At 44.7% G+C, this 71,465-nt stretch overlaps 1 protein-coding gene across 3 annotated transcripts; it reads left to right on the top strand.

Moving 5' to 3' along the window:
- The first annotated feature begins 31,285 nt into the window (after positions 1-31,285).
- MXD4 (MAX dimerization protein 4) lies at positions 31,286-71,156 on the top strand. 3 transcript variants are annotated; one of them, XM_064710201.1, is made up of 6 exons: positions 31,286-31,413; positions 32,014-32,113; positions 41,354-41,383; positions 63,601-63,715; positions 66,784-66,943; positions 68,346-71,156. In XM_064710201.1, the coding sequence occupies exons 1-6, from the start codon at positions 31,350-31,352 to the stop codon at positions 68,492-68,494; spliced, it is 618 nt and encodes a 205-aa protein (XP_064566271.1). In that variant the 5' UTR covers positions 31,286-31,349; the 3' UTR covers positions 68,495-71,156. The 3 variants fall into 3 exon arrangements, with proteins under 3 accessions (XP_064566271.1, XP_064566272.1, XP_064566270.1); XM_064710202.1 differs by having other exon boundaries at positions 31,291-31,413; positions 32,017-32,113; XM_064710200.1 differs by having other exon boundaries at positions 31,293-31,413; positions 31,945-32,113.
- The last annotated feature ends 309 nt before the right edge of the window (positions 71,157-71,465 follow it).

The following is a 71,465-nucleotide window of genomic DNA, read 5'->3' as shown; positions in this document are numbered from 1 at the left end:
ACCAGCAGTGCCCCAGATCTCACTGGTGGAGGGTAAGATGGTCTTAGATAGATGTGTCTATTATCTGTGTATACCTGCAGCCCATCAGAAGCAGAGGACCGCTTAGGTTGTTGCAGTTATACTTAAATCTTGCAGACCCAACTACCTGTGTATGCAAGCCCTACAGACATGGCACAGGAGCACAGCAAGGCTATGGCCTCCCAGGAGCCTCCCAGGAACATTCCTATGCAGGAAACATCCAAGAGATCATCAGTAGCTCCCTATCAGGTACCCAGTGTGTCTTTTTTTTTTTGCCTCTTTTCACTCCTACCCTGAGATCATGGCCTCCTGCCCACCCTCCACCTCCAACACACATCTCTGTTTTCACCCCACCAGTTTCTGCCTCCTCCTTGTTTGTACCCCTTGACCAAGTGCCTTGACCCCACGTGTGTGAAGTAAATGGACCAAGCTGGCTCTGCCCAGAATTCACCAATTCTTATTCTGGGTTTAAAGCCTCTTAAAACTTCTATCACCCTTTAGGTGTTCAGTACCCCACCCACAACAACTGTGGTTCACCTGACCACCTTGACCTCGTCCTCTAAGGGAATCATCACAGCCCCATGAAGCTCGAATGCAGTCCAATGCCATCTTGCAGCTCCACACACAGGAGAACAGTCAGTATTTACTGGCAATTCTGAGTTCAGGTCTGTTATGCCTGGCACTGCCCCAAAGGGAAAAAATCAGATTTTGCACCTGCAGAATTAAGAAAAGGGCTCATAGATTAGGTCCTTATTCTCCTAGAGCACAATCTGTGCAAGGAGGCTGCCCACACTGGCAGCACTGTAGGATCAAAGCTGATCCTGGAAAACTATTCAGAGAGTTGATGGGTCTGTAACATAACCAATGGCAAAATGAAGGAGAGGAGCCTGGCAGGATTAAAATATTTTTACATGGCTCAGTCTCCAGAATCCCAGCCCTGGCAGTGGTGCCACTGCTGTTCTCCAGTGATCCCCTCTCTCCTGCAGCCCAACCAGACTGATTCATTTTGCACTGAGCAAAAAAATCAAAAGCTGAGGCCCTTTGTTTTGCACATTTGCCACACAAACAGTTTGCAAAGACCAGTGTGCACTGGCACACCCACCATGGGCTCTGTTAGCACCTGAGACCATCTCCTGACAGGATGCTCCAGGGAAGGAGGAGTAAGGAGGCATAATCCCAAAATGAAGTCATGCAAGGAAATGGTTATGTTTTTTTCCTTTTACATAAGGAACTGCCAGAGTGCTGCTGAGAAATAGATATCCAACAGCCAGCCGCAGGCAGTGTGAGATGACAGATACATGTTTAAATAATGTCTTTATTCTAGTTCAGCTGAAAAAATAATTATTGAATTTGGGTCTTAAGCCAAGAAGTACCTTTGTATCTGAGGGCTCATTGATTAAAACAACTTGTGCTTTCAGCTGGGTTCTAAGAGAGACACTACATTTCTCCTCACACAGAGTATTAAAATAATATCTGTATTTCGGAGGACAGAGGAATTTAGAGAGTGACCTCAGTGTTTCTTTAGATTTGAAGAATTTCACCCAGCCTAGAGAAGCTTCTACTTTTAAACTCAGGGATTTCTGCTAGAACAGGAAGTCTCTCTTGCATTGTTACCCAGTAAAACGAGCTCTGGATTATATTTAGCTCCATTCATTCAGCACAATGAAAAGTAAGACTCCAGCCAATTTCCTTAAGCAAGTTTATTAATAAGCACTAGTTGTTTGGTGGCTGGTCATTTCTAGGTGGCTGGGGGACATGACATGCAGCAAAACCTCCCTCCCTCCCTCCTCTGAACAAGGTTCCTAGTGGAGTAGACAACTTGAAGCACTTTATAACCTGTGCCGGGTACCTGTGCAAGCCTGGCAGCCTGAACTTTGTCCTAGGTACGCCTTCCAGGCCTGCCCTGGTCACTCTTGCTTGGCTCATGCTTCTCTGGAGCTTCATCAAGAGCAGTTGAGCAGCTTTGAAGCTTGAGCTAAATAACCTCTCAGGGGCTCCTGACTACCGGCTTGCGGCAGCTGTGTGTGAGAGCACCAACCACCATGGCTGCAGCTGCTGAGCTGAGGGAAGCCATGCTCACTGCAGGTACAGCAGTCACAGCAAAGACTCCCAGCACAGGGGAGCACGTGCTGCAGCCCCACACAGGTCAGGAGCTTGGGTCAGCCCATAAATCCGGGCTTCGTCCATTGCTTTCTGTGTATCTAAACACATATTGCTAGGGGTATGTCCCTGCTGAGGGCTAGGAAACAACTTGAGGTGTTTTTAAACTTGACAAACTTCGTGACCTTAAACTTTTCATCTGTATTATTTGCTCTCACTTGGTCTCAAAGTATTTGTCGTGTGTTTAGGGTGGGCTGAGCTCAAATTATCTCCTGCCTGTGCTCAATTTAGCTGATGTGACTTGAAGTTCAGGCTTGCCCTAAAGGAGTGAGGTCCTTACCACCCACTTCCATTTGCAGTCATCAAGGGAGAGGTTTGGAGCTGAGTGTCCCTGTAACACTTCCAGTTGTGGGATACACTTCCCTTGAGGTTTGAGTGAAATTCAGGCTGTATGGTGCCTTGGCTTTGCTTGGTCAGGAAAAACTGCTTTCCTCCTGCTGTGGGTGCTGGCGGAGGAATGGGTGGAGGTGATTTCTGCAAAAGCAAAATACAACAATCTGTGGCCATCTTCTCTCAGTCTAGAGCCATGGTAGGATGCCTTCCCAGGCCATGGGTGCAAGGGACGAGAAGACCCAGGAAGCAGCATGTGTTAACCACAAACCATCACTGTTGGGGGTCAAATATAGAGGAAGGAGCATTGCTGGTCTAACTTTTCCCTACAGACTGCAGATATCCATGTGCAAGAAAACAATTTTTTGCTACTCTGGAACTCAAATACCAGTCCTGGGAGTGTGGTGGTCAGCATGGTCATGGGTCCTTTACTGGAACAGCTGAGCCAGTTGTTCCCCCCGTGCTCACCTTGCCTCTCTCAGTGCCCATCATGTCAGCAGTCATGGCACTGAGAATTCCCAAAGCTCAGCAGTTTGCACCTTTCTGCCTGCAAACTCTGGCATCACTGCAAAGCACATCTAGCCCAATCTGGAAGATTTCAGCCAAAAGGACTTAATTTTTCCTAAAGAGAGTTGAGACTTTGTGCCATCAGAGCATGACATCTTCAAAACAGATACAAAGGAGGTAGGTAAGGCCACCTGAGCCAGCTAAACCTATATTAGCAAGTTATAAAAGTAATAAATGTTAAACCACACAATTTCCTCAAATTCTAGCCATTTTTATGTGTATGGTTGGCAGTGCTCTGTTATTCCTGCCAAGCACTCAATTAGCACTTGAGTTAATAAGATGTTTTAATGGCTGTTAAATTAATCTCTGACATTAAACAGAAATCTCTGAAATTAAACTCTGACACTGCTTTCCAGTGTTTTCCAAAGGAAATATATTCTTTCAAACCAGTTCCTATGTTATCGTTGCCACTAATTATTTGTGTTTATTCTCTTTACTATGCTTATTTGATTTCATTTGAAATTAGATGCAGTGATAGGGGATGTGATTTGGTATTTTTCTCCAATGGGCTGAATAGATGAGGATTAGAGCTCCAGAGCTCTGGGAAAATGAGTCTTCATAAGCATTTGTTCAAATAGAAATCACAGAGCCTTTTTTAGGACCATCACAGCCCCTTTGATTTGCTCTTCATCAGAGCTCTTGCGAGTTTGTTCACAGAAAGCTTTGCCAAAAAATTCAATTATTGCTAAGAGAGATGAAAACTTGTACTAGCCCAGGAATACCTATAAAAATGTTTGGGCTGACCTGTGCCATGACTGGTTTTGTTTTTCTTTTTTGGTGGTCTGACAGTCATTCAGGCACGAAAACACCCAATATTTTGGGGGTTAGCTTATCTGCCACTTAAAACTAATGTACTATAAATAGGAGGACAACATCAAGTAAAAGCAATAGGCACTATATCCCAAAAACCCAGAGGCTTAAAATTGTTTCATCCTGAAAAATTAAAAGAACAAAAGAAAACACAATCTGTAGGCAGCTGACAGCTCTGCCCTGGCTGGAGCACTGAGAATGATGTTCTTCCAACCCAGTTGGGAGTGGGATTGGTGCATGGTTGGGTTTTGTGGGTCTCAGTTTGTGATATCTCCCTGGCTTCATTCAAACTGATGCTTCTGCTGTGAGTGGAATAGCCTAGGGCTGGAGCTGTGCTGAGAGAAATGAAAAGCTTTCATAAAATTATGTCATGTGCTGAATGTGCCAGCCTGTCGTGTAATAATAGCTAAAACTTTCTGTAATTAAAACAAGTAGCTAGTTATGGTGTCTGACTATGATCAAAGCTCTTTTGTCTGCTTTGGCAGTTGGCACATGTGAAAGATTTTGGCTTACATGGAAAATACTGTTGTGGTTTTTCTCTTAGTTTTAAAAGGCAAGATGCAAACATCTTGGATTATCCCTAAACTGAAAGAAAACAGTAACGGGAAACACCAGAATGTGCATGACGTAAAATGTCTACAATTTCTGGCAGAAGCAGCTCCTGCACCCAGCCATGGTGACTTCAGAATGCTTGTCCTTGCTGTGATGCAAAGGGTCAAAAAATGTAATTTTATGTTTCTGCAGAGATGGGAACAGAGCTCTTGAAAATATTCCCAAATATCCTGCACCACCTTTTAAAATAGGAGTTGCTTTTGCATAAAAAATGTTTGTCTGAATTGTGACAAGCCAGTTGTGTCCCATTCAAGGATTTTTTTTTCATTACTTGGTTGTAGTTGTTTTGAGACATTTTATGGATAAAAGGTATCCTTCGGTTCATGAGAGAATCTATGATTATTTTTCCATATTCATGTCTGCCAACTGTATTATAAAAAATTACCTTGATGAGTAAATCAAGTAAACTGGTTTTGCTCTCAAATTCCTCTTCATCTTGAAAAACAAAAAACAAAAACCAACCAAACTAATCCAGAATTCCTTTTGCATCTCTGAAAAATGTCTACTACTGCTTACAAAGTCTCTGGGAGGATAAATATGAAATAGTTTTACAAAAAAACCAGATGTGAACTGATTGGTTGAAGAACGTCAGCCAATAATAGACTGTTTTAAACATTATATTAAGCAACAAAAAAATCATCTGAGGGATGTGTCCAGCAGAGTATTTCTGAGCATCTGGATTTTTTCATCTCTTCTCCTGAAGTGCTGAGGTAGGTTTTGAAGATTTGCTTCTCCCACATCATGTGTGTGATAGTGTCTTTTTTGTGTTTCCTGTAGTTTCAAATTATGTCCTGTGAACGCAGTGGGCAAAAGATGAATATTTCCCTAAATTCAGATGAGTTTGATGTGGATTGTCTTCTTATCTTGGTCATGGCTGAAAGAATTTGTTCTACCTTCAAGTGTCACTCTGCAAGCAAGTGTGCCTATACCCTGCTGCTTCTGACCTGAGACTTTTTCACCTTTGGAGAAATTAATGCTTTTCAGAGGTGACAGGAAATCTTCATTACTTCTTATTTGGGTATTTGGCCAATAAACTGATTTTCAGTCATCTTGTGCCACCTCTGCTTCAGAGGGCAGGACTTACTGTGAAGGCTCAGAGTCCACCTCTTCGGGCTGTGTGGTCCTTGGAGCAGCTCACACTCCATGGCTGGTGCTTTTGGACCAGACCGCAGAGCATGCAGGGCCCACTAGTCCCTAGTGCCAAATCCTGCTGGCCCCTGTGAGGATCTCCAGCACTTTGTATTTGGTGATGTCCCACGTCAGACTGCACCTCCTCTGCTTGTACTCTTGGTTCCATTTAGTACTGTCTACAGAGTGACCCATTTGCATCTCGAGTGTGTGACAATTGCTCTTCTGGTATATGAGGAGGAGATGATTCACAAGCACAGAGAGCCACCCAGGATGCTCATGTGGGCAATTCAGCAGCACAAGAGCTGTGGTCAGCACAGAAACAAACCTTCAGCTCAAACATGCTGAACCACAGCACCATGCAGGCTGCAGGCAAAGGTGTCATTAGCATATCCAGGGATGTTGCCTCCAGGTGACTGCAGACAGTATTACCATCATGTGCAATCACAGGCAATGTGCTGTGACATTCCCTCATCCCTGACTGGAAGCTGTTGACCTATGGAGCTTTCCTATTAGATTAATTTATCCACAGCTCACCTTCAGTGAATGCTTTTAATTGACAACCTGACTGATATACCTCTCACAGAAGATGAACACTGACATCTTGTAGACTGGTTTTGTTTTTCAACTGCAGACATTTAGGATGAAACAATTTACTGCAGATGTCAATGCAGGAGATTGGAGCCTGCTGTCCTCAAAAAGGACATGTCAAAGGCCATGGCCAGACCTGGTTTTGCTCCTGTGTTTGGTCTGATTGCCTGAATGTGGCCACCTTGGTCCTATTACCAGGATTTCTGTGCCTGTTTCTAAGAGCCCTGTGCAATGCCACCTCCCTTTGCTGCTTTTCCTGAGCAGAGCTCTGGATCCAGGCTTGTCCTCAGCTCTCATGCCAGCCAGCTCTCACTGTTAGGACATGCTTATTCCTTTCTGCAAAGGAACTTTTCACCAGGAGCAGGGACCAGCAAGAAACATCTACCTGGCCCTGTGCACTTGACTTCCAGTTGGTGATCTCACATTCTAAGGATGAAAGACTTTGGTCTCTGCTGTAGCTCAGTCAGGGTCCATGTGCAGCCTCAAATAGATGGAGCATTGGTAGTTTTACATTCCTCCACCTGAGATCTCATAAAGGAGGATGGATATTGTCCCTTTGTCTCTATTACAGGCAAGAAGGAAGGCTCTCTCACAAAAATTCCCATCATGCTGGGCGTTTGTCTACTCATTGTCTGAATGTGCATGTTGAATATTCACATATCTCTAACCTTGTTTACCATAACCAGCCTCTTTTTGCATACATCAGGCTTCTGTGGAGTTTTCTTGAGTCCTCAGGGATTCATTCCACTTAATGATAAAACAAAAGATCTGCATTGCTGCTATTGTAGCTTCAAGTGTTTCTCAATACTGTATTGTCTCACACCAGGACATGGTTAAGTAGGATGGGAACTGTATTTCAAAATGCATGAGAAAACTAGATGTAATTTGCATGGCTGCACAAGGTACAGGAATCCACTGTGTAGTCTGTCACTTTCTCAAGCTGAGAAACTCTAGAAGAGAAAAGTTCCCAGAAAACCAAAAGCTAAAACAATGTTGCTATTTCATACAATTTAAATTCTTATATAGAGTCGGAGTTATTCAGTTCTAGAGGGCAGGACTAGGGAGATGGTCTCCTTTGTGATGGTAACTGGATTTTTTCAGATACTACTTTCTATATTGATTCTTACTTTTCTTGTATAAATGTAGACATATGTGAGTACATACATATGTGTTTGTAAGTACATACACACACAAGGCCTGGGGGACCTGCCTATATCTGTACAAATTCTATTTGAATTCTAAAGACTTCTTCTATTAACTTAAACTTTCAGAGCTGATTAATGACTGTTTCACAGCAGAGGAATTTTCTCAGTTTTAACTCAAGGCATCAAGGACCATCAACACTGTCCTTAGAGCTCTTGGGGTTTCGTACAATATTCCTACTTCAAAAGAAAAGAACAGAAAACTCCAAAACTGAAAGACATAAAGAGACAAGATCCTACTGCAAGAAGGCACAGACAGCACTCCAAAACTGGAAAAAAACTCTTTCCAGAACCAGAAGATTGTCTGGAGGTGGGTGGGCCAGAGCTTTGTGCTGTTTCTTGAAGGATACTGACCCAAACATCAAAGGACTCAAGAAGCACCAAGGGCTCCCAGAAAGGGTAACACATTCAGATATTCATTGTCTTTCAGAGGTGTTTTTAATATTTTCTGGACTTTCAGAGTACAAAACAAAGGTGGCTTTAGGACATTGCTCTGCAAAACCTTTGTGTATATTGATCCACCCCATGAGTTCCCAGGAGGGTGAAACTGGAGGAATCCTGATCTTGGAAAGGACATTGGCTCAGTTAGAGCTGCTGGTAACATCCACAGCCTTAGTTTAGATGGACCAGCAGTAAAGGTCCCAGAAAACAAAGGATTTCTGAAATGAGTTTAAACAAAACCAGATGTACAACATTAGAGGAATATATATTTAAATAAAAACTTAATCTTTAAACCTCGAGAGCATACTCCTCTGGCAGTCAGTGAATGGAATGCAATATAAAACCCCCAGGTAATACAAGAAACATGAACAATTCCTGCAGGGAGGGATCCTGAGGTGTTTTGCAAGTAAATGGGTACAGAGAAGACTAATAATTATCAGTTTGCTGTGAACTGGGGTCTCATCCTCTGGAAATCCCTGCAGAGAAAAATGGAGTAGGTTTCCCAGATGAACATGAAGTACTGCTGGTTTGATATTCCCTTCCTCCTGGGCATTAATAGTTTGGGAATCTTCTACCAGCTTTTTCAGTAAATCCTTCCTCTACTCCTCATGCAATTCAATCTCTTCTGCTCCTTAGCTGAGCATGGTCTTACTTGCCTGCAAAATCACGGAGTCCTCAGGATGGCTCAGCAGGCATTAGTTATACTTCAGGGATTTTAAAATTTTTGATCAAAATACACATTCTTTGCCCAGAGAATGGACAATTGATGGGTCAGTGGCACAAGTGCCTGTAATGAACACGGTAGCAGATGCTAAGCAGGTGCTGTGGCCTGTGTCAGCTCCTTGCAGAAAAAGCAGAGCAAGGAGGACTGGCTGTGTCCTTCCACCTCTGCCTTGCACAGCAGCTGCACTGTGGCATCTCTCCAGCTTCTGGCAAAACAACTCCCACCCGGACCATTGGGAATGTTTCATGTGGTTGGAGAGCACTGGAGAGACAGGCCAGAAATTCAGCCTGTTAAGCTAAACCCAACAAATAGGAAATTATCTGAATATAAATATAGTTTATGCTTTTCCACTTGAAAGGAAATCCCCTTATCAGCTCAGTCTCAGTTGAAAACAACTATGGATAGTGTGGGCTGAGCCAAGAGCCCTTGCTGAGAGGAATGGGTGGCCTGCTCTGGCAACTGAATCCATGGCTTTACAGCCCTTTGGGGAAGGAGTTTTCCTGTATTTTTTAAAATAAGTTGCCAAAGAGAGCTGTTGAAGGGCAAAGTGGAGCATGGAAATAGCACATGGCTGTTCTGCTCAGCCTGATACTGGGAACTGATGCAAAAGCAGGGAAGGAGATGTGGAGTTGGAACAGAGTTTTTGGTTAAATTCCATTTTTTTCCCTTTTAAGTAGACTGCCATCCTGCTGCCACTGAAATCAAGGAAAATGTTGCTATTAAATTGCAAGAAAGTAAGAATCATTACAAACTTCCTTGTTGTCTGAATCTTCAAATCTTAATCCTTCCTCTGTTCTTCCTTTCAATGTATTTTTGTCTTAAAATGCTCTTCAAACTTATGAAGTCCTATACATCTGAAAACTATGTAAGGTGGGATAAAGCATTTTATTTGTTTAAAAACTCAAACTGAACAAAACCAAACTGAAGTTTCCTGCTGCAATAGTACAAAACTATCTTAAAAATGAAAACAAACTAGAAACAAAACCTCTGAATACACCCCAAGGAGTAGAGGATGGCATGAATCAGAAATTCAGCACAGCCACATACAGAAGTACTTCTCCATGTACTCATCAGGAGCACAGCAACCCCTGAAAATTATCCTGTTACTGCCAGAGAATAAACACTTCTCCAAGTTATCTAGTGGCCAGAAAAGTGGGGGTTTCAGCCCAGAAGTGCAAAGATGTAGCTGATAACAGATAATTTGGCAACACACACTAGTGGTCTCTATGTGTGTCTCATACATGGTGTGAAATGTAAATTTTCTCTGCAGCCAAGGCGTGGGAACAGCAAGTGGCACCTTTCACTCGTGGAGCTGTTCTGCACTGCTGAGCCACCTCCTCCCCGCAGGCTGCCCAGGCAAAGGGCAGGACCTGTGCTCGCAGAGTGCCCAGCAGCCCTGTCAGGATGGTTTTCATGAGCAGCTGTGGTGAGTCCCTCTCTTTGTCTGGGATGACTCTTACTCTTCATAGTGATCCCAAAGACCCCACACTGGAGCTGTGCAGGAGGGAAGGAGCAGTGACCAAATGCGACCGGAAGGAAAAACGAGCTAACAGCACATTCAAAATTCCTTTCAGGAGATGGTGGAGTTATGAGCAGCACCAATGGAGCCTTTCTCAAGAACAGGAGCTGGTTCCCAGCTTCCCAGGGGACTCCTTTGGGAGCCACAGCCCAACAGCACCACCCACCTCAGGCAAGGATCTGCCTCCTGGTAAGAACAAGATTTGCATGGCATTCTCAGCATCCCTGGTCCCTTTCAAATCCTCTGGTCTGGGGAAAATGTTGCTCTCCCATCCCTATCCTGCCCCAACAACCAGAATTTGTTTTTCCCAGTTGAAGCGGGGAGCACCCCACCGCAGGAGCCCAAAGACACAATTTTTATGTATCTGTTTTCCACTGCAACAGCATCATCTTCCTGGTGGCGTGGGGTCAGTTAAAGTTCTCCAGCAGTGCTGCGGAGGTTTTCTCCACACAAGCGGGGGTGTTAACCATGGTGGCATGGCACGGCTCCAGCTCGGCTCTCCCGCTGCTCTGGCAGCCGGGGCAGCGCACCCCGCGCTGTTTAAACAGCTGCCTCGTTTCATCTGGGACGTGGCTGCCCTTCAGTCCTGGGAGAAGAGCTCATCTTCTGGATAGTTTGCATAACAATTAACATTTGTCAGCTGAGATCTGCCTGGTGAAAGATCGCTATTTACAAGTAGGCGGTGAGTCTTTGGAGGCTGCAATACTTCTTGAACCACAAAAAACGAAGCTGAGAGTGGGGAGCCTGAAGGTGGGCTGATTTCACACGGCAGGTTTAAGGAAGAGTTCCTTTTGCATTCAGCTCAGAGGTAGAAAAGCAGAGCTGCCGTGAAAGGGGGGATTCTTTAGCTCTTACAGATTTCATTCAGTTGTTCCAATGAAATAAATACATCCGCCTTAAACAATTGAAAGAGGTATTTACTGCCTGTGGTTTAACAACTGTACTAAGTCAAAGGGACCAGTCAACTAGAGCCTTATAATTCTTTTCTAAAGAGAGGATGAGAGAAAAGAATGAGACGACAATGCAGTATTTATAATAAAGATGAAATGAGTGGAACTCAATGGCGCCAGCAACCCTGGAGCTCCTGCTGCTTGGGCTAATGCATTTTGCATTAGCACGTCTGGATATCTGGCACTGGAAGGTCCTGCACATGCTTTTACAAAATAGCAGCATTCTTCCAGCAGCAGCATTTCTTCCAAGCACCACCACTGACGGCTGCAGCTGGGATGGGCAGCCCCTGCAGCTGGCTGAATCAGCAGGAAGTTTCCAGGTGACTGAGACCTGTTCTCCACTTGCCTTCCTGCAGCCAGGTTGATTTTTACCTGCTCACTTCTGCACGTTGCCAGGTGGTTGCACTGTGACTCCCTGATGGAGCACTCGCTTGAGCAGGGGTGGGTGTGAGGGCAGCTGTCCCTGCCTGGGAGCTGGGGGCTCACAAAGGCAGGATTTCTGACTTCTCAAGTTATACTGGGGGGCTACTGGGCACATAGACAGCGTGTTGAACATACAGAATTACATCTGTAAGTAGGTTTGCTCTGCATAGGCTAAATAAATAACATCTGTGTTACAAGAACCCCCATGTGATCTCTATCCCATACTACTCCATTACTCCATCAGCTAATCTTGTATTTACCTTGGAAGCAATACAAAATCCTCAAAGGAATTAATAGCCAGCAACTGCAGATCACCAGAGCAATTTATTTTTCATTCTTTCCCCCAACAGGCTGGAGTGATACGTGTCTCTCTTCTTCCTGAAACCTGGATTTGAAAAGCTCTGTGATGCCTCATCTTCTCATAACCTTGCAGAACAACAGCATTAGCAGTAATGAGCAAAGCACAGCAGCACCTCAGGACAAACTCTGGGACAAATGGAAAGACCACCTGGGTGTAATGTTGTAGGAAGCTGATAGCAAATGGTATCTTCTTTTTATAACTATTATGTTAGAAAGGATAAATTCAGCACTTCAGCGTTTTCTTTAGGTTTTTGACATATACAAATAATTTCTTGTTCTAAGAAATAAGTGATACCAGAATGTATTCAATAATAGTTAAAATATGGGTCTCGGCTGTTTGTTTTTCTTTCTGTCTAAGCCTCTGTTACATGAGCTTACCTTTGCACAGAAGCAGCACAGAAGTCTATGGGGAAAAGAAAAATAGTGCTAGAGGCTGCCAAAAAGTGTGGGGAAAAAGTCAATGATGAGTGAGAAAGGCAGAAGGAAATGAATTTATGAAGCTCTTGTCCTGATTTCTTTATGCTTGAATCCATCTAAGAATACTACTTCTTTCCAAAAATACAGCTACTCTCAGTCTTTGACCCCCAAATGCTGGAGCAGGAGGTCTGGGATAGCAGCTATGAGCCCTAGCACCTTGATCCCAGCATCAAACTTTGTGTTCATGGACAATTTACTTTTTCCTTCAATTTTCAGCAACATCTTTGGTTTTCAGTAGCACATATTGGTATTAAACTCTACAAAATCTGCTCTTACTGTCTTGACCTTCTCCATGGAAAATACTTCTGAGACCCATGGGATGTTGTTCAGTTACCATAGCACAAGGCCCAGAACTTCTCTGGCAGTGGTAACTCCAAGCCAGGCTGCTTTTCACTGCCAACCTGCTCACACACCATGGTGACTTCACCCAAACGGAGGGTGAAAAGAAACCAACACCTACCTTTGTTTTAAGACAGCCCTGATTAGAGGGTCTCGCAATGAGTTACTTACACCAAGGCAGGCAGAGACTTTTGGAGAGGAGGATGGAACCCCAACAGAAGCTGCAGCTGTGGAAGGCAATTAGGAAAAAGGCCTTTAAATAGCACAGATGGGCAATAGCTCAGCACCAGGAATACAGAGCCTGCTCTTGGTCTCCAGAGCAGGCAGAGGCCCCAGGTTGTGACTCCCGACATTTAGGCTGTTGGGTCTGATCAGGATATGGCTTGGATCTGGAAGTGAGGTCTGGACTGAGGTTTTGACTTGACTTGTTGCTGTTCAGAAGAGTTCCCAGGGGCAAATGTCTTATGCTGAGTAACCTCCTCAGGTTTCCAGTCTGGATTGGTGTCCATGAGGAATGTGAAGTATTTAGCAGCTCACTCGTTAGCTGCTTGCAGGAGGACGTGCTGCTGGCCTCACTCCACAGTTCCCTGGGGAACTGAGCTTTAACTTTGCAAACTGTTTTAGAGAAACATTGAACACCCTGGGGCTGCAGAAAACACACGTTTATATGAGTCCTGCACTTCCTCATAGAGAAAAGCCAAAATGTGAAATTGATGCTAAAGGAAAAGATCTTGGAGCCAGTTCTGGGTTCTCAGGAAGGAGGAAAGCCCTTCATGTTCCTGTCCTCACACATCCTCAGCACTACTTTCTAAAGGGATGCATTTCAACATTTTTTTCAGGCACCAGTGCTTTTTTTACCATCCCCTGCATTGTTACATCTTTCCCCTCTTTCCAGTATAACCACTGTCTCAGAGAGTTTGAGCTGCTGCTCAGCCAGGACTGGGAAAATGGCCACAGTGACATACAGTTTGTGACAGGTAATTCTGATTTATGCCACTTGGTGCTATCATACAGGGCTTTAAAACAATGTGTCCCAATGCAGCCACATGTATTTTCCTGTCTGCTGCTCTGTGAAGCCTGGAACAGCTTAAGGCTTTGTATGTATCCTACTCTGCCTGGAGCACAGTATCCTGCTAATGCTAAAAGGCATTTTGACAACCTGTATTCAGTATTCTCCTTCCTGCAGGGGATCTCAGCAGCAAAATTGTCAGAGTCACTGGTCCAGGCTGAGTAGATATGGCTACAGACTGTGCTGAGGGAGTTGCATTTTCCCACCTCTGGTTTACTGGGGGAGCTGGGGCAGCTGGTTTTCCTTTCAGGTGGTGCCTGGAGCACAAGCAACTGACCTGGGAGTGAAAGGCCTAAGGTGTCACTTGCTGCTCCCTCAGCTTGAAGAACAGTAACTCATTGCTTTAATAAAGAGCCAGTCCCAGATAATGCCCTGACCTCATGAGGGGAGAGCAGGAATCTCAGAAGTGTGATGGATCTGGTACTGCCCCCAGAACCGGCCCATGTGGATCCCACCAGGAATGGACATTGTGCAGGAGGGGAAGTCTCAGAAATGCAGCTCCCAGGGAGATCAGAGAATCACCCAAGACAGCATTTTGAAGATAGCCTGGAAGAACAAGAATGGTGGGAACTCTGCATGGCCAAGATCCTGGGAATGGGGCAAAGAGGGGAAAGGATGGGTGCAAGATGACTCCTGCAAGGAGACCCAGAGTGAAGCTTCTGCATCCCCCTGCTTGCTGCCCAATATGGCTGTGAGCAGCTGCACCTCAGGGGCAGGGGAGTGCCACGCTGGCTCCAGGCACTGCTGTGCTCTGCTCCTGGAGTGTTGCCCACTCCATGGAGTGGCTTTGGAAGGCAGCAGATGCTGTGTCCTCAATCCTGAGGGCAGAGGCAGGGACTCTGCCCTCCCAAGCACGCTGCACAGGATGGCGTCCAACCATCAGGGCACACATTCAGCTGTGAGGGCAGCCCCAGGAGGGGGACTCCCTGCTTTAAGGTAGGTCACCATGTTACTTGATTTGTCTCTTTCTGTGGTTTTGATAGGTTTGCACATATTTCCATTGTGCTGTGCTTTGCTTTTGCAGTCACGTGTCAAGAACAGTCAGGACACATAAAAACAGGAAAGATATTTAATCTTAGGGTCATGAGAATGACACTTGACTTAGCAAAGCTACTCATCCAGTTGCCTTTCTTCTAATATACTTGTTTTCTTTTTTCAGTACTGACAGTGTATCAAGCATCTGGATTTCAGCCACAGTTCCTGATATGAAGTTTTAGACAAGTGATGGTTCAAGGTACATCTTGAAGGGACGATGGTAAACTAACAAATTATATCTCAGAAAATCTCAGGACTTGCTCTTGATATCCTTCCATCAATTTTTTATTTTATCTTGAAATTCATCCTAGAGTCTCTTAAGCAAACTGGTGTGTTTTTGTTCATTGCACAATTTTCTTCAGCTAGTGAATATTAATTCCCCTATTGGATCAAATAATTAGAATAATGCAAATAGACCCAAATAACAGTTACAAATTAAATGATGCCTAAGGACTTTACAATGAACAGATCAAGAAAAATACATTCATTTTAACACCTGAATTCTTTGTATAAGCAGAATCAAGGGGCAGGAGACCAGAAGGAATGTTAAAAGTTGCAATAACCCTAAATCCTGGGTCATGCAATTTGAGCTCTGCCATTTGAAAACTATTGTATGTTGCACACACTGTGCTTTAAAAATGTTAGTCCCCAAACCGGGGCTGAACTTTGGTGCCTCTCCTTTAGAAATACTTTTACTATCATTTGCAGGGGGGATCACCCTTGCACAGCTCTCCCCACTTTGGCAGCAGACCAAGCCAGCTTGCATTTGTTATAAACAGGGAATGGCCCTGTCCCACCAAAATCTGAAAATGCCACTTGGCACCATCAGACCACAAGAAGCATTCCCAAAGCTGCATTGCAGGCGAGGAGCAGAACCCCCTTGTTTCAAACTCCTGCATTATCAGAAATCTTCTAGAGTTTCTCAGGCATTCATCACCCCCACAATCTGTGCAGCTGGGTGAGAGCGCTGGGCAGCGGGATCGGGTTTTGTCCGGCACCAGGTACACTGATAACCCTCCCTAATCAGTCGCTGATCTCTGCTTGGTGAAAGCGCTGCCTGTGGTATTTCTGCTGAAGCTATTTTTAAATGACAGTGTGATATTTTGTTTTCTTTCTCTCATTTGTCAATGAAGAACTGGCTGTGCTGTGCGTCTGCTCTGACAAGAAACTTCCAGTTATTTTTCAGCCCGTTCCAGCTGGGATGGAGGCAGGGCTGGAGAAAGGGCTGTCTGCAGGCAGGGTGAGCCCTCCAGGGAGCAGTGACCCTACAGCCTGTCAGGGTCCTCTGGGTCCAGCTGTGGGAAAAGCCTTCTAGGTTTCTTCTGACTCTGGTCCTGATGCTGCTTTAGGCTGGCTTTCACAATTAGGGTTATTTTATGTTTAGCTGAGCTGTTACTTTCATTGATGTTGGAGTTTGGTTTGGTTTGGTTTTGTTTTTTCTGTCACTTTAATTGCATTTAGGTTTTCAAAGAATTACTTTTTTAGGTTCAGGTTCTGAATGGCCTTAGAGCATGAGCACCTAAAATTTGAAAATTAAAATCTGTCATGCCCAAATGGTGTCACTGCATAGACAATTCACATTTCATCTCATCAAATGGCTTTCCCAAATGGAGATGTAACAAGTTCCACCTCTTCATCCAAGTACCTGGACATCACAGCATGTTTCACAAAGGGCTACATGTTTCATTTCATGCATTCATTTCATTTCATGATCATTTCTCTCAAAAATGCATTATAGATTGGCATTAGCAACTTTCCATCCCTGTTGGTTTCTTCTGAATGAAGGAAATATAAAATTCCTGCTGGAATTTTGCTGATTCCCAAGCCCTCCATCCTTAAGCACTGCTGGATGGCAGCTGTGCCGCAGCTGTATACCAAGGTTTTCTAACCCATAAAATTCAGACACAAATGGCTCACAGAAGATAAAACTCTATTGAGAAATACAGGTTGTCTATGAGTATGTGACTATCAGATAAAAACATGCCTAATTAAGTAATAAAAAATTACATTCACTGGCTTTGAGTTCTCTATTTATACCTGGGCTCAAGATTTCTGTTTAATCCCACAGATTCATAAGAATTAATTCCATCATCTTCCCTTGCTTATAACATGTTCAACACTGGTTCCCTACAGAGCTAATCCCACAGACTTCATCAAGATTACTGCTCAGGTAATTCATTCCAATCTAAGAAAAAGTGTTTTGACCCGGTTGAAACCAAGTTTTCAGAGGGGAGCCAGTCCCTGGGATCAATCCTTGGAGCAGAACTACATCTTTACTAAAGTTTGCTGCCCTGATCCAGCAGATTCAGCAGCTGGGGCATGAGGGAGAATTCCATCCCTTCTTAACCTGAGCCATGCCAATTCCCACCAGTTACCAAAACTGGTTTTTACTTTGCAGAGTCCAGTAGAACCGGATTGAAACCAGTATGTTCTTTTTTTCCCATTGACAATCTAACTGAATTTTCTAGTTTGTAATACAAAAGCCATTGGGAAGAGCAGATACAGCCTGATTGGTCAGATTTAAAAGATATGTTGGAAACCTAATAATTTCTGCTGCTTTTAGTTAAGATCCCTGAGGCAATAATAACGGAAGCTGTAAAAATATGTGCCTTATTCACCGTGGCTTTACGTCAGAGGTTTACTGCTCTAATCATTAACCAGCCTGCTGCATTATCTATGAAAATTGCTTGGTAATATTTATGAAATGTGACCTTTGTTAATTCAATGTTACCAAGTGTTGGATTCATTCTGTTTGCAAGTGGAACAGATTTCCAAATCACTCTGCAATTAGTACAGTTTGATCTAACCAGCCTATCTCTGCATGGGGTAGGCTTCTCCTGAAACAGCAGGATCGCTGTCAGGAATGAAATGTGTTTTCCGTACGGCTGGGACACCTGCTTGCACTACATCATCTTTGGCAAAGGTAAGTGCTGAATGAATATTCACAATAAGGGAAAACAGTAACCAGATTTAGAAAGATTTTTGTTCTGAGAAATACCTCAGTTAACAAAAATAAAAATGTTTGTGGCCAAAAATGATTGCTATGTATAATAGTGTAAGGGGAAAGGAAAGGAAAATGGGACAATGTTAGGCTGAAATGGGCACGATTACCCATTCCACAATGGATACAGATAAAGGAATTGCAAGAAACAACAGGAAGATTCAGGACCCTAACGGAGTCAAGATGCTTTGCTGTATGATTCTCCCAAGGTCACCATTAGCCATGGACAGTAAGTCCTTCCCTACCTAAAAAGTCCCCATTCCTGATCCACCCAATGCTACCACGAATTTCTGATTCTCACATTCATACAGAACATCCGTCCATGCCTCAGCTATGGGGTGTTGTGAAGGAACCAAATTTCATCAGCGTAACAAATGTGCTGGACAAGCACCACGCAGTGAAGCCATGTGGCACATTCAGCAGCAGATCACTGGGAATGTGGAATATCTGCAGCATTAATGTCATATCCTTCCATTTCCTGAGCTCCACATGACCAGTGTCCATTTTCAATACTTTCAGTGCTTACTCCAGCTGGGTCTGTCTCATGTGACAACCACACTGGGAGCAAAGTGAGCATTTCCCTGTCTGCATCAGTCCCCTGAGCTTGTCTACTAGTGATGTACAAAATTAGGGCTTGGTTTGATAAGCCAAGTTAAGCTCTGGTGAAATCTTTATGCAGATGTGTAAAATATACCAGTCTGGCTCTGTGTTTTATTTTCCTCTAGCATGACAGCTGACTGTGCTTTCTTTTTCAGGAAACAAATATCCTCTGGGTTAAAGCAGGAGCTGGAGAGCCACAGAGACACCACCCTCATGTTCTGCTCCTAGTGTGGAAACAGAAAGGGAGGTTGGGACAGATTTGGGACAGGACAGGCAGCAGGTCCTCATCCAGGACAGGATAGTGCAGCTGCCCTGCAGACAGCACAGCTCTACCAGGCCAAGGCTTCTTCTCAGGAGGAAAGTGCTCACGTCCTCACAACAGTCCTGCCTTTCAAACTGGTGTTTTAACACTTTTCCTATATATGAACTAGTAACCATATTAACCTACAGGACCTGAGTAATTTGATGTCAAAGCAGCAGCACAGGCTGCAGAAAACTCCGTCCATGCCCTGCTGCAGTCAGTCCTCCAAGGCTGCATGGTGCCTGCAAGCCTGGCCAGCAGTGCTTGATGAACCTGCCCTCTTCCTTTGCCCTTGACAACGTGCCAGAGAACAGAAGAGCTGCTAAGGAAACAAATGTTGCCTGTGAATGACATGGGTTTCTTGGCATGTGGCACTCATGGCCAGAACTCACCAGAATCAGGAATTCCTCCTTCCTCCATGTCACTCTGCTGTTTCCCAAGGAAAAAGAATACAGACATTTGAACAAGGAAATCCAAGCTAGAGACCTGTATAGGCTGTTATGATGTGGGAACTGGGGGGAAAAGGGCACTGTAAGTACTGGTACCATGGGCTGCAGCATTCCCTGCTAGCAGCAGTAGGCTCCAACAGGCTGCACTCACCACCAGCCCACCTACCCTGCAGGTTCAGTTCTTTGGATGCCCTTCCCATTTCCCAAAATTGTTATTGAATGTGGGAAAATTTGGAAAGGGTTAAATCATGTGGTCTGAAGCAACTGGCAAGAAGGAGAAGATTTGAGAGTGAACATGTGAAACCAGGGAGAAGGGGAACAAGCAGCTGCACTGATGGGCTGAACTCAGCCTCTCCAGGTGTCCCAGGAACACAAACATGTGCCAGCCAAAGGACAGGCAGTGAATGTGGAGCTCAGAAATGAGGGAGCAACAGCACAGGCATAGCTGCTCTCTGGCTTCTTGCTGGGGCTCCATGGCATGCCCTTAGTGCAGTTGCATGTCCCCATGTTGGTGCAGAATGGAGGAAGTCCTGGTTATCCCACAGCTCTGAGGCAGGCACAGATCCAAGGAAAGAGGGAGGCTGGGAGAGAAGAAGTGGTCTGGCCAAAAACATGTCTAGAAATCCCCAGGGTCCTGCTGGAGAGCAGTGCTAGAGCCAGGTTCCTCCCCACTGAGCTGAGCAAGTTCCTCTGTGCAACAATCAACGCAATGTTTTCTCTTCTCAGAATCACGGATTGCTCCATCAGACAAAAGATTTTCCTTCTGCTGGGTCCTTCCTCAAAGATGGGGCTCTCTTTACCATCCACTGCTCTTCTGTTTCAGCAAAAACACGTGAGTGTTCTGTGAGCACACCCCTCATCTTTGTCATGATGTTTATGACATCCCAGTGTAAAGTCCCCATTTGGTTTCAGGTCTCCTCTTTGCCTGTTTTTTTCCAACCATGTCAGCATTTTTGAGCTTCTGAAAGTTTAGGAGTTTCTACGTTTTTGCATAATTAGGAAATTGAAAGATGTGGTTTATCTACTTGTTTCCTGTGAAACACAAAGGGCTGAGAGATTGGGGGCGTGTGTGGGTTGGGGTGGGGTGTGTAGATAAGACTCCTAGAGAGTACAAGAGTGAGTGTGCAGTATGAGGAGATTTTCTGTCGAGGCCACTGGCATAAAGCGAGGACTGCAGCCACATTTGTCTGTGGAAATGGACTTCTTGTCTGTGAAAATGACTTCTGGGAAGCACCCCTCACTTCCAAGGTGATCTGCTGCAGTTTGTTGTCACTGCAGAGCAGTGGCCATGGCAGTCCTCCTTTCTTGCCAAGGGGCACTGCAGTGCTGTCCAAGCCCCCTCTCCTCCAACATGTCACCAACATCAGTGACATTTCCTGCTGTGCAAATTCTTTCCCACTTCCCAGCGTTTGCCACAGAAGGGTTTTGGTGCTTTGAACAGCTTGACAAGGCGGGGGCATGGTGTGTGAGGGAAGGTCTGTCCATGAAGGTGTGGGCAGCACTGATGGAGAGTTTGGTGCTCCCCATCCAAGCTGTCCTTTCCCATCCAGTGTCAGCCCTGACATGGGCTGGGACTGCTGGGCAGGGAGAGCAGGAGGAAGGCATGTTGTGATTCAGCAGGGCTCATTTTTACAACCAGCTTTCCATCTTCCAGAACAAGGTGAATTTCCTGTATAAAAATGTTTTCAGTTGAATATATCATAAAAAGTAATAATAGATATTTCAAGATGTAAACAGTAGCTCTTTTCCTCTAGAAAAAAAAAGACAATTACAGCCTTTGCGTGCTGTGTAGCTGTTTACTAACATGTAACATAACTCTAGGGATCAAAAGTGGGGGGAAATAAACTGGATTAAAGGAAATAAGGCTTTTTTTAAACTGAAAGTGTTCTCCATAAAACTACTATGCTGAGAGGATGACTAATGTAACCAGCGTGTGTTTTGAAGCGTGTCATTAACACTTTTTATGCTTTCTGAACACACAAAGAGAAACCTCAGGAGAGAATTAATTTACAAATCTGATTAAGCATAGTGCCTAAGTGGCAAAAAGCATCATACAATAAATAGTAGACTCCACAGGTAAGCAAAGCTTTATAAAATGAAACAAACATACTCCACCAAAGAGCCCAGATGTGTGCATTTTAGACAGTTTAATGTGTGTTTGATTAGATGTCAAAGGTACAGACAATGAAAACAGAGGTCACACTGAGGTAATAGTACTGCCTCCTTTTTCTTAAGCAATCATACTGCCTGTCTGGTGAAAAACATGTATCTGAATTTGGGAGGCAAAGGCAAGGATGCAAACAGAAGAATGAGACCAAAGAAAGATTTTCTACCTGCTGTCAAAAAAGATTTATAGATACCTTTTGTGTGGTTGGGTCAGCCTGTGCTCATGCACAGCTATAGTGTGGTTTGTGTCAGTGTTTCAGAACTGAGCAGCACTATTGCTCAGCAATCAGAGGTTACCTCTCTTCAGGGACTTTCTGAGTTCACAGGAGTTGGGATGCTAATTCAAATACCTTGTAGTTGTAGATCAGGGGTGTCTGCAAACTCCAGACAGATGGTTATTAGAAGTTAAAGCTTTAAGTATCATCAGTGCACCTCTGAATATTGCACCTATCTTTTTAAATAGAAGAAAATACTACTAGTGATCTTCTCACCCCTTGGGTAACTGCTTGGGTAATAAATATTACTTTTAAACAACCCTCAACATTTCATTCAAAGACAGAGAGGTGACAGAGTGACTTGGTGTAAGTTAGACTTTCCCACATGAGGGAGTGAGTGGTGAAATGCCAATAGTGCTGTACAGTGTTGGGCACAGGTCTTACCTTCCACCATCCTTAGCACATCTGAAAGGGTGAAAAAAGTAAAAATCCATCCCTGTGTTACCCTGGTCCCAGTGAAGAGGAGGACTATTTTGTGGTCCAGTTCAGGGCTGGATGTGAGACATCCAAGCTATTACAGGTATCTCATTCCTCTAGTAATGAGATCCAGGGATTTTTCTATGTTTCTACTTCCCTCTGCATAGGGAATGTTTATTCCTAACAACTTTCTCATACCTTTATGTGTTTTCTCTGTGTTGACTGTAGGGTCTTCACATTAAGCAAAGCTCTCTTGCTGTATGAAGATCATCTAGAGCAGTCTCCTGTAGATACCAAGTGAGCAGCAACAATGAAGAAGAGGTGAAGAGCTGCCAATGTCCTGAGAAGGTAGAAAAAGGAGAATCCATTAAGTAATACCCTGAAACTTCTTTTCTGTGGGCTGATAAAACACACATTCACTTACACAATGCAGACACTGTCAGAGAAGCAGGAAATCATGTCCCTGGTGTTGAGCCTCTGCTGTAACTGCAGGGAGCCCAACACCTTGGACGGGGCTCAGGCAGAGAATCTGTGTCACACCAAAGGAGGGGAATGGAAACAGCGGGAAACCATCGGCAACAAAGGAAGGAGAACAAAAACAGGACAGAAGGGATCAGACATAGAGCCAAGAACAAGGTAAAAAAACAGACCTGTGGAAAGCTGGAAGGAAAACAAATAAACCAAGTAAGTTAAATTCTCCATCCTGCCCCTATCTTCTTCCATCTCACTAGCACCTTGTTACTGAAATTTTCTCTCAATGCTAAAATCAACACAAAGAACGTGGCACTCTACATGACACTAGAAGGATAAACATCTGCCTGAGATGAAATCATAGAATCATAGAATATCCTGAGTTGAGAGGGGCCCACAAGGATCATCAAAGTCCAACTCCTGAGCTGCACAGGACACTCCAAGAATCACACCATGGACCCGAGAGAGTTGTCCAAATGCTTGTTGAGTTCTGTCAGGCTTGGTGCTGTGATGACTTCCATAGTGTGGAAGTCAACACTGTGATGTTCTGTGCCCAACCACCTCTGGGTAAAGAACCTTTCCCTAATATCCAACCTAAGCGTCCCCTGACAAAACTTCAGGCTATTCTCTCAGGTCCTGTCACTGTCACCACAGAGAAGAGATCAGTGTCTGCCCCTCCTCTTCCCCTCACAAGGAATTTGTTACTGCACTGAGGTCTCCCCTCAGTCTCCCCCAGGCTGAACAGACCAAGTGCCCTCGGCCTCTCCTCATACCATTTCCCCTTGAGGCCCTTCAGCATCTTTGTTGCCCTCCTTTGGATGCTCTGTAGCAGCTTTAGATCCTGCTTATATCGTGGCACCCAAAGTTGCCCTTAGCACTCGAGGTGAGGCCACGCTAGAGCAGATCAGGACAATCCCTCCCTGTCCCCAGTGGTGATGCTGGGCTTGATGCTCCCAGGACAGGGATATCCCTCCTAGCTGCCAGGGCACTGCTGGTGCATCTGAATGTTTGCATTTTGTATATATCATATTTTACAGACACAGTGCTGTATGGGTCCTGTAAGGCTGGGTCATAACCACTCCATGCTACAGCATCTTAGATTCTGGTCCACAAACACACAGTGCAGTTTAAGTGGTGCTTTTCTGGCATGCAAGATTGCTTTCAGCAAGTTGTACCTTTTGTGGAGGCCATTTCTTTTCCCCTCCATGATGTCAAAGAAGCTTTTGGGATAGTTGAGCAAAGATCTTCCCTTTGCTGAGATTCAGTGCCTCATGGAATGCTTCAAATCCAACACTCAGTTTGAAGATTTAGTTGGGAAATACTACAGGGAAGCTGCACACAGGATCAGTTGGCCAAACTAATGCAGCCTTCCACCTGTGATTCCTAAAGAAAGTGATCACTAGATCAGTCCTATCCACAAAGCTATAGTTAGAGTCTGACAACATTTAGATACTTATTAGCATGACTGATTCCCCATTATCTAATTAATTGCAGATTTCACATTTTCACATTTCCTGCTTTGCCATGTGTCAAATAGAGCAAATGGTCACCACAAAGTGATGGCACTGAATTTGTCTTTGTCCTGTACCTGGCATTCTCCCCCAAATTGCGGCAGAACTCCAAGTGGGCACTGGCAATAGTGGCCCAGGAAGTCTCTGGGTGCTCCATCCCCTGCCTGGGGCTGGAGCCAAGCTGGAGGTGCCAAAGGCTCCCCAAGCATCCCAGCCCCATTCTCACTGTCCTCACCAACAGAACATTCTGCTGATATCCAACCTCCTTGTTGCAGTTTAAATGCATTGCTGCTTCCTCTCTTGGATGCTGAAAGCCAATTATTTCCTGCTTGCAGTACCTTTTTTTTATTGCATAAGGAAGGGAGCTTGTTACAGTCATTCCACTTGACTCTTCACTCAGTTTCTGTATTCATATCAAGAAAAAAGTGGGAAATTGTCCTTGTTTTAGGTGGAATAAGAGACTTTAAGACAATCCAATCAAGCCCATAATTTTTTGTTCTAAACCATATGGTATAGATACAGTTCCTACAGAGTGCTCATCTAACATTGTTTCATTTCTCCATAGGAGTAATTAGCTGGCAATGAGAAAAATAATTTGATTAGGCCCACAACTGATTAGAGGCTAGTGCGTAGCCTATTAAAATAAAAGAGAAGTTACAAATTGATTTCAACATGTTTTGGGTCAGCCCCAAACTTCCAAAGCAAATAGAGAGATAAGACAGCATCTGCTGAGTATTCACCTGCCAAGTCTTTGTGCTGATCTCTAATTTTAGGTCCTGCAGGCAAGAGTCCAGGTTATTTACCACCTGGGCTGTTTTGATGTTCTCTCAGATGTGTGTATTGATGGACAAGCTCTCTTATCTCCACCATGGCAATACTGACCCAACTATATCAGCAGCATGAGGCCCAGGATCAATACTCATTCCTCCCTCAATCAGCTGAACAGCATTTTATTTGCCTAATTATTAATATCTATTAAATGCCTGAACTGGAAAATCTTGACTAAGCAGTCTAAAATGAGTTGGGCACACTATAGAAATGCAGGGTATTACCATTACTGTACAATATGGGATGTGCCTGCAATCGTCCCAGCACAGATTCACTTGGGTCCATCACAGCTGATACAAATGATAGGATCCTATGGCTGGCAGCAGATTTGCATCAGCCACATTAAGTATTATTTTTTCCCTAGTGAGAACAGAACACAACAATTTCCATATATAATTGCTGCAGCCCTATTAATATGTTACAGATATCTGTCCTCAGATAAAACCTGTTCTCCCATATAGGTATCCATGCACTTGGTTCCTGGAGAATGGCTTTATGCAAAGACATCTCAGGTAGAGCTCTAATTGCCTTCTAATTTCATTAACTGATTCACCCAGATTGAAACCCAGTAGATTTTGCATGTCCAAGCACCCAGGTGAGAAATCTCCATGTTTAAATTTGTAAATATAACTTTTTCTTTCTTGGTTCCTCCTCTGTAACAAATATATTGTAAATTAATGGCTGCTAACTACTGTGTTGGTCTCCATAGGATGCATAGGATGCATGAATTCATTCTTCCATATCTGGATGGATTTTCCAATCCAAAAACCAACACAAATTCACTGGAGCTTCTTCCTATAATTCAGAAGTCACGACTGATAGATACACAGGACGCAGGTACCTTGGGAAGAAAATCCTATTTTTTTTTATATTCAGAGAATGTAATTGAGACTGTGTTACCACTGCCTGATTTTATTCCTAAAGCTCACAGCTTCCTCCCTCCTTAAGTGAACATTGTGTTTGCTAAAGGCAGGCTGGTTTCAGCTCTGTTTGGCAGCACAAATGCACACCCCTGCTCTGTTTCTCCAGTCTGTCCTGGACTGCAGCAGGGTGCTAAGCATCAAGGCAGCTTAGAAGATAATCACAGGTAGAATATTTTACTTCTATATGATGTGCTCATGTCAAAGTTACCCAGCAAGAAGGCCTGATTTTATCAGCTAAAGCAGAAATGTTTAATTTGCCAGCCTGTTCAAGCAGTGACCCCAGGCAGATGCCCATGCCCCCCAAAAGCTCTCGAACAAAGTGGGTCTGAGCCATGATTTCTTCAAAGCCTCTTTGCACTGCACTAGCCTCTATATTTTGTGGAAGCTTAATGCAATACAAGTGTACACAAGGCCCCTTGTGGAAGATTAATGCAATACAAAGCCCTTTTCCTACACCAAGGGAATGTAATAAGGCCATGACATCTCTGAGATTCAGATCTGAAATAACATAACAAATCCTTACTCTGCAGTATATCATAATGCCATACAAGCCAGACTGGGCACTGGGATGCCTAGCCATCCTCCCAACCCTTGCCCTGCCTTTGCTGAGTGCTTTGCCCCATCTCATTTCTTTTTTGTCTTTTAAAAGGAAAGCAGCAATACCACTGCCTCCTGTAAAGCACTTTCAGTGCGGCAGTGTCAGAGGGAGTTTTTGAGATGACGCTGTTTAAAATTGCCAGAGCAGGAGGATGGAGTAAAGCAGTGTCTCTCAAGCTTTTCAATCTATGCTTCACTTCAATCAGTTAAGAATAATTTCATGCCTGCTCACAGGAATGGCTGCAGGGCCTGGCGTCAGGGCACGGCGCGTCTCGCTGCTCGGGGAGCGCTGGCAGAGAGGGGCACACGAGCTCCCTGCAGCCAAACTCTCAAGGACACCAAGATACAAATTTCATAATAACACCAATTAACATGAAAAGAGCGTTACAAGGGACTGGCATTCGGTTTGAAGTACTTTTGCTTTTTAGATTTGCCTTTCAAGCATGTGTGTACCACAGCAGTGCATAAGCCTATGCTAAATCCCAAGCAAAATCAGGAAAAATTCAATTGTTTTGGGAAAGCTGGTAATTCAAACTCTGCAGCAAACAACTGGTCAAGGCCAGGCAGTGAGCTTCACACAGAGAGCCCATCAAATGCATGGAAGCCACTCAGGTCCCCAGGAATCCACAGAATCTGTACTATTTGTTGTTGTGATCCTTGGACCAAGCTCCTCTCCAAGCCAACGCCTGGGTGCAGCTGAAGGGGTGTGACAGGTCAGGACCAACCCAGAAAGCTCATGGGGTGAGGCTGCACAGACATGACTCCTCCACAGGACACTGTCCCTCAACACTGCAGCAGCAACTCACTAACCCTGACACCCCACATATCTTCGTGTCATGTAACCTCAGCTTCAAGGTGTGAAAGCAGCTCTCTGATGGGCTGCTCCCATCTTCAGCCACTTTGAACTTAGAGAAACCACCCCAAACTTAAAGTAAACCACACATAAAATAAATTGATGACTAAAAGCCACATGTGCACCAGTAGCAGTGTAGATACAGGGCCAAGCAGATGCAGTGACACCTGCAATTTGAGATCAGGGGTGGAAAACTGCTTTACTTGGCAGAGAAAATAGAAGCAGTGTCTCAAACTGGGCTTAGGCACTGACAAAATTGTTACTTTTGAAACTTCCTCCAAAAGTTCCACCTTCAACTTTCAGGTGTTTTGGTTTCTGTATCTAGGAAACAGAGTTCATTATCTGAATCACAGGTAAGATGAGGAATAAATGGAATTTGAGATACTGAGTCAGGGAGATGAAACTTGTCAGTGCCAGCCCTGAGTGCAGATCCCCTCCTATGTGGGCAGATGAGTTAGTCTTTGCTAATTACTAAAACCTTGCAACACCCAAGAAAACAGAGGGATGGAGTCCAAGGCACAGCGAAGGGCTTATCTCTGGACACAGGGATATGATGTAGTATGGAATTTTAAAAGATAAAAGAAAGAAACATGCAGCAGATACAATGAGCCAAATCTGAAAAGCAAGGTAGGTCTTTAAGGACATAGGTGGGAAATAGTGAATGAAGTTTCTTGAATTATTGATCATCAGCTTCGGATCTCTGCCCTCACCACAGGTTGGGGCAGTCAACAGCTCTGATGTCACTGATCTAACATGCCAAGTCATGCCACAGGATGGATTTTGGAAAAGAAAGACATTGTGACATTTAAAATTGTAAATATTACCATTCCAATCACCAAGTGCAGGTGGCAAAGAAACTGCAAAACAGCTCAGCTTGTAGGGTGTGGCTGCTGATGGCTCTCCCTTCTGCTTCTAAATACAAAGTTTTTCCAACTTCACCATGAAGTGACAGCTACCCCTTATCACTGAAGGCCAGCTGTTTCTTTTGCACTCAGCTGTTCCTGCTGCTTGCTGGTAGAAATGGAAGAAAGCTATTTAGAGACCCAAATCTGCAAAGCCTTCCAGCACACATCTATCTCAGAGCCTGTCCTTCAGTTCTTAAAGTAATTTGGTTGACCTTCTTTCACACCCATTTTACACCTCTGCACCCACGCTGACACCACCACAACTAGTCCTGGTTTCCTGGCACAAATAAAACCAGATCCAGAATGATTCCTTCTAGGTATTTTAAAAGCTTTTGTGGTGCCTCTTGAGAAGGGCTCAGTTGAGTTCACCCCTAGGAGGAATAATCTTGATAAAACTTCTCAGCATTAACTAATGTTGTTGCTGTGCTGCTTCTTCAATGCAACTGTGGGTAAATGTGTGTCAGTTGTTGTCAGGCATGAGCCAGCCCTGTCCTTCCCAAATGTGTGTGGATTTACCCTGGATTTCACCAGCAGGAGGTCTGTGAGTGTGTGGGGTTACATTATTTGCTGTTCCACCAGACTAATGCAGTTTATGACTCCTGAGGCTGAGAGCCACCACAATCAGAGATCAGGTGCCTCTGGTGATGGCACTGGCCCCTGCTTTGCACAGCACTTTCTCCTGCACCTACTCCAGCTGGCTTCAATGGTTCCTCACTTACCAAAGCAGCCCTTCCATGCAGGGAAGTGTGGAGGCACAAGGCCCTGCAAAGTGCCAATATCAATGTGAAATTGTGCTCCATCTCCTTCAAACAACTGTCTTCCAAATACTTCTGTGCACATGTGAAAGCAGAGAGAGCAATGGTTTTTTACCTCAGGGTGCTGAGTCTGGGTACTGGGGAGTGCAGGGGAGGCTGAGGGTGGCTCCAGCTCAGCAGCTGGATCAGCCCAAGCTCCAAGGAGTCTCTGGTGAGGGCAGTGTGCTCAGCTCTGGCTGTGTACCCTCCAGAAGCACAAACTTGTGCAGTGTTTGTTATACCCCTGTATTTCCAGAGTTTTTTTCCCAGGTAAAATTATGTGCTTACAGTGTGGTGGGGCAGAGCTTTTGGCATTCAGAGCCTCAGTAAATCCATATCTGAACCCTGGGCTTTCACACAAGCACCTACCTACCTAGCACATTCAGCTGCCTTTCTGGATGTATGACTGATTCCACAGCATGTGTGCAAAGCAGTTTAAGATTATTTAGAGACTAACATACAAATACAGGTCAGTTTAAGATTATTTAGACACTAACATACAAATACAGGTGTTCTGAAGATCTGGGGTACTGCTGTGGATGCAGCTGAGAACAAGGATGCTTTATCTGTGCATCTTTGTATCTTCCTCATCAAGTGCCCTATGCATGTGTCAGGCAAAGGGAACTTTCTTTCCTCTGTGGACAAAGCAGACCTGTGCATATATGGTTTCACGCTGTTTCGTAACAGAAGGCAATGTCAAATTGTGTCTAAACCTACTTCCAGTTAACAGCAAAACTGCCACAAGGTTCAATGGCTTTACAGTAAAAACTGTACTGCCTCACCCACATGCAGCAGGATTTCAACAGTTCAAGAAGCAAGTGGAAAATGTTACAGCAATTTTTTTTTTACCTTTGCAATCTATGCACCAAATTCCCTTCTGCCTTGTAATTCACAATCACTCAGACTTCTCCTAAACATATACAAAATTCTCTTAAACTACAATCACAATGCTGCTTTATCACTGCCTTGTATTTTCTCTTATCCCTGGTGCCTGGACCAAATGGCAGTAAAATGTGATCTGTGTTTCAGCAATGTTCAAGAGCCACATTACTCTTGTGCATCTGGGGCAACAAGATACAGACTAATACAAGATCAGGTGTAATGTATATGTGGCTTTACCACAATGCTGTAGAAACAGTAAACTATAATCCTTGTTTTAATCTGAATTGCTATTATCCTCTTAAAAGGAAACTCTGGCTGACATCTTTTGCCAAGGAATAAACACACAGGACAATACTCTGCCTCCATCCTATATGCTGGGTGGCTCTTACCTACACAGTTCAATTAAAACCAATTTTTGGGTTTTTGTGTGCCCAAGTGCAATCGTGCAGGAGGACTGATTATAGGCTCCAGCACTTCTGGCCTGAAGATGTACCAATGTGTGATCACAGCACAGCTCAAAATATGCCTATTTTAAAACTACACTCGCTCGTGTTAAAACCAACCAGTTTTAGGCAACAGCTGTGCAGCAGCCATCCGAGATAAGGATGCAGAGTTCGGGTGGTGCGGGCAGGAAAGGTGCTGAGCTCTTCCTGCTCAGCCCGAGCCGGCAGCCAGGCTATTCTGGTACTCGGCTTCTGTGCATCCAGATGACGAAAGGCAGCTGAATGTGCTGGCAAGGGCTGGAGGGCTGGCAGGAGCTCTGGCTGCGTTTCTGAGAGCTTCCCACTGTTTCTCTTTTTTCAGCAGGTTCGGCCATTGTGCAGAGTTTAGTAATTCTCCTACGTCCCTGCGCGTGTTTTTACAGCGCTGCCGTTTTCCTCTCTCGCCTGAGCACCGCAAAGGGTTAAGGATGCGCGTGCCAGGCACATTTTCACAGCCCCGCCGGGGTCCCGTTAGTATGATCTCCTTCGCTCCCGTTGATTTCCTGCTATCCTGTCCCTGGCGGGCCGCTCCGCCGCCTCACCGTCCCCTTTTCCCTTTTCCCGTTTTCCCTCACGCTTGCCCCGAGCCCGCCCGGCGCGTGTGAGGGGGCGGAGCCTCTCGCGGCCCCGCCCTCCGCCTACCTCTTCCTCACGGCAACGCCACGCCCCCTCTCGCCCATTGGCTGCCCGCGCCTCTCTCCCCGCCTCCCGCCGCGCGGCACGCGCCTCCCGCCCCATTGGCCCTCTCAGCCACCCTCATTTGCATGACGCCCCGCGCACCAATGAGCGGCTTCGGCCTCCTTAACTGCAAGGAAGCAGCCAATGAGCGGGCGAGGGGGCTGGGCCACCACGTGCTGTTGCTAAGCTTCGGCTTCTAAATTGTTACTACAGGGGCAGCCAATGAGCGCGGTCGGCGGGGATCTGTCAACATCCCCTGCCCCGACGGGGGGGGGGCTCTGGCCGCCGATTGGTCCGGCCACCTCCTTACGTCCCGCCCCGCTCGCATTCTCCGCTCGCCATTGGCTGCACGGGCTGCCCGTCCGCTGTGTGTCAAATGTAGGTTGAGCGAGGTGCTTAAAACCGGGGGCTCGGGAGTCCCCGCGCGTGAACTCGGCGCGGGGGGCTCGGGACGGGCAGCCATGGAATTGAACTCCCTGTTAATCCTCCTGGAAGCGGCCGAGTACTTGGAGCGAAGAGACCGAGGTACAGGGCGCAGGCGGGCAGTCGGTCAGGCACCCGCAGGCGCTCCCAGCCGCTCTCGGCCTTTGTTGTGCGGCGGCCGGGCCGGGGCAGCGGCCCCGAGCCCGCACCTGCCCGGGGGGGACCCGGGCTGCGCCAGCGGCACCGCGCTGGGGGAGCATCGCTGCTCGGATCTTGGCTTTTTTTAATATAAAACCCCCCAAACAAAGCAGAAGGGGGTCGTTTGTGCCGCCCTGGATGGGGACGGTGCGTGTGGCAGCGCTCAGGATCCCTCTCGCCGCTCCGTGTGTGGCAGTCGGTGATTGTATGGCAGCTCCCCTCCCCCAGCGCAGCGTGACAAGGGTTTGCATGATCCGCCTCGTTTTTAATGTGCACTCCAATAATCCTCCTAATTTCGACACTTCGGTGTTGTTTTGGTTTTTTTTGTCCCTTTGGTTTACCGAGTTATGGTTTTCTTTTTGTCTCTCTGCTTTAAGAGATGCCAGAATAAAATCCAAACAAATCAACCGGAAAAAATTCTGTTCTTTACCCTAGCGTTCCTGCAAAGGAGGAAAAAATTGCATGGAAAAAATATATTGCCACTAATGCTGACTTTGTCCCTAGAAGCAGAACATGGCTATGCATCAGTGTTACCCTTCGATAGTGACTATTCCAGAAAGAAAACAAAGGCAGGCACCATGGCCAGAAAATCCCAGAATAACAGGTAATAGACGCACCGCTTTTTCAGAATGAATCGTCAGCTTTTCCAATGTGTCTAGCTTATGTGCAGTGCATACATTTATGAAAAATAATAACTAATCCAGTATCTCAGTTTTCCCCATCCCGGTAGTCGCCATTTTTCCCCTGGATGGGCTTGGCTCTGTTTTGATCTCTCATATAAACACTGCCACGCGTACACCATCTCCTTAGTACTCACTGCACTTCAGACCCATCCGCCCTCATCGCTCCTTCTGCTCCGCGCTCGCCGACAGCGGCTTTTGCTGCAGACCTAAGCACCATAATCGCCACCCAGATTTCTCTTTGCATGGCACCTAATTTCCCCCCCGGCATTCATTTGTGAACCGCAGGCAGCGAGCCGGCCGACTCCCCCATGGCAGCCCGGGCAGATGCAGCCTCCGGTTGCGGCGGCGCTGGGCTCCGGGCCGGCAGCGTGTGCGGGGCGGCGAGGGGGACACTCCGCCCGCCCTCCGGCCTCTCCGGGAGGCACGGGCTGGGAAGGTGCCGGAGCGAGCTTGACCTGCCCGCGGGCTGTGCCGCAGCGCCGGCTCGCCAGCCCTTCCGCCCGGCCCGCGCCCGCAGACGGGCCGGGTGCGCGGCTCGGCGGTTGTTTGTCCGGCTGGCGCCCGGTTCTGGTGCTGCCCCGCAGCCGCTACCTGCGCTGCGATGGCCCGGGCCGAGCGCGGCTGCGCGCAGGCTCCGCAGCTTTGTTTGCTGCTCGGGCTGTGTACGTGCGGCAGGCTGGCTGTCTTACGGGGACGCTGCCGGCCCCTGCCCAGGAGCCAGCCCGGCCCTGGGCTCTGCCCCGCTCTGCTCCTCCAGGGCTGCTCCGGAGAGGACCGAGGAGCGTGCCCGGCTGGGCCTGCTTCGTCCCGGGGCAGCGATGCTCTGCTCTGCTCTGCATGGTCATGCTGGCTGGTGGCTCCTGTAGAATAGCCTAAAATGAACTTGCTTTGCACGTGACTTGTTTTCCAAAGGAGCAGTGAGTCTCGGCGGGCCCGCTCTCGCTGCTCCGCCGGGCATCCTGCGGCCGGCTCGGATGGTGCTGGGGAGGTGCCCGGCAGGCGGCCAGGAGCTGCTCGTGGGGCACCGGAGGTGCAAACCGAAATCAAAAGCTGACGAACTCCCTCCTTGAGCAAAAACACGAGCTGCTGAGCGCCCTGGTGGTGCCTGCTGCGGCCGAGCTGTGTGTCTCCAAGATTACTGAGGGGGAGCAAATTGTGCCCCCGTGCCCCTGCTCCGAGCAAGGCAACCATTTTGGGGGCTGTTAATTGCAGTATTCCTACTTTGGTTTTAGTTTTAGTTGAATTCTTCGTCTCATCATGGAGCATGAGAAGACAGTCAGTTGATTTTAAAAGAGAAAGTCATCAGGAGTGGGAGGAGTGTCTTGTGTCCTGAGACACTTTGCTCCTTAAGATTTTTAATTATTTTCATATAAAGTATGTTCACTGCCTTTAAAAAAATTCAAAACACATTTCATAAGTTTTCCAGCTGTAAATTGCTCCTTGAGTCGTACAGATTTCTTGTGTGTCTCTTGCATTCAAGAAATCTGTGTTACTTACAGAGCTATTATTCCATCGTTTCCGTTCTTAGGGCTCTTGTCATCCGCTGCAAAATAGTTATTTGTCTGAATTGTAAGCTGCTTTCAGGAGTTTTTAGGAGAGGATTTGTAATCTATCAAATACCGCAGAATTAAAAGATTTCTGGTTACAAATTTGCTAGTGTTATTGAAGTTGAGGCACACAGATCCACTTGCAGTTACCTTGCTGCTTTTCTTCCTGCCTGCAGATTTGTGTTTGTTTACCTATTTAGCATGTTGTTCTGATTCTCACTCTGTAGCAGTGGCAACCTTCAAAAATGCCATCCTACAATGTGTACATCTGCTCACACTCTGTTTTCTTCTAGCTGCAGTGAAGAGATGAGGGATGGGTCATGTGTGTGACAGGACAGGACAGTGCTTGTCAGGGAATGGTTTCCAGCGCAGACACTGCCGGGACAGTGGCTGGTTTGGTTCAGCACGGGTACCAGGTTTGCTGGCTGGTGTGGGAATCAGAGGGACATTGCTTTAATGCAGCTCCCTGCTCCTTCAGGGACTGAGGGACAGCAGCAGGGCCCTGTGGGTGCCTCTGCATTGTCCTTATGAGCCTTGTACCCATGCCCAGCAATCTCTGCTCACATTTTCCTGCATGCTTAGATTTGCAGGGGAGAAATTACCCCTCCATTTAAATATGCAGGGCAAAATACATTATGTACACCAGCATCACTGTTTTATTATTATTTGGAGCTTAGAGGCTCTAGGGGTCGAGCCCCAGACTAGAGTGGATTTTTGGAAACACAGTTAATTCTTCCTAAGCAACTCAAAGATTAACAGAGGGAGACGACTGGCCAAAGTTCAGAGGATCTGGAGTGGTCGTGGGTGATGTGAACCACCGAGCAGTGTTTGTCCATGTTGTTCCACTTTAACCATTTTCCAGACTCATTGGGTTTGGAGCATTAGATGCAGGGAGGCATCTCATTGCTAACAGGAGATTGCATACGTGTCTGAAATTCATGCCTTATTTCATTGTTTTTCTGGATTAAAAATACATACTTAAGGTTGGAGGAGTAGGAAAGGAGCAGCTAACTGCACATTTCAGATCTGCAGGGGCATTGTTGTTTCCATTATCTATTTTTGTATCCTGCTGCTTGCAGCATCTGATCAGATTAAAAAGTGAGAGATGTATATATGCACATACATTGTGGGTTTTTTATGCCTTATGAGGTATACATATAGAAAAGCACAAAAAAACATCTCCTTATTCTTGGAAAATCAGAAAAGAGGGGAGGAGGAGAAAAACTGTCAGATGTGAGGAAGCCTGGCATGCTGTACTCTTCTTTGTTCTGTGTTTCCCCCCTGTGTGCCTGCCTGTGGGGGGAAGAGCACGCCCCATGTGGCACAGGTGTGCTGGCCAGGCACTGCGGGCTGGGTGATGGGCAGGGATGGATTCCAGCTGCCCTGGCCCTCAGCAAGGGCACCGATGGACCCCTCCCTGCCCTGCCGAGGTGCTGGTGATGTTCATGTAAGAATCTGTAGGATGAGACCCCCATCCCTTGTGGGTGGCTGGCGAGGCCCAGACCCGCAGGAGAAGGGGCAGGAGGCTGCCAGCCCTTCGGACAGCATGTCAGGTCTGGGCTAAAAGCTTGCTGGCCTCTTGAATGCAATTGAGTGAGAAGTAATTTTGGCAGGTTTCGATTCATGCAGGGAAATATACCAGCAGAATTACATTTAATTAGCCAAAATCTAAAGGCTTTCTGTCCACTGTAGGAATTTAACAGTTTTGCTTTGTCCACTGTTAGCTTTGAATCAAAATTGAAAGTGGTTGTTAGCAGTTTGTTGATAAACAATATCCTCGGTGTCATTGATAGCAATCAGACACAGTTTTTAGCCATTTCTGTTTCACTTGCACATTCAAATGTCTTGATCTTACATGTTTTCTTCTCAGTTTCCTGTGATGTGCCCTTTCCCATGTCACACAAACCAAACTGCTTTGTTTTCTTTCTGGTTTGCGGTTCGTACCATGTCCTCAGCTGAGATTCATTCAGACTTGTTTCCCCCCAGTAATTTTGACCAAAATCCTCTGGCAAATGAAACTGGATTCTTGTTTTGCGAAGAGGACAGGAGATTAGAGAAAGCCACAATATTATCTTTTGCTGGGAGGTAAACCTAGGTCACATCTTGTTACAATAATACTTATCAGGTACTTGACTATAGTATAATAAATGTCTCCGCAGAGCAGTGGCTGTATGTAGTTCCAAAAGCAGCGCCATGCAGTCTAATAATTCTTGTTAAGGTGTACTTAGAATTAAAAAAAAGGCATAAAACAAAGAACTGGGTTTATTGCTGTTGTACCTTGGAAGTGTTAATAGCAAATATTCAAAAGTCAAGCTTGGTTTTTGCTCTAAAGAAACAGATAGGTGACACGTGTGCGATGTGCCGAGGAGGAATGCGACACAAATCTGAAATTTGGTGACGTTTGCTCACAAGGCAAAGCACTCTCACAGAGGAACATGCAATCCTGCAGATAACTGGGCTTTCTTCTGCCCTGGCTGCAGTGACACTCACCTGAGTGTTGGGTACCCTGAGCTCTGTCTGGGTTTGAGGTGTGTGTCTGCCCATGCACCAGGGAGCTCAGGCAGCTGCTTCGCCGTGAAACGGTCAGAAATAAGCTAAAATGAAAAGCAAAATCTTAGTGTTAGATGCCAGTCTACTGAGGTCACAGTTAAATTTACTTTCAGAGAAAGGAATTGAATGTCGGTGATGCAGTGTGTTTGGCCTGTTAATTTAGGAGCTGGTTTATTGAAGGAGAGGGAGCAAAATAAATGCCGGGTTATAAATATATCTTCTGTGTCTATTAATTAATTAATATTTTTGCTCATATGTTATATAAATAGACATGTACTTCGTGCTGTGTTCTGGCAAATGGTTATATGCAGAAAAAGATGAAAGCGGCATTTGGATTTTCAAATAAAAACAGAGCCTAATGTCCAAATTCCTCTGTTGATGTTGGCTCATGGTGAGGGTGAACCTGTGGCCCGCAGAGCGAGCCCCTTGCTCTCTGCAGATGTTTTTCTGTGCCCACACTAAGCAGCTTAGGGATCGGGGCCTGATTTTTGTTTTATTTTTCCTTTTTTTTTTTTTTTTTTTTTTTTTTTTTTTTTTTTTGTGAGAGGCCAGGAATAAAATACTGCAAAGCAGACTGTGCAGACACAGCTGAATTTTCACCTGGATTTCTGAATTCGATAGATCTTTCTCAGTTTGCCTTCCTGAAGCTAGGACAGCAATTGATACTGCCACATTTGGTTTCAAAATAATGCATTTTAGTCCCAGTATAACAGACTTCACCAGTGGACCTGTCCCCCCTGAGGAACTGCAGTAGGTCTGCAATGTTTGGAAGCTGCACTGCTTGTGCAGTTGAGGAAAACAAATTGCCACCGTATTAGAAGCACATTCAGACCTGGCCACTGCAAACATGTGGCAGCACCAACTTGAATGTGATCCCAGAGCCAGAACTCTGCATCAAGGCTGTGCCAGTGTGCCTGGTTCCCAGATCCCAGCTGAATCTGCAAAACCGGTTAAATTTTGCTATGAGGAGAATGCAAAATTAATTTTTAGTGGATTAATTTGGTACAGGCTGTTTCTTTGACTGGCTGTAAGCAATGCATCCAGTTTGAAACAAATGGAAAAAAAACAACAACCCAGAAGCTATGAATAATAGGCAGAATGTGTGCTTATGTTCAGGTTTGTCTGTGCTTTGTGGAGTGAACTGTAGTATTTTCAGGTGCATTCCACAGCAGGTTAGGTATGTGGACAGGGAATTTCCTGGAAGTGAATCTGGATCCTTTCAATGAAAAGCTGCACAGCAGTCACGTTCACACAAGACTGCAGGTGTAAGCTTTGTGCTTTTACACACCTGCACTTTTGGGAGTGGGAACTGGATGCAGACACTTAAGGTGTAGCACCTTGTAAAGCTTCCTGTTCTGTTTGTTCTTACTCTTTTGGCCTGGACAAAAGGTGAAGCGCTTGCAGTGTAGTTCACATGGCTGCATGATTTGAGGTGGAGTTGTATCCTGCACATGGGCTGTACCACACCCTGGCAGTCCTGCCTGCACCAGAAAGCCCTGGCACTGGTAAGGTGCTGCCACTGTTTCAAGCACTTGGTTCAGTACCCTGCTTTGCTCCCTACAGTGCTTTAAAGTGCTTTGGCAACTGGAAGTGTATTGGTGAGTCACGGTCTAGACCTGCTGCTGTTAACACAGGGCAATAAACAGCGCTGCCATACATCCCTGCTTTTGTCGGGAGCTGCTGCCTTCCTGCTGAGCAGATGCCCCTCTAGATGGATGGATGGATGGATGGATGGATGGATGGATGGATGAGTAGTAGGGAAGCTGTCTGAATACTGAAACAGGCTGTGCATGCTGCATACAGTGAAATCTCAGCCTAGCCTGCATGTGACCAGATCCTGCTGGCTCACCCATAAACTGGCAGCAGTGGAGGTGGAGGGGCCCTTGCCTTTTCTGTGTTAGTCTTGCAATCTCAGTTAGCACCTCTACAAATTTCTTAGGTGTGTCTGCTAAATGTTCAACCAAAAGCTGAAATCCAATACCTAGAATTGGGGAAAAGGAAGGTGATGGCTCTGGGGATGTGCTGTGAGAAGTAGCACAGCATCTTGCAGACCAATGGCTGCATTTGCTTTGCATTTGCCTCTATATTCTTTCAAATCTTCTTTTGACAATTTCTTCACAAATAAAATTTATAGTCTGTGAACTGCTTGGCATTTGCTAAAGGGATATTAGAGCTGTCTCAGCTCAACAGTGTAGTCTAAGCACCAGTGTTCATTATCCCTTTCTTGTAAATCTGTGATTTTGCAGAATTTTTTGTTGTCGACTTGTTCTCTTTATTTTTAACTGAACCTTTTTACCTTTTTTCCCCCTCACTGCTACCCTCAACTTCCCCAAGCTTTTTGTGGAGATACAAAAAGCCCTCAGTGGAGTGAACCCGAGTTAAACACCAGAAGTCTTCCTTCTCCTGAAGCCATTTTGAAAGGCTCCACAGACCATTTGTCTGCAAACCACAGTCATATATCTCTCTCTCTCTTATAAATACATATATACATATATCTTATTAGTTGTGACCTACATCTTATCTTTACTAAATTAGTAAAAGACTCCATTTTGAAACAGGGTACTGGATTGTGTGGAGACCAGTTCTTATGGCTTTTTCCCTCACTTTAGGTTGCATAAAGAGCAGGAGACAGATATTCTTGCCGATAATACTGTGCTGTAGACAGCGAAGGAAATAAAACCCAGTATTTCAAGAGAGGTTCATGTCTTGTGAAAACAAACCCAACCAAAGAAATCCCTGTCATGCTTTGTAATAGGGTATTTAACTTGCTCTGTAGATGGAGCAATTCTCAGATAAAAGGACTCTTAATTTTGGTTCCTGCCTGGGGTCTGATAGTTGGGGCGTTAGTTGGCCCCTGTCACCTCCTGAAATGTGTGGCTGGTGCCCACGTTTGCACACTGCAGGCGTCGCTGGGGCTTTTGTGTCCTCAAGAGCTCTGCCAAGAGGCACACGGTCACTGCTGCTGGCTTTGGCAGCTGGCACAGCCACGGCTGTGTGCTGCAGAGCTGCCCTGGCAGGCTGTACCTCAGGAGAATGCCAGGATCCCCTCCATGTGCCACAGGTGCCCTGTAGATGTGCTGTGTGCAGGACTGCCAGCTGCTCACAGCATCTTCTCTCAGCCCAGCACGGTACTCCATGCAGGCAGAATTCCTTGGCCAGTGGTTCCCGTGCAGTTCCTGTGCGTGCTCGCCAGAGCTGCTGGGAGCTGGCAGCTCAGAATGGGCCAGTTGGAGTGACTGTGTTCACCTGTGTCTAATTGCCAGAAGGAGTTCATGTCATAGGGATGAGTGCAGGCTGGCCTGTATTTCCTCTCTGGTTCCAAAATTCCCTACAAACAGTGCCTTTGACAGGCCTGTTGAGGGTGTTTGGGGACAATGGTTCCCTACTGAACTTCTATTCTCCATGTGTTTTCATAAACACTGGTGGATTTAGCATGGTCTTCGTCAATTTTTGTGAACATCGGTGTGGAGAAATGATTGTAGAGAAAGTCTGACCTCTGTGTAGAGAGTAGGAGTAGAATATAAAAAAAGAAATCGTCTTAAGATAGCCAAATGACCAAGCCCACCTTGCCCTAGTAATGTAGAACAGAAAACGTGTTTAACACGTGTAGTGTTGCTGCATTGGTCAGGAGCACTTAAATGGCGTTGTAGAAATACACACATTACTTGATCATGGCTAACTTGATGCAACAAAAATACATAAAGAATTCATTCATAGGCTTTTGAGAAAAAGATGCCAGGTAATGGTTGACATCATTGATGTCTTGGTACCAACACTCTGGTGAGAGTGGATTGGCATCAGTGCTGAACCTTGTATGCATTTCAGTTTTACCTGCAGAGGGACAGTTCACTTGGTTCCTTGCAGGATCAGGAGCTGCACTGGCCTGAGATCAGCTGCTCGTGGGTTTGTTCACTGGATGTTTCTTGTGTGAGCTTTGCTTTCTATTTCCCTCTCTGTGCCTGCAGTGATGTTCTGCCGTCGGTCACAGCCAGGCCCAGCATCCAGCAGCTCGGTGTGTGCAGGGAGAGCCGGACAGCTCGGCACCAGGCAGAATTGTGCAGGAGGGCTCCCAGATCCCCCTGGGATGGCTCTGCTCCCCCTTGCCCTGCACAAAAGCACCTCACTGTGCACCCCGTGCCCAGCTGCAGGCTGGGGCTGTAGCAGGCTCCAGCAGAGCTGCTCTGACATAATCTGCCAGCCCTAAAAGCTGCCACCGCCTCTGCATCTTTTGATCCTGACGTGCTGGGCATGTTTTCAGTGGGACAAAACTGAAAGTACGGAAAATTGCTGGTTCTGAGGCGGCGACAGTAACTTCATTTTAGGAATGTTTTTAATCTGAGCTGTGTAAATAAATAAAATGAATATTTTTAGCTGAATCAGTTTAAAAAAAAATACCCCAAGAATTTAGGGCTGCCTCCTAATGGCAAAGAAACCGAGGCATCAGTTGAAGAAGAAAAAAAAAAATCTTTAATCCAAGTAGATTGGAAAAGGATAACATGCTGCTGCGGTCAGTACAGGGACTGTGATTTTTTTTGGGTTTTATTTTCTCTTTGTAGAATGAGAAGAATTAAGAGGATTCCTCTTTTGTTGCCATTAATATGTCAACAACAACAGCAGTGATTAGCTGCTGATTTTTCTTTCTGCTTTTCCATGGGCTTGAAAGCTGGCTTTTTGGGTGCTTTTTGCTCTTGCCTGTTACCATTTAGATCTTCGAACACTTTCTACCCCCTCATAAATTTTCTTCACTGATAAAAATCTTGTGGGCTGTTTTTATTACTAACCTGCTCAGTTTTTAATGTTCATTTCTGTCTCTGAATGTATAGAACACTAATAAATGCAAATATATTATAATTCCCCCCAAACCTACAGTTTACTCATGGAAATTAAGTTGATACCCTGAAGAATATAAAAGTGAACTAATTTAAAAGAAAAGCTGTTTCATAATCCATGTTAAATACGTATTTTAGAGAACTCTTTTGCAATTTATGCAAGTATTGTCTTTAAAATATTATAAATCTCGGTTTATTTATCCTTTCTCTAATATTTCTTTTCTCTTTTTAATAGGTCATCACACAATGAACTAGAAAAACATAGGTAAGTCTTGAAAAAATGATAATTAAAAGATGTATGGCTGACATTTGAATTACTGTGTTTATTGAAGAACATTTTGTTGAAATTGTTTTGATTCTGCAGTGAATAATTTATTAAGTTGGTTTTGGTTTTTTTATCAACTAAAATCTAATAATTGTAGTATTATTTGGCTTTTTTTTCCCCCTGTTGTCTGGTGTGCTCTTTTTGAAACATCCCTAATAGTTAGCTTTGGACTGATTAATGCTGTAACTGGTTAACCGAATTGTTACTAACAAAGAATCTGATTGCAGCAACTGTTTGCTAGAGGTGTTAAATGCTGTAAGTACAAAGTATTTTTGTGATTAAGGTGAATGATTTTCGGGAACAATGTGTCACACAGGGTTATTTTATGTTTCTTTTAAAGTATGCCTAAAGTGCAGTTAATTTTCATCTTGCATATCAGTACCTAGAGATCCGTTTTTCCCCTCCGTCCGTTTCCTTGGTGCTGGGTGTCCTGGCCGGAGAGCTCACTGTGAGCTGGGGCAGGAGCGGGCACTGCCTGAGCCGAGCCTGCTCCGGCCAGTGCAGCGCCGGGAAAAGCCGGGCTTAGCCAGGACAGAGCTTAGAGCAGCCCCGCGCGGTGCGGAGCTCTGCTTTGCCCCGTTCCGGAGGCAGCGTTCATCCCGCGGGTGTTGTACCGTGCCAGGGTGTGTGTGCAGCTGGGCCCTGGGCTGCGGGAGGGCTCCGGGAGCACCGCTCCGAGAGACACAGAGGGACGGCGCGGCCGTGCTGGCTCTGCCTGTCTGAGGGGACACAGAGATACCGCAGCCGTGCTGGCTCTGCCTGTCCGAGGGGACACAGAGACAGCGCGGCTGTGCTGGCTCTGCCTGTCCGAGGGGCACAGAGTACCGGGCCGTGCTGCCTCCTGTCGAGGGGACACGAGACACCGCGGCCGTGCTGGCTCTGCCTGTCTGAGGGGACACAGAGATACCGCAGCCGTGCTGGCTCTGTCTGAGGGGACAGAGAGAGACACCGCGGCCGTGCTGGCTCTGCCTGTCCGAGGGGCACAGAGACACCGCGGCCGTGCTGGCTCTGCCTGTCCGAGGGGACACAGAGGGACACCGCGGCCGTGCTGGCTCTGCCTGTCTGAGGGGACACAGAGACACCGCGGCCGTGCTGGCTCTGCCTGTCCGAGGGGACACAGAGACACCGCGGCCGTGCTGGCTCTGCCTGTCTGAGGGGACACAGAGACACCGCGGCCGTGCTGGCTCTGCTTTCGAGGCTCAGACACCGCGGCCGTGCTGGCCCTGCCTGTCCGAGGGGACACAGAGGGACAGCGCGGCCGTGCTGGCTCTGCCTGTCCGGGGGGACACAGAGACACGCGGCCGGCTGGCCCTGCCTGTCTGAGGGGACACAGAGGACAGCGCGGCCGTGCTGGTTCTGCCTGTCCGAGGGGCTCAGAGACACCGCGGCCGTGCTGGCTCTGCCTTTCCGAGGGGCTCAGACACCGCGGCCGTGCTGGCTCTGCCTGTCCGAGGGGACACAGAGACACCGCGGCCGTGCTGGCTCTGCCTGTCCGAGGGGCACAGAGACACCGCGGCCGTGCTGGCTCTGCCTGTCCGAGGGGACACAGAGGGACAGCGCGGCCGTGCTGGCTCTGCCTGTCTGAGGGGACACAGAGACACCGCGGCCGTGCTGGCCCTGCCTGTCCGAGGGGACACAGAGATACCGCAGCCGTGCTGGCTCTGTCTGAGGGGACAGAGAGAGACACCGCGGCCGTGCTGGCTCTGCCTGTCCGAGGGGACACAGAGAACCGCAGCCGTGCTGGCTCTGTCTGAGGGGACACAGAGACACCGCGGCCGTGCTGGCTCTGCCTGTCCGAGGGGCACAGAGACACCGCGGCCGTGCTGGCTCTGCCTGTCTGAGGGGACACAGAGACACCGCGGCCGTGCTGGCTCTGCCTCTCGCTCCCACCATGGCACCCTCACTGCGGGGCCTCTGCCTTTCACTCACCATTCAGGCAGCAGGATAAACGCCCGTTCGGGTGGTTTTTGTTGGTTTTTTTTGTGTGTTGCTTGTGGTCATTCGGGCTTCACACATCCAGCAAAAGCGAGGGGGGTATATGTGGATATGATTTAAACCTGTTTGCATGGTCCTAAATAGGTGAAATGTGGTTGATGGCACAACAAGATTGAACTCGTGGGGTTTTTTTGTGTGTTGTTCTGTGGCTGCAGTTGTGTAGCAGCTAGACCATCACTTCCCTTGCATGCTTACATGCTTTCCTGTAGTTTAATTGTAATATGAGTAAACTATAGCTGTGCCTAATAGCCACGTGGTCATCCTAGAGATGAGAGGAACTGGAGAAGGCTCAAGCTCACAAACACAGGCCTGGGCAGTAGAATGCAGTGCACTGGCTAAGGCAGTGACATCGTAAGGGCAGAAGTTCTGCTGACAGAGTCTTCAGGAAAATAACTGGATGTAAAATTCTGTCCTTTGGTCACACTTCTTTAAAAGAAAAAAAAATTGCCCCCAACTGTGATTCTTTCTCATTCTGTTCAATTTCTTCCTCTCCTCCTGCTTCATCATTAAGAATTACTTTAATCTGCATATTCCTTTTCTTTTTCCTTCAGTTATTTTCCTCTTCTTCCTTTTGCTCTGCCTTAACGTGTTTAAGCAGCACAGTAAATGAGGCACAGCAGCATTTGCAGCAGATGCAGGGCCAGAAGGAGAATCTATTAATTGTTCAATCACTGATCTCACTTTCAGTTCTGTGTTGTATCTTTGTAGTAGATGGACCATATAGTACTTGCCTCGCTACCTTTTCTTTCTTTGCCATCTCAAGGTCAAAATAGGTAAACTGCACAGTATGTCTTGTGATTATACAACTAATGTTTCTAACTGCTGCTGCTTGCTGTGCCTCCTGCAGTTAAACTATACTTGAAGCCAGATTTTTATTCTTCCTGGTGAGAACCTGCAAATTAGTGCAAGATCCCTGTATGTGCAAATGGGTGCTGGCAAAAGCAGATGAGGTGTGTACAGTTCTAGCTGCCTGATGTATTGGTGTGAAGGACTCCTGCAATTTCTGTTTTCTTCTTTATAACAACCCCCTCCTCCACCACTGTGGGTGTATGAGTAGATAATACCGATCATAGTGTTTTTCACTGTGTTTAACTAAAATTACATTAAGATCTATGAAGTGTCTTGCATGCTTTAATGGAAGATTCACAGCTGTGGTGTGTCCCTGCGGCAGAGCCTGCCTTCCCCCTCCGGTGCAGCCCTGCCCTGCCAGCTGGGAAGCCCTGGATGTTGATTTTGGAGGTGTCTCCTTTCCAGGACCAGTGCCTTGACTCAGCACTGCCATGATGCTGCTCTGGCAAGGCACACTGGGTTATCTCACAGCAGCCTGTCGAGGAGGAGGAGAGGAATGGCTGCGTGTCCTGCTCCGTGCCCAGTCCCTCACGTGGTGTCTGAGGCTGTCCTGCGTGCTGGAGGGCAGGGAAATGGCTTCCTCCTGTACACAGCCCTCGTGTCCTGTGTCAGCGTGGCCAGAGATGCTGGTGACTGGAAAGCCATGGCAGCCATTCATGTACATGCTGCTCTTTTGGGTTCTGCACTGCTGTTGCACATCAGAGGTTTTATCTCTGGTTTCAGTGTTGGTGGGAATGGCAGTGGTTGACCTCTGTGTGTGCTGGCTTGGCCATTTGGCACTACCACTTTATTTTGTGTTTTGTACTGCTGGGTCTCTTTTCTGTGTGCTCTTGAGGGGGTGTTCAGAGGAAGACGAAAGCAGAAATGTAATTGCAAGAAAAAATTTCATTATATGATAGAATTCAGATTACATTTATGGTAAAGTGTTTCTCAGTGATTCATATATGAAATTCCTTTTTCTCTGCTTTATGTCTCTCTGGAATACCTTGCTCAGAACTTTGGTGTGGGTTCTTACAGGGAAACTCTGTAAGGACTCATCCCTCTAATGGCAGTCTTGTTTTGGTCCTGTGCATTTAAGGTGTGCATCTTGGAGCCGTGAAACAGCAAAACCCCTAAATAAAAAGCAGGAAGGCAAGAAATCTTCTATCCTAGGGACAGCTGAGGTCCTAGAGGATATTTTAATAATTACAGACAGGTTAGTCAGAGTGGCACTTGGATGTAACTAGTTCCTAATGACAAATGTGTATATTCATGTCGGTATCTTTTGTTGTTTCCAGCCAGACCATTAGGTCTGTAGGCTTTCACAGAGCAATATAAATAGTAAGCAAATTAGTAATCATGACTTTTTGCAAGGAAATTTTTAAATCGACCTGACAGCTGTATAGAGGAATTCAGCTTTCATAGTGTAAAAAACCACCCAAGAATTCATGAGAGACTTAAGCTTCTTTAGAAGACACAGCATAATCTCATTTATTTGCATCAATTTATACTAGTTCTACATTAGAAGGTAAAAGCCAAGGTGTATGTCCCTGAAGACTGTGCTGAGATCTCCACACTGCTCTGAAGGCAGGGAGAACCTGCCCTTGGCTGTTCACTGTGGTCTTCTCCCCAGCCTGGGCAGGGCTGTGCAAGGAAGAGATGATGTCTCATCCTCTGTCACCTCCTGTCAAAGGACACAGAGCCCTGAGAGGATACTGGGATCAACCCATCAGGACTTCCCTGGTTTCATTCAGTCCTGCCTGGCCATGAGGAGCTCTGCTGCAAGAGAGGTTCAAGGTCTTGCCCTTCCCCTGGCAAAGTCTTTGGAAACAGCTCGTGAAACTTGATGATATTAAAGAACAGCTTTTAAGAACTAGTGAGGAAATGAATAAGTGTACCTCAGAATCAGCAAGCCACGTGCTGCTGTCCCCAGACTGGCACCATGTGAGCTGAAGAAGTGATGTGTGACCCTGGTATGGCTGATCTAGGTCCCATGTCCTCAGGCTTAGATTTGACAAAAGCTGGCGAGCTGAGCTAGATGGAGGTAAAAACCAGGCATTGCTGTTCAAGCTGAGACTGCTGTGGAGTTGGCCTGAATCAGCTGAGTGAGACAGCCCTGAACTTTCAGAAGTGCAAGAAGAGAATGGAGAATACATGAGACACAGTGCAAATCCTTAAAGATGGAAAAACCCCCAAATCTTTCTTTCTTCCCAAAGGAGCTTAATGTATGTGTTGTGTAGAGTGCTGAGTGGGGGAGACTGAAAGTGTTCCCTTGTGCACAGAAGGTAATACTGATGCAAGTTTTGTGCAGTCCTTAAAGCTAAAATCTTACCAGAACAAAGTTTCTATATTGCATCAATGTGTGAATGAATGATGATGCACACGATGATGCAATATAGCCTGTGTTTCTGTAGGATATCCCTACAGAAACACAGGCTTTGATAAGCAATATATATTTTGATGGGAGCATTATTATGTACAACATTAAAAAACAGAGCAGGTGCCTCTGAAGTTAAGTCCTGATAGGTGGTTTTCTCATGGAGGAATTGCACATTCAAAAGCACAGTTACATTCATTGGTACATCAGTTTCACCCACCAGAGCTGCTTGGTGTTTGAAGTTTATATAAGCTGAGAGAATGCCTAGATGGATGTCCTGAAATCTTCTCTGTGGTTCTTCACGTTAGTAAACTGTAGGGTTAATGAAAAGCATGTAATTGCCAGTTGGTGATACACTTGGAAGTTTTGAAACAGAGCTGAAAGGTCATTGAAATAATAGCATACCAAAACAATGCTTAATGTTTATTTTTATTATGGGCTGCCTTTTCAAAATCACAAATCACCATTGTGGTTAGCAGTGTTATGCAGCAAAAAGCTGTAACTGCATTGATCCATCATGCTGAGTGGCTGTGGTGCCACCACTAACTGAGGAAACCCCTGAACTGGTGCTGGGGTAAAGTCCTTCCAGGGAAGGATCACCCAGTGTCTCACTGCTGTGCTTCCCCCAGGAATTTCACCCAGCCCTGGCTGCACTCTGGTGCTCCTGGGTCCTGCTTCCTGCCAGCACAGCAGGAGGGGAGAAGCTTCCTCCTTTGGCCAGGTCACCTTCCTGAGCCAGCTCACTGTCACAGGCACACCCTGCTGTGTCACGGGGAGGGGTGGGATGGCTTCTTTGAGTGACAGTGTTAATTTACAGCACAGAGCAGTTACAGTTCACGTCTCTGTCAGTTTAATGTTTTTCCTAAGCATCCAGTTTTGGCTGCTGTTTCCTGGAAAGTGCTGTGCTGGATGGGTCTAACTGACCTGGGAAAGATCTCATTGTTATAATGGGTCTATAAAAATTGCTGCCATTTCTAGGATCTGTCCAGATTGTACATAAACCATTCAGATAATGTGGCTGCTGTGTTAGTGGTGGGAACCACGTTGTCTTGCTAGCAGAATCTAACCTCTGTACTAGGTCTTTCTTCTGGTTTTCTTGTCAAGAAAAGAGGGGTTTTTTACACCTTCTGGTTGGTGTGAAGTGGTTTATTACAATCCCAGTGAATTGCAATAAACATGCCTTTGCACTACTTGAGCAAGATAATGTCTTAGGAGTATGATTTTACTTTTGTGAGCTGAAAGCCACCCTGGTTTGGGCATCTGCTCCCCCTCCCCAGCTATGACTGCTTCTCTGAGGTTCCAGCTGTAGTGAGCAGGTAACTGGCATTGCCTCAGCCAGGGCAAGGCTGAATGTCAGCTTAAAGCCCCTCTTACCAGGTGTTAAAAATCTCTGTAATAATTTTTTTTGCAGAGCTTGTTTAGCAAAGTCTATAAAGAACTGGACCTGCAGAACTGAGATTTAATCCTGTGCTTTTGCTGAAGCAACCCATGCTTCTGAGTCTGACAGATCTGTGGAATTAAAAGAAATTGGAAGGTTCACAGCTTTGTACTTAAATGCTGTTCCTTTCATCTCTGGGCAGTCAGCAAGTGTCTGGACCTGTGACTTGTCCTGCAGTACGTGCTGCAGTAGCTGCTGTGGATACCTGTGCCCTGAACTGTTGTCTTTTCAGTGCACAGAGCAGCTCACCCGATGATGCACTCCCAACAAATCTTCCTACCTACACTGCTGGTTTGGAAAGGAGGAGTGTATTAAGCAGACAAAGCTTGAAAATTAATCTGCTCAGGAAGTTATATTACAGGTATCAGAAATGTACACGTACTCATGATTTGGACAAAGCTGCTATTTTGCAATGAAAGATGGGACTAAAATACAGTTTAGACTCAATTATTATGTCCTTTTTCCTGCTGAAGTTGGCTTTGGACTGTGGAGCATGAGTGGAGTTCTGGGTCTGGGCTCCAGAAAGCCAAGCAGCCAGCAGGGAGCTGATGGGTGAGAAACCAAGTGCATGCATTTTTTTCCACTTGAATTTGTTCATCCCTCTCTTCAGACATAAGTCCATTGTGTGTCAGCCTCTAATGGACTATGTAGAAGGTGGTTTATGTTTTCAGGACCTGCTAATTGACCTGGCTAGTTCTCATCCAGCATGGTAGAGAAAGTGGGCTGGACTTGTACAAAGTAGAGATGGATGGGCCAGACTTTCTGCTACTTTCAGGACAGCCAGGTGCTGATTCCCTGCATACAGGGCAAGAGAGGCCTGATGGTGACTGCTCTCCTCATTGGAGGAGAAAAAAAAATGTTGAATTAGGTATTTTGAAAAAGAGGGGTTTTTTAAGCTTGCTTAGCTACATCTGGACAAGTGAGCTGGAATTTGATTTTTGTTTTTTTTTAAGGTATTTAGGCAGCTAATGGACTTTAAGAAGCTGGCCTCTGAAATGAGTCTTACATAATGCAGTGGGAATCCTTGGCTGAATCCCAGCCAGTCAGGTCTGTGGAAGCCCACAGACCAATATACAGAAGTGGTACCTGCTGTGGTTTGAAGAAGCAGCAAATGTGCCTGAAAGTCAGCAGTGCAGCTCCAGCTCTTTGAGGCAAGGTTGGCTCTGGATTCACACCAGATCTGCAGGAGCCTGGCTTGCTTTCTCCCAAGTTTGTCATGAGCATTCATGTCCCAGTGCCCCTGCTTGGAGTAGACGAAAAGGAATCAACCTCAGCTGGAGGAGGTGGCTGTGTTCTGTGAGTTGCTTGTCCTGTCCCTTCCTCTCCCTGCCTCCATGCTCTACTGGCATCTGTAGCTCTATTTTTAGCACTCCTTTCCCTGGAGTGACTACCTCACTTGGGTATTGGATATACCATGGCCTGGTCCCAAATTCAAAATGTCTCTTTCTGAATGGAACGGTGTGTACTTCCCTGCTGTAGCTCATGCTCCTTTTCCCTCGTGGTCTCTGTCAGCAGACACTTGTGCTTAGATTTACTGCATAGAATTCCTTTGCAGGTCAAGTAGTTTTTAATCTGTGTTTTTTCCCCTTGGTACACTGGCAGACTGTGGGCCCAACTCTGCCTCATGCCCAGGGAATTTCAGTAGGGAGCTGTGCCTGCTTCCAGGCTGAACCCTGCATCACATCCAGGCAGCTGCAGAGGATGTAGAAAGATTCCAGAAACTGTACTGAGCATAAGCATTTAGACAGCAGATCATAAATGTGAAAAAGCATAAGGCAATTTCTTCACAGAAGTTTAATTTGGGCCTTTTTTGGAAAAACAAAACTAAAACCAACTCCCCTTCCTTGTGCATGGGATCCATTTAAAAACTGACTCCTCTTGTCCTAAAGCCCTGTGCAATCCCCAGGAATGGATAAGATATTCCTTCTACCCGCTCCTCCCTACGTGTGGAAGGAGAGAGTTGTTTTGGGACTTTGATAGAGTGCTGTCTTTTGAGATGGAAATACATATGCTGAGCTATGTTCACACCCTTCTAGGTTAGAGCAGAGTGACAGGACTTGTCAGAGGATGTCAATTGGCTAATATTATTGTTTAATGCTAGTTTATGTTACACAAGCTTTTTTCTACACAAATTAGTGTGACTAATTTTGTAGCACATGGAGATCGGCGCAGCCGACACAGCAGAGGTGTGGGCTGGGATGTATGTACATGAAGTCATGTTGCAATGCTTCTGACTTGAAAAACTAATAACTCTGGTTGCAGGCTACATGCCCTACATGAAGAAAGCCTTTATTAGGTTCTACCTTATTGCAACAAAGCAGATTTGTGTAACAGTCAAAGACTGCATCTGGAGGTGGCAAAACGCCTGTAAAAGGCTGGAGTTGTAGTGGTGAGTCCTCTTCTCCCAGCTGCCTCCTTGGGATTGATGCCTAACAGATTTATCTGCTTTTCTTTCCTTGATGGTTCAGTTTGGGTAACTAAATGAAGATACAAGGTGCTAAATAAGGGGCCTGCCTGGCGTGTAATTGCTGCCAGGACTCAGCAGCTCCTATTGAAGTTAGGAATACCAGCAGTGTTTGCAAATACCAGCTGCACAGACACTCTGTGTCTTACATAGCACATTAGCTGGTATTTACAAAACATAAAGGTAGCAAACCCTGTAATTCCCCAAGAAAGCTGACTTAATCCCGATTGGTAAGTGCTGTTGTGTTGACTGCTGCAATGAACAACATGGGTGGAGCAAATAATTTCTGCTAGGGAAATTTGGGAGCTTGTTGTGTGTGTTTGCTAGAAGCAGTTATTGGGTGTAGGTGCTAAGAGGTGTTTTAAATAGACTGTTGGGTGTCTTGGTTCCCACTGCCTGACTTTACATACTCACATGGCGAGTGAGTCCAAACTTCTGGCGCTTCCTTCCATTGCCAGATAACCTCAGGACACTGCACTTAAGAAATCTGAGCTGAGTTTTGCAGGGAAGAAAGAAAGAGGGAGAGTTTTGAAAGGTGTTCCATACCTTATCATCCCCAGATGGATCATTTTCAGACTCTGCTCAACTGCACCTTATCTGGCTCAGGACAACTAGTTTTATACTGTTCAATGGAAAGGGAAATTGGTTGGACATTAAATTATAAACAAGGCACTACTGGTGTTGTGGCAAGCTGTATCTAAACTTGGAGGCAGGACTGTCAGATATCTGCAAGTCTCCACTGTCCCTTGATGCCAGATTTTTTCTTTTTTTGTTTGTGGGGGTGGTGACAGAAATAGGTATATTCAGCTTTTAATTCACCTGAAAGTAAAAGTACCCATTGCAGCCTTGGAAGTGACCATCTTTAATTACAGTCAGTGCATTTAATCCCTCCCCTAAATTTGTTTATACATACACCTCACTGTCTTCCATTCACCTCTAATTACAAGGTTTAAATGAGGGAGTTGGAGACATACAGAAGACATTTGGGGACATGTATTCTTAATTACTTCAGTGTGATTTCTTTTCTTCTCTCCTTTGTTGTTCTCACTTGGGGTCTGAACCAGCCTTCAGCTGGCTGGAGCAGGCACCCTGCTGTTGTCCCAGGGCACCTCAGCTGTCTCACTGGAACACATCTCAAGTATCTGCACTTGTTGGTAAAAGCAACACCGACCACTTCCTTGCCCAGTGAAGTCAATTCACTTGTGCATGCTCAAGCTGCCATCATTAGCTGCTCCCTCTAAGATGGCCACGAGGCTTTGGTAGGTGCATGTGCCGAGGAAGTAATAGCAGAAGCAAAAATGAAAGTAACACATAGCACTAAATATCTCTTTCTGATAGTTTCCTGATCAGAGCTTAAAACTTCCTACCACTGTGAAGGAGCAAGTAATTGTTTAGGTGCTGAACTGGAGACAGAGTTGCCTTAGCTCTGATGAGGTTTTAAAACTGGTGTAAATTGCTGTTGTTTCTTTTGGTGCCTTGTGCATGTGGAACGTGGAGTCCCTACAGCATTTGTCAGGCTGCTTAAACTGGATACTTGATATTTGGATACTGAGGTTCAATAGACAATAAGATCACAGACACAGGTATCCAGTATTGCAAATATTAATGCTTCACACTCATTTAAGTTGATGCAGGAAAAGGCTGCTTAATTCTGGCTGTCTGCTATCCCTAGGCCTTGTGCTCAGTGTGTGACAGCAATGCATGTTTTTAATTTAGCTAAAATAATTCAACTTGACTTGCCTCTCCTTTAATTTGGCATCATACCGTGGTATTAAAAAAAAAAACAAACTTGAACACATTTCTCCCCTCATTTGACACACGTACAAAATAACTAGGTCTATAGGGAGGTTTAAAATTAGGCAGAAAAAGCTCACTAGGCCCAGAAGTGTGCTCTCTTGGCTTAGTGCTGTGCTGCAGCTCAACTTCTCTAGGCTTATTTAAGCATTGTAGTCTCCCCCACACTTTTTTTTTAAGATCCTTCCTGTTGGCAGCTGTCCTGAGACACGATGTTCTTGCTTAGCATTTTGATGTGGGGAAACAGTCTGATAATTAAAGCCGGTTTCAAGCCATGAGCTGATTTGTGAGCAGTGACTTGCTCTGGGGTGTTGTCAGTCGATAAATGTGTAGCTCATGTGCACAGAGCTGAGCTGCACCTTGGTCCTGGAGCCCCACGTGAGAGGGACATGCAGCTCCCAGGAGCCACTTCTGGGGGAGGCAGACTGCATCCTCTCCAGCCACCTGGTGGTGAATGGTTAATTTGTGAAAAATCACCACTATCATCCTGTTCCCCTCTGCGTGTAAACCCCGTGCAAACCTGTTGGTGTTACACAGCTTTCCTTGTTTAAATTAATGTAATTCTCTTTAACCCACTCTCTGCGGTCCTTGACAAATTCCTTCCGAGAGTACTGTGAAAGGTGGCAAAAGCTAACACACCTGTTGCAGGTCTGCAGACTCACACCATGGCTTTGGATGTGCTGTGCAAATTTGCTTTATGGTGCTCCACTGCCAGGGAGGGCCAGAGTTTTACTGCTGTACGTCCTGACCCACTGCTGGGGCTCCATGGGCAGCGTGTGAGTACGTGTGTGCCTCCATGTCACGTCAAGTGGGAATTACAACTGCTTGATCCTGTAATGGCATGATCTCGTGGCAGCCCTTTCCTTATCTAATTGTGTCTGACACTATTCTGAGGTAGCAGACAAACTTGAGTCTCCCTGCAGTGTAATCTAAGAAACTTGAGTGCCAGTAAGACAGATGGGTTTGAGAGGTCTAATTTAGGAGGACTACTAAATTGCAATGTGCACATTTTAATGTGCAAAACAAATGGGTGGCTGGCTGAACGAAGTATTAAATAGGTTTTTTAAAAGCATGGCTGACTAGTTTTTTGTGGACTCTTTTCAGTATGTATGATGGTATTTCCATCATTCATGTATTTCTCTTCGAGGCACTGTTGTTCATCTGCCTGGATTAGGTAGGTACTGTATGATGCTGAGCTCGTAGTACCAGGTGACACTTCCCTCTCTATTGCTTAAAAGTGTTAGAGAGGTAAATGTTAAAGACAATCAGTAGATAACAGGGCTAAAAATAGAAGACACCTGAAAAAGAAATTCCTTTTCTATAGCTCTAAGAATTGTTCCTATTTGTCTGACATTGACTTTGAAGGCTTAAAATACAGAAAACTCTTCTTTATAGATGAGCACAACCTAAAGGCTGATATGCTAAAATATAAGTTGGAGTCTCCTTTTTTCCCCTTTTTTTGCAGAAGAAAAGAAATCCATACAAGGGCAAAAACATACTGCAATGGGTTTCAGCTGTTTGCATAATGTTTGATTTCTGTTGCCTCAGATTCTTGCAAGGTCAGAGATTTATTGCCTATGGTCAAACGATGTAGAATCTCATACCTGTAAATTTATGATGGATACCATCCAGGAAAGACAAATGATATCCAGCTGCCATTGCTTTTGATTGTGATGCTTTTGAGAATCCCTGTACAGCTTGTAAATTCCTGTTGACATTTCACATGAAGTACATCTCAGATTTCTGTGTGTTGCTGTTAGTTATTGCCGAGACACAAGAACAATGAAGGGCTTTTAAACCTTTCATGGCTGCTCTTCAGATAAGAGCAGCTTAAGACAGTGGGATGGCTGAAGCATGGGGAAAGCTGTGAGGAAAAACCTGCCTCCAGGCATGAGTCTAGAAAAAAACAAGGAGAAGAGATGAGAGTGGTCAGATGATGGTCCTGCAGCTCTTAGTGCTGCAGGGGCAAAGGCTGTGGTTCCCCAGTGGGTAAAACAGATACCAGTGAGAGCTGCTGGTGTTCCCCCTGCGCTGGAGTCCTTGCTGAGGTGCTCCTGCCTGTGCTTGCCTTGCCCAAGGGCTCCTCTGAGCCCCTCCTGGCTGCTGGCTGGGCCTGGGGGCGGTGCGGGGACGTGGGTGAGCGTGCACCGTCGTGTGACACATCCCTGTCACACCTCGCACGCCTCAGACAGCTCCTGCTCACTTGGCAGGCACGGGAGCTCCAGTGGCAGAAGGTTGAGGAGCAGCAGGCACCAACTGTGCCACAGGGCTTTTGTTTCTTCTGGTGGCCAAAGCCAGGTGTGACTGTGGGGCATGCATCAGTCTGTGTGCTTCTGCTGCTGGGAAGGTTCCTGAAGGGACAGCACGTGGGCACTCTGGCAAGCCACCAGCTGCTGAGGCTCTGGTCAGATCTCTGACGTTGTCCACGTTGCTTTGCAGGGTCATTCCAGCCCAAAGCAAGCCTTGGGAGCTGCTGTCATTTGCCCTTCTTAGCTGATGTTCCCGGGTTATGGCAGCACATGGGTGACCACAGCTCACCTTCTGATGGGAACCAGAGCACAAAGTGCATCAAAGTCTCCTTGTGGGAATTTTGAGAGATGAGATGTTGATGTAGCCCAGTGCTTGTAACTTAGGACAGGCAATTGTCACTGCATTCAGCAAGGAGCTACTGGAGCGACAGGTAATGGTGGGAGAGACAGGAGACAACATGGGCAGCACGGTCTGCCAGATATTCCCTCTTTGAGGAGTCAGCAGCTTCCCTCTCACAGACCAGCTACTAGTCACCTGTTCCCAGCTTGCATTCTAGCTAGCTTTCTGTTAACTGGCTAAAAATGCATCCATTTGTGGCGCTGCAGATGCTTCCATTAACTTATGTGTACTGAAAGATGTAGGAGTAAGTTCTGGTTCCAGGTATATGTTCTAAAATGTGAACAAGTGGCCTCTTTTGGAAGGTGAAAAGGTAAAGGTCAAGTGTGGAATCTGGACTCAGCTAGTGGGCTGAGGTGGCACTAAGGGAAGGAAAATAAAATGCACTGTAACTGCTGAAATGTGCATTTAGATATAGTGTAAAAGAACCAAAATATTTTTCAGAGTGATAAAACGTGCAAAACATGGAAATCACAGGCTGTGTTAACAGGCAGCAGAGGTTTTCTCTATTTCCTTAGCATTGGGAACAGCACCAGACATTGCTGAGCAGTATTCATATGAAAACTTGCAGATGAGTCCAGAGCAGCACTGACTCTCTGAAAGCTTGTGATGCTAAGAGGCACTTGCAGCAGTTGTTATCCCCTGTTTGGACACTTCCAAGGTGGCTGCTTTCAGTTCAGCAGAGCAGATGTACACAAGTATTCAGCTGGAAATGCATATTGAGGATGAATACAGTTGATACCACAGTAAATAAGGCAGGTGGTTTCAGGGTTGTTGCATTTAATTCATTAACAATCACTGCAATTAGGCACTCACTGCTCTTCCTCCCTGTTAGTTTCCATGTGGGCTTTACTGCAGAATTTAGTTGCAGAGGCCCTATAAGATGTTAGCCACAGACAAAAAATGCCTTGGATGAATCTTCACCAGTGGGCAAACTTCAGGCATTTGTTTTTACCGTGAAAAAGACCCTCAGCTTCCTGGTGTTTGGTTTATCTTTCCTTGGACAATAAAAAGCCAAGAGGTTTGCTGTAAGAGCAAGACTGCATTTTCTGGGTTTGACTCAAAGGCACTCGGCTGTGAGCAAGCTTTTCACACATCTCGGAGCAATCTGCACACTGGGTGCCTTGCTATGGTACAGTGCTTTAATACTAAGAGGTTTTCTTTCCTTTTCACTAGAGCATATTTGTTGTGTAGTTGAAATAGATTGTGCAGCTCAAGTGTGAGCTAGAGCATCCTTAAGAAAAAAAAGAAGTATTTGAGGTATCCTTTGTAGAGAATAAAGTATTAAAAGTGTTTCTGAGTGAAATAAATATGAAAGAAACAGGAATTTTTATTGCAGTGGAGGGCCGTTATCTTCTATTATGTTTAATATTTTGCTGGAGATATGCTAAATACTGTCTGAATCATTAATAAATAGGTTTCTTTAGAACCATTTATCTGATTGAATTTCTGTGATTTCGTAAGCTGGAAGCTTATAAATAATCTCTTTAAATGCCTTTGTAAACAAATGTGTTTTAATTAGTACAGAGTCATCTTTGGTAGCTTACAAAAAGTCTTGTAGAGATGTAAATATGTAATTCCTGACACTTTAATAAAAGTGTTAGCTTAAAGAGGAGCGAGGCAAGTATGTTTAAGTACCAGCTTCCACTAAGCAGAGTTGGGTATATAATTACATGATTACCAACACTGCATATGTGGCCATGATATCCAGAGCTACACAAAATAATATGAATATATTAAATTTTCAGTACCATTAAAACAATTTGCAGCAAAATTCTGTCACCACTTTAGATGTGACTGTGCACAGAATAAAAAGAGCTGCAGCCCTTAAAAGATGTTGCCTTGTTGTGTCAAGCTCCAGTAAGAAGGGGTTGAAGCTGGTATCAGAGGACAGGCAGAGTTTCTTGCCCTCGTTCTACCTTGGTGGCAGGTGAACCCTGAAGTCATACTACGGAGGTTTTTACTGCTACATTTCTGCATCTTTTAAAAACTTTGAAATAATGATGTTTATGAGTAATGATGCTGTCAGTGTTCATCCTGACCCAGTGCATGTCACAAAGTATCCTGAGCTTCTCTTTGCTGATTCTGTCTAAAACTTGAGTGTTCCCTGTATGCAGGTATTTGCATTTCATAAATAAATCTGTGAAGAGTCTTCCTGTAAAAACATGTCTGCCTTACAATTGCTGTTAGCTCACTTCTGTATTTTATGCTGAATTTCATGTCTGGCAGGGAGATAAATTCACCTTGCTTTAAGGAGGGAACACAACCATTAGTTCACTGCTGGTGTCTCTGACCCAAAGTTGTGGGCTCAGGCCAGACTGTTTTGGTTCATAGTGTATCTGGATAACATTTGACTCCAGAAGTGAATTTTTGGTGCAGAGATTCTTCTCTGACTTTACTCTATGCACATTTTTGAGCCAGATTACACAGTCCTTATGCAACAATGAAAAATTTAGTAACTGCTCTATATTTAAACCTTTGTGTATTAACTTCATTGCACAGCACCAGGATAGGTTTGAATGTGGAAAAAAAAGTGAAACATTAGAGAAGGGAATTGAAATGCTTAGGTAACTCTGTCCAGTTTGTAATAATGTGTCTTCTACATTAATTTCAAATATGTTTCTAGTCTTTGAAGTTGGGGTTTAGTTTTATTAAGTTTGTACTGAATTTGCTTTGTGATAGGGCGTGATGCTGTCTGGTTTTTGGACCAAAATGGTTAATGTACAGAAATGACAGATTTTTAATTTTTACATCTATTTCAAATCTATTGCTTATTCTCACTGGTGTGGCTTGTAGAGATTGCATTGCTTGAGTTTGATCTCTTTGAGAGTATGTCAACCTCCTGTACACAGAGCCAGTTTAGTGGAGTAAAATTAGGACATCTGAAACACAGACACATGTTCAGTCACACAAGTGTTTGTTCAGTCACATAAGTGTTTTCAGCACTAAGGTACCCTACAGAAAGCACAGTTAGGGCCTGCTTGTGAGGCCAGCATTGTTTCATGCCTGCTTCAGTGGTGCCCTGTGGTGAGAGGTATGATGGGCTATGCATGTGGAAGCAACATCATGTCTAACCCTGCCAACTGCTGCAGCCAGCATGAAGGGAAAATCAGGGCATGCGGTGTGGAATTACAGACATTTAGTGGCTTTTTGGCCATTTCCTAACCTTCCAGATCCTTCCTCCATCAGCTGGAGATGCTGCATGTCTAAGATGCCAGTATGGCCAGGACAGCTCCATTGGCAGACTGGGCAATCTGCTAGTAGCAGGGAGCAGGTGTGGACCAGGCAGAACTGTTCTGGGATTCCCACAGGATGACCGAGTGCTGATAGAATTCCTCCCTCCTTTCTACAACAGCTCTGGGTCAGCAGAGAATGGGGATGTGGAGGAGTCATTCCTGTGCTCCGTGGGGGCGGTGGAGTGAGACCTGGAGGATGTGCAAGGTGAACACTTGGCATGAATTTGACTTCTCTGTAGTGAGCTTTATGCTCTTGCTCACAATTGTTCAGAAACAGATGAGCATGGTCCATCTGACACTTTCAGCAAGTGACCTCTGGCAGTCAGGAACACGATGCCAGCACTGGGAACTGTTTCTCTTTGGATGCAGCTTCCAGGAAATGCCCACCCCGTGCTACCCACCACAAACACATGGAGGGCTGTTGGAAGCTTGTCTGCAGGGAGTGCCCAGCTGGGTGGCAGGATGGACAGGCACACATTTCACAGGAACTCAGTAATGTCAGCCTTGATCATGAGTGTCTGTGGCCGTTTAATGTCACTGGGGCTTGGCTGAGGCGTGCCATGCTGAGGACTGAGCAGCTCATTTGGGATATGCACCTTGCCTTTGCAGCTGGCTTTGTGCAGCTCACTGGCCTCTAAATAAAGCCTGTAGATTTATACTTGAATGGTTTAGGAAACACACCTTTGCTGCTGTCAAAAAACTGTGCAACTGCTGCTTGAACAGCTATCTGCTGTCTGATGGCTGCAGGCCATTTGTCTCTGCTGTGCTGGGCCTGACAAAGCCCTGGAGAGCCCCTGTGGAAAGGCTGCAGTGGATCAGGTCACTCCACAGCCCTAGCAGCAGTCTGTCAGGCAGAGTGGCACAGGTTAAGGCCACACAGCTGGGGATGTTTTGCTGGTACGTGAATAGGAGCAATCTTGTGAGTCAGATGCTCAAGGGTTACAGGCAATTTTGGATTTACATGTTCATAGACATGGATATGTGTCTGTGAATGTTTATTGCTCTGTCTGGGTAAATCTTTAAGAATCTCCAAGGACTGCCTTTCTGGCAGCCTATTCTGGTTGTTCACCATTGCCCCAATAAAAAATTTGTTTCCCACTGTCCACCCTGAACCTCTGAAATCACAGCCATTGCCTTTGTTGTATTATTTAGCCCTACAGAGAAGTATTTTGTTCCCATTGCAACCGTCTGTCAAGCAGTTGTAGGAATTTCTTGGAGTTGTTGCAGTTTCCTTGGAATGAAGATTATCCAGGGTGAACAATGGACTTTTTTGTTTCTTTTTTTTTTTCTGCATCTTAGTATTCCATTTCTTGGTGTACTGCTTGGATTTCCATCTGGGATCTCAGATATGCAGCAAAGCTTATTGACTATTATTTAATAGACTCATTTAACACAATTATGAAATTGATTAGGGTCAAAGATCTTAATATGTCTTTGTATGGCAGCCCTTTCTTTGAGAAGTAGTGAACCTGCCTTTTCACAGCCAAACACTTGAGCAAACTGGAGTCTCCAAGGATAGAGTCAGTGAGTGGTCTTCTTGTGATGGTCTTCTGGTGGATGTCCTTGTTCTGTAGGAAAAGTCTTACTACCCCTTTTTGCTGCTTTGTCCCTCCATGCTGTGGGGCTCCAGGGTTCATTCTGTCATGGGCTCTGAAAGCCCGGCCTCTACTGCCCATCATGGCTTAAGTGGATTCAATACCAGTTTAGGGCAGTTCCTGCAGGTAGCCTTTGGGTCAGTTGTCAGCAGGTGGCTTTGTCCTTTATGTGAATGTGAGGGACCACCAGACAGCTGCTGGACATGGCCCCTGCCCTGGAATGCTGACCAGCCTGGGCTTATCAAGCACTAGAAGAGCTGTAAAGCAGACTCAGAGGACCCTGCTGTGAACCTGCTTATGGGGAAACACTGGAGTCTTGAACATCTGAAACCCCTTTATCATCTGGCACAAAGGACAATGTGATAAATCAGACTGGGCACCCATGCACCTCTCCATATGTGGGGCTACACCCAAAACAGAGAGCTGCAGGCTTGATTTGGATTTTGGATGGCATTTTTTAGATCCCTGCCTTCCCAGATGAAATCAGTATCAGTGATGGGGGGTGGGATATTTCTGTGCATCCACCTGAAGTGAGGAAATTGCCCTTTTCTGTCAGCTCTGCTGTCCAGGCAGATACCACACTGGCGTTGGAAGCTGGAGCAGAGCATAATGACCCAACTTCAGCCACGTTTCATGCACAGAGACTGTTACCCTGTTGCTCTGACACCAGGCTGCTTTTTTTTTTTTCCTTTTTTTTTGTTATTTTTTAGGTGGAATTTAAGGCGTGAGCTGCAAAACACAAAGCAGCCCTGGCTGTGATCACCTCTGTGAGTGCCTTTCCCTCCTCCTGTGGTCACAGGCAGCTGAGGAAAAGCAAAAGCTGTCAGGTCCCTGCCGAAAAAGAGAGAAATTAGTGCTGGCAGAGTCTGTACGAGACAACTTATCTGCTGTGAAGTTTGAGTCCCTTGTTCCTGCTGGTGTGATCTGTTAATGTAACATGCCTGAAATGTTTTCTTACATTCTTACAGTTTTTTCTAAGATGTGCAAGATGAAAAACGTGGGGATATTTACTCCAGTGACAGAGGAGTTGTGGTGGGCTGGTTTTCTTTTTGTACATTCACAATCTACGCCATCGATTATAATATACAAATTAGTCACATAAACATGTCTGCATTTATGTAAAGATCTATGTAAAGCTTATGCTTTCAAATCTGTAATGGATTCATAGATGTTGAGTAATTAGATGAAAGAAAAAGTCCTTTTAAGAAAAAAAAGGTGAAGTTACTGGAGGTCTTTCAGCAAGTGTGTTTAGCACATTAACTGCTATCAGTATCAGCTGGTAGTACTGGAAAAGCCTTAAAGCAGTTCTGTTAATATTCAGCTCCTTTAATTCTTCTCACTGGTCACTTAAAAATACTCTTCTTAGATTCAGTCCCATGTTCTTCCTGGCACTTCTGTAAAGTCCTGCTCTACTGGGCTGGCAGGTAACATTCAAGAGTTTATGCTTTACAAAGGCACACGGCCATGCCCCTGAACCTTGGTGATATTTCTGTGAACTCCCCAGTTGATGGCAAGGAAGTGCACTAAAGCCTTGCTTTCTTCTCCCTGTGGTAAGCAGACTTTCCTCAAATAGCAGGAGGCAGATAAGTTCACTATGTAGTCTGGTTACATTAATGTTTTCCAGAATTAATAGTAAGTAAATCTCAGATCAACAGTTCTGTATATTCCTTATCAGACTTCTAATTGCTCCAAGTATATTGCTCATTCTATTTCTAGGTGTTTACCTCTCTATTTACTATTTGGTACCATTCTTCTCCTCTTCCTTCCCATATGCTCCTTCATCTTGAGTCCCCACTTTCTTATCATCAGTCTAAGTACAGTTGCATCCAGGTTGGGCTGAGTGAAACAGGCTCATGTGGCTATGTTCAGAGGCCATTTAGAAAACAAGAAGATTATTTGAATTGAGTCCCTGACACAGGTTTTTGTATTTAAAATGCAACTACCCCAGGTAGTTGTTAGAGATTACAGACACAGAAATAAAAATTTGCCTGGTTAAGATTTTCTGTATAAATATCAGTAGTCCCTAATTTGAGTATTTCAGTATTTTAAAGATTGATATTCCAGTTTAAAGTAGCAGCCTCAGGGGATCTGATTGGGCTCTTTTTGTGAATGCTTCAGCCAATCTTTGTTGGTGTTGTTTAAATAAAAGCATTTTGATGCTTAAGTTTAGAACCTTGTATTTAAAAACAAACCCCAGACCTAAAGGCTGTCGTCACTTTTCTCTGGTGAATCAGATTTTTACCAAAAATCCTTTTTCCCTAAGTGGCTTGAAGAAAAAGTTTAAAATTTTATGGAAATGCTTTGTGGTTTCTTAGCTAGTACACTGCTGATTTATAGGCAGAGAGAACTACATGGTGACTATGTAGTCATTGCTGTTCTGTATTAATTCTGTTTTGCTTTGCATTTTATCAACGTTAATTCTCAGGTTGTTTTCACATTGCACTAATCATTCCAATTACAAATGTTTAATTTATCATTTGGTGCATATTAAACCCTGCTGAAGAGTGTTTGGGCCCCAGAGTGTTTGTCTATTTCAAACACTGATGCTGGACTGTGGTTCTGAGCTCATTGTTCAAAAAAAGATCATTCTTGACCAGAAGTGTTGAATTCCCTGCAGTGTTTGTTTCCTTCATGCAGCATTGAGCAAATTTGAAAAAGATGATTATTCACCTCACTCTTGGGATCTGCTTCAGTTCCTCTTATGGCTGTGAGGGCAATGCCAGCTCCAGGTCATGGCTTTGCTCAGCCTGTAACAGGCTGGCAGAAAGGAGGATAGCAGTTATTCATGGAAGCACTTCCACAGCCATTTCTCATTGCAGAACTGTGTGAATTCCTGTTCAAGGGGTGTGAATTAAAACCAGGAGAGATTTTCTTTAGATTGTAACTGCAGAAACACATTCCCATGCAGTTCTTTCCTTGGCCACTGCCTTGTTTTGGATAGGTCAAGCAACTCTTCCTTGGACTGTTGTATCACCAGCTGCTTTCTAGTTTGGAAAATATTTGTAGAAACAGTACTTTGTTCATCCTCATTTTACTGATAGATATGGCAGTAGTGCAGGAGAGATTGTTGAGAGCAGCAGTAGTGTTACTTGCAAGGGAGTAACAGAGAAAGCAGGACCCTGTTGTTGAGGAATATGGCTGGAAGTGTCTCTTCTTGTGTGTTTATAATAAACACAGTGCAGTGAGAGGAAGAACTGTCTCCTCCTGAGGGGACTGTGGGTCAGTAGAAGGGAGGAGAAGGGCATCAGGACTTCCCTGTTAAAATGCATTGATAAACCATGGCTGGAAACAACTCTGAGCTGTGAGGAGCTGCAGGGATGCCCTTGGCTTGCATAGCTGGAGTGTGTCCTATTGCAGCAGGCAGGGATAGGAATGGGGAGAGGGGGATCAGGGTGTGCAGCTGCCCACAGCTCTGTCTGTGCCTGCAGAATTCCCTGCATTGGAGCAAAATCCCAGGTTTTTGGCCTTACCCAGCCACAGGCTGTGTGCAGCCCTGCCTGGATGTCTCAGATCTCTGAGCATACTCCCCTTTGGTTAAGATGGGACTGAGCAGGCTGAGCAAAGTGCTCTGAAACACAGGTATGAGCCTCCTGTGTGAGTGTGCCAAGCAGCATTACTGCATTTCAAGTGACCTTTCAGTCTGAAACTCTGCCAAAGGGAGGGGAAAGGAAGCCACGGCTGACTCGAGCTCTGAGCAGAGATCCTGCAAACAGATGGTGTTTGCATAGAGGAGATTCTGGTCGGGTGCAACTCCACTACAACTCTTGGTTTTTGATGATTGCAGGCGGGCTAAACTCCGGCTATATTTGGAACAGCTAAAACAGCTTGTGCCTCTCGGGCCGGACAGCACCAGACACACCACTCTAAGTCTGTTGAAAAGAGCTAAGATGCATATCAAGGTAAAAACATTCATCCATGTTTTTATTTCTTTCAAGGGAGAATCTTCCAGAATGTGTATCCATAGAGAGGAAACAAATTTTCACACAAAATCCATATCCATATGTCCCATCTTCTGGATTTATTGGCCTTTATTACTTGCAGGGATTTCAGTCACAGTGTCAAAGTTTAGTGGTTTGCTATTTAGCATCTCAGATATATAAAACAGTGGTTTTGTGATTTCTTAGTTGCTAACTAGTGTATTTAATACACTATAATTTAATTTATTTTACACTATAATTAAAAAAAATATCAAAGCTGTTCTTTAATTAATATATTTATTTTTAAGAACCAAGCAAAGTAGCATTGTACTGAATTTGCTAAAATGTAAAAAAGCCAGATCCATTAATGATAAAAAAAATAATGGAATCAAAAATATCATATCTATTAGTGAGCCTTACCCCATCAACATTTTGTTGACCAGGTTCTCATTTAAATGAAATAAAAAATTAAATGCAATCTCCTGTTAGTTGCTGCTCCCCTTGTTACAAGTTTAAAACAAAAAACAGCCTTAAATCTCACCTATGATCCAGCAGCAGTGCAGGTTCTACATTTGCACAAGTAACTCAAAGGAAATTATTTCTCAGGCCTTCTCTCTCCAAAGACACCTTCACTCCCATTTTCACTGTCATTGTTTTCAGGGAACAGGGTTATATGCAGAAATAAGACAAAGAGGTATTCAAATGTAAAAGTTAAAGAACAGGTTTCTGCTGCTGTGTCCAGGACTGTAATTACTCATCTGGCATTTTTTCAGTGTTACAGAGAAACAGGTCAAGAAAAGTGTCAGGCAAAATTGAACACTGCCAGTAATCTTGGAATATTTTGGAGAACATCCTGCTGATGTACAGCTTTAAGATTCACTGCTGTTACAGAAGTGGGTGTGATTCATATGAAGAAATAAAGATTATTCTAAGCAAAACCATTCTTGTGAACAAGTTTACAGAGCTACTTTTTCAGCACTTCTAAGCACATTTACTCCAGCTGGGCAACCCCTGTTTTTACCATTTGAGATTTTGGCCTCTTGTTTATAATTCAGGCTAACATGCATGAAAGGCACTGCATGTGGTTTTTGTCTTGGGCTGCCCCCCTATGATGGGCTTATGCATACAAATTGAAGAAGTGTTTTTACAAGTGGCGAGTGTGCGAGATTAGCCCTGCAGTTACCATTTCAGCTGCTGATAAAAAAAGCTGGGAACAGATTCTTTCCAGATCTCTCTTGCACAGCACCAAGTACTCGTCTTCTGAAAACCCAGACTGAAGTTTAACTTTCTTTTTAAGATTTTAACAGAACCTGCCCAAACTGGGTTGGCATTTAATTGCTCCCCTTTTGTCAGGTCAGCTCCCTCTCCTGCCCTGCCGGAGCTTGCCTGTGCCCAGCTGGCATTTTCAGCAGAGTTATTAGTTCTCAACTTTTCACACACACACACCCACACACACACACACCCCCCCCCCCCCCATATATTGAGATCTGCTCTGAAAGACTAGATGGTTTTGAGTCTCCTGGATATGAATCACTGAGTTCTTGCCTAAAATAGTTGTTAGAGTTTAGGATTGCAGCCAGGAAAATACAGGAAAAGGAAGTCTGATCAATTGGGCACATTTGGTTTGTTGTGTACATGGATGTACCAACCCCTTTTCCTATTATAACATTGTGTTTCCACCTATGATGATTATCTGCAGAGTGTATTGCCTGGGAGGGAGCTTAAAATGTGGTGGAAGAAAGTAGATTTCATTGAGCCAGGAAACTGCCCCATTCAAGGGTGTCAATTATTTTCAAACACTTTTATTTCAGGCTTGCATGGGAACAGCAAGATCCTGAAAGGGTTTTGCTTGTGTTTTGCTGTGCAGTGTCCCAGCCTGCTCTCCTCACAAAACCAAAGCTAGGTTCATTCAGACGGCAGGGAGGAGACTTCAGCAGCTGTATTCACTCCCTGCACATCTCCTAAATCTCAGTGATCATGTAAACACAGCTCACAGAGAAATCTGCTCACTCTTATGAGTGCTTTTACTGCTACAACCTGTAATTTACTGCATCAGATAGATAATTTTTTTTAATAATAAAAGGTGTTTTGATTTGTGTATCCTTCACGCTTTTAATCCCATCATACTCTTACAAATTTTTCCCTAATTATGCAGTCAGTTTTTTTAAATGGCTAGCAGTGATTTGGAGAAGGGCTCAGTTCAAGTACAAAAAGGTACTTTATTCCTGTTACTGTATTTGGACCAACAGTGCAGCACATTTTATCGGGTGTGAAGCATTCTTTTTATTTGCAAAATTAATACCTGCTTTTATTCTGTCAGAGGGGAGATTTTAGGTAGATATGTGAAGGATCCTTTCACAGGCTGTTTGCCGAGAAATTCTGAATTAATACTACCGACTTTGTAGATATCACAGAATTATTATACTTGCTCTAGAGAAGTTCAAGGGAAAAAAAGAGCAAGAATAAAGAGAGTTGTTAGTAAATTCCTCCTTCTATATATAATTAATGGTGCTTATTGTTAATGAAGCATTTTAAATGCTAAAATTTTCCATGGCCTACGGTAGGAGGGAGAACATTCAGAGGCTCACGATGGTTTCTTTATGGTGATAGGTGGAGTAAGAGACTCATCTAAAGATGCATTATGTTCTCACTGAAACCTGAGCTGTGCTCGAGTTATCAAAGATGATGCTGGTTTCGCCTGATAAAATGATTTAAATATTCCCCACAACCAAGGCAACAATAATTTGGTCTTAGCCAGGGAATGTCAGCTAGTGGCAAGAGAGTCTCTGAGGGATTTTTTAAAAATTATAATTCTTTTTCCCCTGTAACCATGTATCTTACTATGAAACAAATTCAGCCTGCTAAAATTGTACTGACCTCTACAGAATGCTAACTAAAAAATCGAAATTTTAGATTTAACTTTAACGTTCTATTAATTAATTAAAACAATTAAATTGCTTTGAAATTACTATTTATGAGAAGACCTTAAGTTACTTATGCTTTGCCATGGGTACAGACTGCCAGCTCACTGTGTTTTCTCTCCCTTTAAGAAATTGGAAGAACAGGACCGAAAAGCTCTGAACATTAAAGAACAATTACAGCGGGAGCACCGCTACCTCAAGCGCAGGCTGGAGCAGCTCTCCGTGCAGGGCATGGAGCGGATCCGCACTGACAGCATGGGATCAACAATATCCACTGACTCTGAGCAAGGTAACTCAGGCAGCCCTTCCCAAAGGGCCTGCAGCAGCACGGGGGGAAAGGGAAGCAGGGAAACAAGGAAATGTCATTTGGAACTAAAATCAAGCTTTCAACAAAAAACCCAGACAAAATTATAGCATAATGAGATTTGAAGAGTAAAAAATTAAGGCATCTTTTTCGCATTCTTTGAAAATTTTTTTTTTCCTAATCAGTTTTGAAGCTGTTAACATTGTGTGTATTTTTAAAGCTATTTTTCCTGCATGTTTTTTTGGCAGTTTTTTTAACAGTTACCGTTTAATGTTTTGAATTTTTACTGTAATTATTGGTAAAGCTGGCATAATATTTTCTCATGGAAAAAAATATCTTATTTAGCCTAATTCATTTGTGTGAATAAATTATTTTCACATCATTTATTGTGAAATTTTAAAACATTTTCCGTGCAACGATCACCAAGGGTTCTGTGCATTTGTTTCTCATTTAAGATAGCTTGTCAAGCTGGCTGTTGCCATTTCTTATTTTCCCATTTGGAAGTTTTTCTGGCAGAACAGTTGCTCAGGCTGGCTGTTTCAGGGCCCAGGGGGATTGAGTGGATGGTCTTGGGGCAGTTACCTGGGGACAGGTGGTCACACCATGGGCAGCCAACACCTGCATGGCTGGAATTACCATGGACAGTTCTGCAGTAGGACAGACTCTGAGGGCTGGCTTTTTTCTAAATCAGTGTCAATCTGCAGGTTGGAACAGTTCTGGGAAAACATTTGGTGTTTATCAAAGTTGCAGGGTGCCCTCATCACAGGAATGATTGGTATCCGATTCTATTGATTTAGGAGGTTAAACAATTGCTTTATTAAAACTATACTATATTACATTACAATTATATTAAAGAGAGATACTATACTATACTGTACTATACTATACTATACTATACTAATTATACTTACTACTAATTGAAAAACTCGTGTCTGTCTGCACACTGACAGTCCACACAGCTTGGACCTGATAGGCTAATTGGCATAAACAATTTCTACCAGAATCTAATTACTAAATTTCTTCAGGTAAACAATCTTCTTAACACATTCTACATCTGCAAAATGCTAGGAGCAGCCAGCAGAGATAAAAATTGTTTTCCCTCTGCGCATCTCCAGAAAAAAAACCTGAGAGAGAGAATTATGTCTTTCTGTTCAGAGAATGTGAATGCCACAGGTGTTGATGTCATGGAGTATATTTATGTGGCTGAGGACAGAAGGAATTTTAATTCTCAGGTGGACAAGATGATCCTTTCCTCAGGAATTACTGTGCCAGTTCTTACTTTTTTTATAATTATTGCAACTGAAGTGTGATTCAGGTGTTGATTGACACTGGCCCATGACCAGTCGCTACAACTTTCTGAAAATGTGCCTTCTTATGTTTTCTTTAGAAGTAGACATTGAAGGAATGGAGTTTACTCCAGGTGAAATGGACAGTATTGGAAGTGCCAGTGATGCTGAAGACCACTACAGTTTGCAGAGCGGTTCGAGTGACGGAGGTTACACACATTCCCGCAGACTGAATGCCAGGCTCTCATAGTGCCTGAGTTACCTGCTCAACTCAGGACCATCTGACTGAAGCACTTATATATGAATATTCCAGAGGTGTCAACTGCCACTCTTCCGGGAAACCCCAACCACAATACTCTGACATGGAGGTTTCTTACCCACGGTTCCCTGCACTGTAACCACAATATTAGATATTGTAAATCATGGGTTTGCTGCAGAGAACTGTGGTTAGGTACAGTTGTGACTTAAAGCTAGCTTGATGTAGCCATCCTGCAAATTAAAGGAAATAAATTATGTCGTTCCATTCAAGAAGTATTAAATTCAAACTGTTGGAAGCATGGCGTAAGGGAGTTTGACAGTTTATTTTGATTTTGCAGAAACCATTTTCAAACATGGAAGAATAAATGAAATCTACAATGTGTTAGTGATTCAGAGATACAAAAACCTAAAACTACTTTTTGTGGTATTTTTTCATGAAAAAACCCCAAATCCAAAACATTTTGAATGCTGTATAGTGGGCTCCATAGAGTAAATTCTTTCAGCAGTTGTTGTTTGGGTGAAGCAGGCAGATAAATCTTCAAATCTCAAATGATCTTTAGAAAAGGTCGTATTTACAAGTCACTACTGTACTTCAAAATGGGGGAAAAGCCAGCTCTAATAATGACTTCATGTGGGATGATCTCAACTTTCTTTTGCTTTTTGTATTCAATATCCAACCAGCAGCAAATCATTCTATCCATGTTAACGGGAGCAGTAGAAAGCAACATGGCAGTTTTAACCTGTTACCGTGGAGTGGATGACATTTGAAGCATTTCAGTGGTTTTATGGGTTGTTGTTTTCATTTCTTTCTCTGAAGAATACAGAACTCAAGTGATCCAGTTTGTGATAGTTAATCTTTCCTTGCAAGGAAATGAAATCTCTGTTTGCTTGTATTTTTTTTTTCTTCTCTTCTATTTACACATGTCAATACATTCTTATGGAAGGCATGGCTTAAAATTACAGTATTCAGCTAGAAGATAATTTTTTTTTTTTCTTTTGCACACTATAATTGCATTTTCTATTCTTAAAAAAGTGCAAAAAAATTAAAATGTATGCTGTAAAACAGCAAGTTTATTTAGTACTCATCAAGCTGTTCAGAACATATTTACCCAAATTGTAGCAATACTATGAAGATGTATTTTAATACAACTTCTGCTTAGTGAAGTCATTAGAGCTTGGCTTGCCGGGTAAGAAAAAAATGGACCAGTCTTTGCATTATCTGTTTAAAGAAGGTCTTTTAAAAAAATAAAAAAAAAGAAGAAAAAAAAAAGAAAAAAATTGAAAAAAAAAAAAGAAAAAAGCTATAAACACTTTTAGGGAAGTGATTTTAGCAAGTGTAGTCTATATTTCCTGTAAGAGATTTTGTATTATATTTTCCTAAATGTTCTCATTTACTTGTATAAGGAGGGGAATGGTACAGACCCAGACCAGAGTCTCAGGGACTCTTCACCTTTGTCATATTGTGCCTTGGTGACCATTTATGTATGCCTCTCCTTCTCATTGTTTAAAGGACAACTAAGCTTTGTTTCAAGACCCTCTGTTCAAATGGTCAGTTGTCCACCTTCTTACGGATGAAGCAGAGAGGTGTATTTATATCTTCACCCTCTCACAACTGATTCAGTGTGGCTTTAAGTAAAATCATGAAATTAGGTTTTGGTGCGAGGGTTAATTGTGTTTGTATGAGCCCTCCCTTGGATTCTTCAGCACCCAAATCTATTTTTTGTTAGCTTATAAAGTCAGGGTCTCTGTGAGACCAGCGCTCAGTGGCTTGGGAAACACAAACGTACTGTGTAAGGCTATGGGATGTCCAAGTGTGGTGCCATTTTTAGCATTCAGATACAAGACCTCATGACAGACTGACCATAATGATCAAAAGCAAAGGTTCAGTTGTTCTTTCAACATCTGACATACGTGTCCTCCCTTTGGCTCTTACAACACGGAGTAGAAATATGAATACATTTTGTGGCAGCTTACAGATCCTTGTTTGCACTCTCGCTTACTGCTTGGAACTTGCCAACAAGGAAACGTATACATTTAATTTACATAACCTAATGGACGGCCACCCCTACTTTGGCTCTGGGGAGGGGCCTAAGGTTATCAACTCTGGCAGCTGAATAAGAAAACAATTAACCTTTTCTGTGATGCAGGTTTTGGTATTACATTCTATACACCTTGCATATTACTAAAATCCTCATTGTTGGGGAAAGCACACAGCAATATACTCATTGTGTGTAGCTGACAAGCAGCAGAAATTACTAGCTCCTTTGGTGCATATGTAACTAATTTCCAAATCATGGAAAAAAAAATAAAGAGTTTACTTTAACACACGACTGTTAACAGGAAAAAAAAAAAGAGGCTAGTATATTGTTGCTGTTCATTTATTATATAATGAACACATTCATGGATTGTAAAGTGTTTCCTTTCATGACAAGCAGCTCTTGCACAGAACCTCCTAATGAAAAGAGATTTGAAACTTACAGAAGGAAAAACGAGACTTTAAATTGAACATTATTGTACCTTAGGTCAACCTGAAATTTTCCTTTTAAAGATGAATGTGCTAACTTAATGAGTTCTTCCACGCTGGGTATCCATGGCTTTGTAGATCTTATATTTTCAATAAAAATTACTCGAATAATCTTGAGTGGAAATAAAAAGGGTTTATTTGTTTTTACTTTTTCAGTTGTTACAGCTGGGAGCTATTAACGCTGGTAAAGAAAAATGACACCATACTGCCTGTGTCATTCTCCCTCAAGCACAGCCCCATTTAAGGTGGAATTTTCAGGCACAGCCCCCGGACAGCAGCAGCCCCGTTAGAGGCACAGCAGATCCTAGGGTCAGGTTTGGGGGCTGGCCTGTCCCCATAGCAGAGCTGCAGGCAGTGGGGACAGTCGGAGCTCTGACATTCAGTGCAGCACTGCCTGTGGTCACAGCACCTGGGATGCAGTGTTATTTTTATTATTTTT

The sequence above is a fragment of the Zonotrichia leucophrys genome, chromosome 4 (assembly GCF_028769735.1).
Source record: "Zonotrichia leucophrys gambelii isolate GWCS_2022_RI chromosome 4, RI_Zleu_2.0, whole genome shotgun sequence".
In the NCBI taxonomy this organism is placed as follows: Eukaryota; Metazoa; Chordata; class Aves; order Passeriformes; family Passerellidae; genus Zonotrichia; species Zonotrichia leucophrys.
This window is presented reverse-complemented; position numbering and strand designations above follow the sequence as displayed.

Excerpts from the sequence above, each read along its gene's own strand:
- MXD4 (XM_064710200.1), top strand. The coding sequence starts at position 31,350 with ATGGAATTGAACTCCCTGTTAATCCTCCTGGAAGCGGCCGAGTACTTG. Across the intron at positions 32,114-41,353 it reads AGAAAATCCCAGAATAACAG|GTCATCACACAATGAACTAG; the intron begins GTAATAGACGCA and ends TCTTTTTAATAG. Across the intron at positions 66,944-68,345 it reads ATCCACTGACTCTGAGCAAG|AAGTAGACATTGAAGGAATG; the intron begins GTAACTCAGGCA and ends TGTTTTCTTTAG.